Raw genomic sequence first — 72089 nt, 5'->3', positions numbered from 1 at the left:
ATAGAGAACTATACTGAAATAATGAAGCCCAGAGAATAGTGAGTGTTTTGACCAGACACCTGAAACTATATAGCATGTATATGTAATTTCCAAGTCATGGCTATATTAAGATGAACCAAATGCCTCTTAGAAGTATATATCCAGGGGTAGCCATGTTGGCCAAATAGGTGGCTATGACTATATTTGTTATACTTATTGTGCACCTTCAAGTCATTCCCAAGTAATGGTAATGCTAAGGTGAACCAATCATGGGATTTTCTTGAAAAGAGTTCAGAAATCTGCTTTGCCTTCCTCTGAGGCTGAGAGAGAATGAACCCACTCAGTGGATTTCCATGGTCAAGCAGGGATACGAACTCTTACCTCCCAGTGTCCTAGCCTCTACGCTGAAACCTCTACACTGCAGCAAAATATAGCAACCCCCCCCCCACAAAAACCCATCAGCATTGCAGCAATCACTTTATTAGGCCAACCAAAACGGCAGAAAATACATTCCTCAAGCTTCTGCATCAGGCATAGATGTTAAAAGTTACTTTAGAGCAGTGTTTCCCAAACTTTGGTCCTGCAGCTCTCAGACTTACCAAGTTGGCTAGGGTTTCTAGGAGTTGAAGTCCTAAACCCTGGAGAACCATAGTTTGGGAATCATGGCTTTAGTTAGAGGAAGAAATATGATGATGGAGAGCCTCAGAGCTGTATCTTTCTTGAAATGCTAAAGCTGAGTTTAAGAATGTGGTGGAGAGAGGTTTGGTGCAGACAAAGGGTACACCCTTTGCTGGCCACTTTTTTCTTTATTGCTAGAAACAAACACAGTTCCTTTGAGATCTAGTCTATATCTGACCTGTGTAATGATGAGAATGTTTTCTGATTTCAGCCTATAAAGAGGTTTGTCCCATGCATCTTTTTGAGCAGCCTGATAATGGAATTGCTGCAATGTGTCTTTTGGATTTGCTATATTTTAATCTTAGAAAGGTATTCCGTGAAGAGGGAGCGTTTAATGAAAAGGTCTTAATCTTAATAACTGTGCTGGGGCAGGGCTTCAGGTGAAAAACAGCATGTGGTAGGAATGTGGGAGGCAATCTCTGAAGTACCAGGTTTAAGATTGTTTAGACCTACTTTTGCATTAGTCCTATATATGGAATGTTTAGACCATGGGTCCATTCTCACTACATAGTTGTAGTGTTATTATTCCACCTTGACTGTCATAGTTCCATCCCATGGAGTCCTGGGATCTGCAGTGTGGGGAGGAGCATTTAGACTTTTCAGCCAGAGAATTGTAGTGCTGTTAAAGTGGAATGATACTCCTATAATTGTGTACAGTGGTCCTTCCACATTCATTGGAGTTAGGTGTGAAAGACCCTCTGAATGTGGGAAAACTGCAAATAAACAAAAACAAAAAAACCCTATTATTTTTACCTGAGAACACCTCTCTAGGAATCTCTAGGTCCTCCAGTTCAATTCTATGGTTGACATCTGCCAAAAGTTGATCATAGAATCATGCTGGAGGACCTACAAATGCCTAGAAGAGGGTTTTCTCTAGGAACTTCTAGATTCTCCAGCACAACTCTATGATCAATTTCTGACAGAGTTGTGCTGGAGGACCTAGAGATTCTTAGAGAGAACATACTAATCAAAACCACATATAATCAAATCTGCAAAACTCAGAACCGCAAATGTAGAGGGCCAACTGTAGTGTGAATGGGCCCCAAACTACAGAGAGTTTGGTAGTCTAGTGCAATGGGACTAACTTGGACTCTTTGGAAATTGTTTTGATCTCTTTGATTTTGAGTCTCCAATTTGAGTCTCCAGTCTCCAAATGGAAGATTGTGCATAGCTAGAAATGTGAAAATTAGCTCTCCGATGTCAGTTCTGACTACTATTAGTGAAACAAACATGACATTGTTTCCTAATCAACATATGAATTATTGGAATAATGCAAATATAATGAAAATAAGACCACAATAGTTATGTAATTATTTCTGTACTATTAAGTTGTCCTTGTTTATGTTTGTTTGTTTTTAGGAAAAGACCATTCCAAATTCATAAAAAGAAGCAAGGGTGGTGTAAAAATTTCATGGTTTCATTATATGCAAATAGAACAATGGATTAAAAATTGGAGGAAAAGGAATGTAGAAAAGTAAAAGTACACACAATTCGAACAAATAATTCAGAAAGGAAGAGAAATGGAAGAAAATGAGAACATAAAAGGAATCACCAGTAAAATCTATAAAATGTTGATGGAGAATAAAGGAGGGAAAATAAAAGAAAACATTTTGAAGGGAATATGGGAAGAAGAATTAGAATTTAAAATAAATGATAAGGATTGGGATAGAATTTGGGAACAAAGGCATTTGAAAAATTTATCAGTACGGATAAAAGAAAATTATTATAAATTGATTTGGAAATGGTATTTGACTCCAGTGAAACTAAATAATATTGATAAGAATAATTCAAAAAATTGTTGGAGAGGCTGTCAAGAAGTAGGATCATACATGCATATTTGGTGGCAATGTAAATATGTACAAAATGTGGGTGGGAAAGTGATATTAGATATAGAAAATGTTATGAATATAAAAATAGATAGAAGACCGAGTATAGTTTTGTTATCATTATATAACTTAGAGAAATGGAAAAAAGAAGAAAAAGATTTGGTAACAAGTTTGCTTACAGCAGTGAGATTAATAATAGTAAGGTGTTGGAAAATGAAAATAGATGTAGAAGTGGAAGGATTGGTATAAAGAGGTATGGAAATTAGCGATTAATGACAAATTGACCTGTAAACTGAAAGTAAAAAAAAAGGACTATGGAAAAGAAATGATTTTGAGGGGATTTGGAAAGTATTGAGAAAGCATTGAGAAAAGAAGATGGAAGATTACCTCCACAAGAAGAACTGAAATTTTGGATGGGATATAAGGATGGAAATGGCTCCGGGGAAGAGGGGCACTGAGGGGAAATATAAAATATCTTCTTAGAATGTAACAGAATGTAGGAATATATTCATATATAGAAACATGATATGTATCATATATATTAAGAATATTAATGAATAAAATGAGTAAAAACAAATTTAAAAAAAGAAGCAAGGGAGGTGGAGGTAAAAAAGGAATGTGGCAGCACCTTTAAGACCAATTGGTTTTTATTTTAGCATGAGCTTTTCATGGATACGAATCCACTTCTTTAGATGAAGTACACTTCCACAACTGTATAAATGTGATTTATAACCTGAGGCTTTAATATCACTATTAAATATCACTAAAGAAGTCACATTCCTTTTATTCCCTCTCCCTTCTTTCCTCCTTCTTATGTTACAAGAGATTAACACAGCTACTTCCTTGAAAAATTCTGAATGCATGTACTGCTAATGAAAATGCAGATAGCAAGCAGTGCCTCACACATATGAAGAAATGGTTTATATAAGGGTAAGAAACCCTTACCACTTGTCATGCTGGGTATGGCTGATATTTGGAGAATCAAATACTGTATCCCCTATCTTTGATTTAATGAAATCTTGGGACTAAACAGACTTGTACTTAGCTTACAGTTGTAAACCGCTTAGACACTGTTAGTTCAGTATGAAGCGGTATATAAATGAAGCTGTTTGTACTGTTCCTTAAAGTTTTCACTTTATTTATACTTAAACAAGCTGAAACTAATGTCAGACACATTGAAAGCAATGGAATTGACATTTGAATGTCTCTTATAGGCTTTTCTGTCCAATCACTTTGTGGCACAATGTATAATATACCGATATAAACCAAGATACTTCTTACGCTTCTTTGTAGCTAAAGGGTTGTTGTTCATTAATTGCAGAGAATGAGAGAAGTAAGAAAGGTGCTATGATACTTCAACACCTTTGGCTTCCATTTACTTGTTTTATTTCTATGACCTTAGAGAATCCTTTAGATAGAAATCCTTTAGAGTTTTTAGAGAACGGACAATTTGTTTTTAGAGGACAAAATGATTTAGAGATTGAAACAATTCATTTCTGAGGTTAAAACTGTGTGTCCAGTTGAGCAATTTTGACCTTCCTGTGGTTTATTGACTGATTTCTCAAGAAATAGAATGATTAATACAAAGGGAGATAGAAGGAAGGTTTCTTAAATCTAGATTATTGTGTTCTTTTCCCAGGATGATAAGAAAGGTGAAATTAGTGTTTATATAGGATTTCTTTTTAAAAAAGGAATTGGCCAGTTAGTGCAAAAAATGTTGTATTTGTTATGTAAATATAGGCTTGACTCAATCTTTGTTAGCTTTTTTCTTCAAAGTAAAATCGAAAAGTTAGCCTGTTCTAGCTGAGGTGAACATTCAAGATGACAAAACAAGAGAAAGCTGGGAAATGACTCTGTGTTTATAGTCAGTTTACAGAAACTTGGGTAATAGATAGGACACGTATAGAACATTATATGTCAGCTTTGTTTATATTTTAACACCACAGCAAAGTTGGAACCCAAGAAAAACTCTGAGGCTCATAGAAATATAGGAAGTTGCTTTTTTCTCAGACGAGAGTACTGATACACTTAGTTCATCACTGTCTGTAGTCCAACAGGGTGAGTAACCTTTGGCTTTCCAGCCATATATCCAGTGGGGTAGAATCTGCTCCAGATTTTGGTCTTTAAAGAGGGGCAGTGTTCAGTTCCTTGGATAGTTCCTAAAATTTATATTAAAACCCAGGCTGTATGCATACTACAGAAATAATGCAGCTTAACATTAACTGCTTTAACTGACATGAAAATATTGAGCCTTCTCTCTCAGAGAGCTCTGGTCCACAACTACAAATCCCAGGATTTCATAAAATGGAGCTATGGTAGTTAAAGAGGTGTAAAATTGCATTAATTCCACAGTGTGGAAGCAGCCCCAGAGCAGACATTGCTCCACTGACATGAAAGCGACCAACCATCACAGCTGTCTAGCAGTTTTAGCCTACAGCTCACATATATTTCATCCTGCAAAGCCAGTGGTAAAGGATTGTAGGTGCTGTAGTCTAAAACATCTGGAGGGATCCCATTTCTTACCCCAGTTTACATTAAATAGCAGTGACTTCCCATAGTTTCAGACAAGTCTTTCCCAGCATATCTAAAGATGTCAGGATGTGAATAACAGAATCATAGAGTTGGAAGAAACCACAAGGGCCATCCAGTCCAACCTCCTGCCATGCAGGAAGACACAATCAAAGCACCTCCAACAGATTGCCATCCAACCTCTGTTTAAAAACCTCCAAAGAAGGAGACTCCACCACTCTCCGAGGGAGTGTGTTTCACTGTCAAAAAGCTCTTACTGTCAGGAAGTTTCTCCTAATGTTGAGGCAGAATCTCTTTTCCTGTAGCTTGCATCCATTGTTCCTTGACCTAGTCTCTGGAGCAGCAGAAAACAAGCTTGCTCCATCCTCAACATGACATTCTTTCAAAACAAGGGACACATGAAATCAACAAGGTCTCTAATAAAAAGCCAAGTTTTTACTTGGCACTGGAATGGCATCAGCATTGGCACCAACTGGGCCTTTCTGGTTAGGTATTTCACAACCATACTGTGACATAGAAGGAAAAGCCCTCTTCTGCTGTTGAAGTACAGATGATGGCTGCTCCGCCAGTCTCCAGTCCTCAGGCAGGTATATTTAAGGAGAGTTATGAATAGTGGGTGCTGTGGGCTTTATTTCACAGGAGGGGACTGGCAAAACCACACCTTGAATATTCCTTTTCTGAAAAAATTATGACATTCATGGGGTCATCATAAGTAGGCAGGTGACTTGAAAACTCATACACACACTCTGATAAGATCTACAAAATCCATTAAGTTAAATGTAGACCCATCAGCAGTAACCCATTATGCATCTCTATAATGGGTTGGATGAAAACCAATAAACCTAAGCTCAGTTTGAAGATATACAAACTATCATTGGTTGATAGGTCATTATCCAGGGGAGGTTGCATTCAAATTCACAGTTTGATAGAGATCTAGGATCCAGTGTTGCTGCTAGAGCCCAGTGGCCTTTAAGCCATGCAACGCCTTCAATCATCTAATGCCATGTACTAGCTGCAACTCTTCCTAAATATCATGGATTGTTAAATACTGGGCTCTAAGGTAAAGAGGTTGAGTCAATGTTAGTCTCAATATTCGTTCCAAACAGAATGGTTCCAATGAAATTAATGGGACATATTAGTCACCGCTTTAATAGGTCCCAATGATTTCAATGAGTCTAGTCTAGTGGCTTGAACTGTGCAGCCCTTCAGATGTTGTTGGACTGTAACTCCCAACATTCCTCTCCATCAGTTATATTGGCTAGGACTGCTGGTGGTTGTGATTCAATGACATCTGGGAGGCTGCACAAATCCCATCTGTGATTTAACCCATTATAGAAAATGGCATTTCTGTAGTAACATTAGTCATAAAAATAATATTTTTTCTGTACTGTACAAGGTAACTCTTGTTAAATACAATTTCACTTATTATTATCTCAAGAGGATTTATTAATTGCATATTCCACAAAATAAATAATGGTTATATTCATTTAGAGCTTGTTGTTATATGCCTTCAAGTCATTTCCAACATACGGAGACCCTAAAGTGACCCTATCATGGGGTTTTCTTGGCAAGATTTGTTTCAAGGCTGTTTTCCTTTGCCATCCTCTGATGCTGAGAGAACATGACTTCCACATGTTAACCCAGTGGGTTTCCATGGCTGAGTGCGAGTTTGAACCCCGGTCGCCAGAGCCATAGTCCAATGCTCAAACCACTACACAACACTGGCTCTCTCATTTGGAGATGTACTCATACAAATAACAAAAGTTGGAAGCATTTTCAGATTGTATTACCACTTGTATTGTTGGTATGTGCATCAGCATTTACTGTACAGTATTTTATTCGTCCACTGATATTTGAAGGGCTTTGGTTCATATATAAAAGGTTAGTTTGAAAAATTCATTCAAGAGGGTTTTCAGTGTATGCTTTACCTTGAGCTGAAGAGCAGTGAACTCCATTTGTTAAACAAAGAACTGTTGCACTGATGTCCGAAAGAAAGATAAATAATCAGCTCAAATATTTGTACAATGTTTTTATCTGAAGTGAGGACAGAGTCTACAACAAACTCAATTGTTCCAGTAATTACTGCTTCAATAGGGTCCTAAAGGAAAAGGCTGGAAATAGAAATTATGCAAGATTAACTGGGTGCAATACATAGAGACATTTGCGGAGTACATTGTATTACACAGATATCAGAAACGTGTGCATTGTTTTCTGCAAAACAACCCAAAATTGTTAACATATGCCCTTCAAGCGTTCTTTAGTTGATGTGGGTATTGTTCTGGAACATAGTGTCAGTTCTTGTTTACACTTTCAATCACAACTGAGGCTGAAGTCCCCCCCCCCCCCCCCGTTTTTTGCGTTTGTAATCTTGGTTGCAGCATTGGGTAGTTACTTTCCTGATTAGAGGTTACTCAGACTAATCCGTCCCTGTACATCAAGGGAGATCCCCTTCTCCAAACTGATGGGGTTGATTAATTGCTTTTCTGTTTCAGACGTGAATTTTCATAGGGTCAATGAAATCAACAGGGGCCAAAATAGACTGTACAGTCTGTGCTGCTAGTTCTACTCATGCATTATTTATATGAATGGGGTAGGTTTGAGTAGAACATTTAGCCCCAACCCCAAGAGCCCCAAACTCTTGCTCTTGAGTTCGGAATAACATCTGAAGCTGGGAGCTTTCTGTACTTGTGAAGGCTCCCACAAAATTTATACCTCTAAATTCAGATCTTTGGGGTGTTGTTTTGCACTACAATGCACAGAATCCTCTTTGGTCCCATGTCAGAAGAAAGGTGGGGATATAAATATGGAAATAAATAAAAAGAACCCCCACCCAGCATAGCCATCGAACTCTTTCAAATTTAATAAGAAGCCTCTGCTAGAAAAACAGGCATTCCAGTTTGGAAGTTATGTCAAACACACTGATAGTGATAGTGAGAAGAGTAGTACAGGTTTGGGGATGCAACTAAGTGTGCTGCTCTTCTGTCCCTTTCACCATACCTAGTGGCATAGTGATTTGAGTGTTGAGTGGTTTCACTATGCTCTGGAGACCAGGTTCGATTCCCAGCTTGGTCATGAAATTCACTGGATGCCCTTGGGCAAGTCACATGCTTTCAGCTTCAGGGGAAAACAATGGCAAGCCTCTTCTGAACAACTCTTGCCAAGAAAACCCAAGGATATGGTCACTATAAATCGGAAACACAACAACAATTCTTATGAGCAATGTATGAAAATGGCTGCCATCTTTTTTTAACCAGCTCCTGGTGGATCTGCAGGAAGTAGAGGATGGTGTTTATCTCCACACTAAGGAAAGCTCGATCTGTTAATTTCAACGAACAAACTACTATTAAATTACAATTGGTCAAGCTGCAACCTTGAAACATACCTGACTTTAGAAAGCCATTATACATCTTCTGCTTCTACAACTTCCCTTCTGCATGTAAGGCGCTTCCCAGGTACATAAAAACACTGAATGTTTGACAAGCATATATAAAACAACGGGCCTTTTAAGATAAAGTACCAGTACTGAAATGGATTCCCAGAGGAGATATATTTCACCCTTTCATTGTCCATTTTTAGGAGAACACTAAAAATAGTGGATTTATATAGTTAGTTAAAATAACATCCTGTGAATGTTCTTATTTTATAGTTACTTTCTCAGCTGCTTTAGAAAGCCGTTTCTGGTGCTTTTTCTTTTAATATATTTACAGTTACTATGAGGCACTTTGAGTACATAGTAATTTTGAAAAGCAAGTTAAAAATAATATAAATGGCTAGCATCCTGTTAGTGAGTTATGACAGTGGACGTACTGTTTTGGTCACTGCTTAGGTGATAGTTCTTTACTGACCATACAATGACCAAACCCACTTTCTGAGTGATGCAGTTCCACCCAACTTGGCCATTTCTGTGTTGCTGGAGAGCAGAAGGATCAGCACAAATGTGTCCAGCTATTTTTTGTAGCAAGGACCTCCCAAGAACACACAGAGGTCCCAGCAAATTCCTGTTGCAGTGTGTCTAACTACTGGGTGCATCTCCATTGATCCCCCTGCTGTACAACAACATAGAAATGATTATCCTGGTGTAGTGGTGGCCGCATTGCTTAAAAGTTAGAGGGTAGAGTAGCACTGAGAGATAAATCCACATAGCTACATGCCAGACATAAATCTCCCAATGCTGGATCCCAGCCAATTATGTACTACATAGTCTTAACAGCAGCACAAAGAAGTCTTTAATTTTCAACAGTGGGTACAGCAGTAAATAAACTTATAACCTGAATTATTATTGTACAAAATTAGAGTTGGGGAGTTTTTAATAAGCCCACAAAATGCTATAAAAGCGGCCCTGACACCCTTGAAGACAAAACAAACAATCCAGCCTTGTGCCTAAATTTCACTAGGATTCTCCAGAACTTAATGGCTCTAAAACTCTGTATGACAGGCATCAGATTAATGAGCTTGTAAAATAGTGTTGAAATAACAAACACTTTGTGATCCTGTGCCAAATAATAGATCTTGACTATTTCCATGATAAGACTGCCATCTGCTGTCTTTTTGTCTTATTTGACTTCTTTAGCACTTGGGTAATGACTGAGGAAAGAAAAGAAAATACAAAACTTAAACATGCAGGATTGCAGTTTCTACCGTGCAAAATAAAATAAAAACCAAATTATATATTTAAATGCCCAATTATATTTATGTAATAAACAGGATGCTAATTTAGTTGACAGGCAATGTGCTTCCAACTACATTACAATGGTTCTTCCATTTGATTTTGAGGGCAATTTGAAATCTTCTTAAAATGCTTCTGCATGACAATTGCATGCCAAACCTCAGCCTGTGCTCATGACAAACTGGTCACTTGAGTAATATAGGGTGAACTATCAATAGTACAGTACTGCTTAACTGCACAATGGCTGTCTGTGCTTTTCATACCTTTATTTTCGGGCTTTGCCAGACTATTACAGACAGTGCAACAGATTTCCAAAAAGGAAAGCTGGTCAGATTTCCAAAAAGGAGCCCTGTTATTATAGTTTTTTTGTGGGGTTTTCAGGCTATGTGTCTGTGTTCTAGAAGAATTTATTCCTGACCTTTCTCCTGCATCTGTGGCTGGCATCTTCAGAGGCATCTTTAGCCCTGTCATTTTCTTGCAGAATAAAGCAAAGGGGGGGGGGGGGGGGCTCAAGATATAAAGCATATTTACATAGATGTGGGAATGGGATGATAGTTGTTCCAGGTCAAGTCCAATTATATACAGTGGATTAGGAAAATGGTGTCTCACATAAAATGGCAAAGTCAAGATTTGCATTTTGGAATCTATAATTTTTTAAAAAATATTTTCAAGCCACGGATGGCTGAATCTGTGGATAAAGAATCCATGGATATGGAGGGTCAACTGTGCATTTGATGAACTGGGCTAGTCTGTGCTCCCTTTTGTCAGAACCCTTTCATTCATTTATTCATTCTGGGTTCTGTCATGATGGTGTAAAGAGTTTAGATTAAGTCGTCTAAGTTAGTAATTAGCTACATGCACATTGATGATATGTATATACCACTTTTACCTTGTTGTATGTTGGAATGTTTGAAGGCAGATTGGGTAAAGCTGTTGATCATATTTAGTAGTGAACATATATACACACATACATATATATATACTATCATATATAAATATAGATATTAGAGTGTCTTAGCAATATATATATATGGATTAAATAAAAGTATGTATCGGTAGGACTCAATTGAATAAGCATTATGGGAAATGCCCATCTGCGGCCATGATTTGTAATCAAAGGTGTTCACGTAAGCAAAACATAGGCTAACAAGACAAGGGATCTTCCTTTCACACCCTGAGAAAGAATTACGACTGAGAGAGGTTCCACAGGTACAAGCCATCAATCAAGCATGAATAGCTTTTACAAGACAGAGGATCTCTGGAGACCAAATGGTGTCTGCACTGGGTTGCTTTGATATAGGGCTCCAAGCATCCGCTGAGTGAGAGGGGGTGATTTGGAGAGAACATCTGGGAGGGAATGGGGAAAAAAAAGGGGGGGGGATGTGTCCTTTTAAAATGAGGCTTTTCCTTTGTGTGCTTTAGACTTTTCAAAGACGTGACCAAGAATGCTTCTTACTTACTTAGTTCTTACAATAAACTTTCGGATCTAACTGAAGTTTGTTGTGGATTTTTTGGTCAGAGCAATTCCAAGTCTCACACCTTTCACACTACACAATTATTTCAGGGGCATCACTAGGGGGTGCGTGCGGGCTGCACCAGGCAGCAACCCAAGAAGGTAATACCATTGGACGTTATCAGACAAGGGAAATTGGAAGTATAATCCAATGGCAATCCAAACGCATTCATGGGGTTTAACGTTATTGCGTGATAGACTACCACACGCAATTTCAGGCAATGGGAAGTCAGTTTGAATGCAATTCGAATTCACGTAAATTTGCTGAACTGGCGACTTCACGTGACCCACTTTCTTTTAATTCGAAATTATGATAAATTCCTCCCGTGTGATAAACTCCAATTCTTCCCAAACATCTGCCTTTGGACCAAAACAGTCTGTGGCATCCTCCTGCATCCCTTTAAAACACTGAAGAGATGCTGTGAGTGGGGTGAAGCTCAGTGGGAGGAGAAAGGGGAGGCTCCAGGTTTTTATATATACAGTACCGTATATACTTGACTATAAGTCGACCTCACGTATAAATCGAGGGCAGATTTTGGGGCCAAAATTATGGATGTTGATAGGACCCATGGATAAGTCAGGGGGTAAAACAATGCCAACAAACTTAGAAAACTCCAGTGGGCATAACTATTTGTGCTCATATTAAAGGCTGGATGGATGAGAGAGCAGAAGGGAGGCAGTGCTTCCAGGACAGATTAAGCTCTTGTCTTTTACCAGAGGATTATAATGATTTATACACACACACACACACACACACACACACACATATATATATATATATATACACACATATGATTTAAAGTTCAGTACTTGCAATGACCCGTGGATTAGTCAACTCATATTTTTGGGTCAATTTTTTAACCTAAATTTCAAGACTTATACATGAGTGTGTGATATATATATATATAGACACACACACATTTATATTTCATATAAATTGGCAGAATGAGCTTTCCTAGACTTAAATCCACTTCCATTTGGAGGAATAACAGAGCTATATAATCTTTGAATTATTAGCAGCAGGGTTTTGCCATGGCTAATTCTCTGAGGCTGAGAGAGCGAGGGAAACGCCGGGAGAGCACCTTGGATGCATCCACACTGGAGAAATAAACCGGTTTGCCAGCGCTTTGACTTGTCTGGTTCTTTGCTATGGAATTCTGGGAGTTGGAGCACAGTTCCTCTCTGGGCCCCACAACAAACTCCAACTCCCAGAATTCCATAGCAAAGAGCCAGACAGAGAGTTAAAGCGCAACCAAACCGGGTTATTTCTCCAGGTGGATGCAGCGTGCAGCCATTATGAGGCTGGCGTCCAACTTGGGTTTCCAATCAAGTGACTGACTGGAGGTGAGGCCTGGCCTGGGCCTCCTCCTCCTCCGCCTCTTTCTAGGCGCCACTTCCCTCCCAGGCCTCGCCTCCTCCTGAAGGGACGCCACCACGAGCGGCGTCGCAATGCTGGGGCTCCGGGGAAGGGCCACTGCTGTTGCAGTTGCAGCCGGCCCTGGGCTCTTGAGGGCGGGGAGGCCTAGTAGTAGTAGTAGCAGCAGCGTCTGCCGCCGTCGGAGCAATGAGGCCTGCGCCCCTCCGCCGAGCCCAGTGCGGATCGGCTGCGCTTCGGGCTTCTGGGGAGACACTGCGGCCTCAGGTAAAACTGAAGACCTTTTTGTTGAAACGTATCCATTTCACTTTAATTCAGCGGTCCCCAAACTGTGCCCTTTAATAAGACACTTCGGGACTTCAGTTCCCAGAAGCCTCAGCCACGTTGGCCAATAGAGTGGGATTCTGGGAGCTGAAGTCCAAAAGTCCTTAAAGAAAGGGCACAGTATGAGGACCACTGCCTGCCCCCGTTGCATTGTGGGGCTTGTAGTTTATAGGAAGGGGCATTTAGAATTCTCAGCCAGAGAGCTCTTAGGCCTCACTGGACTACAAACCCCCAAATGCAACAGGAGGCTGTCAGAGCAGTTAAAGTGGATTAGCAAACGTTTTAGGAGAGTAGTGTGAGATACTCTACTTCTGGGAGGCCAGGGTTTGAATTCCCACTTGGACAAGTCACTCTCTGGTCCAAAACACACTGGAGAAATAATCCAGTTTGAGACTGCTTTAACTGTCCTGGCTGAATACTAGGGAATTCTGGGAACTGTAGTTTTGTGAGACATTTAGCCTTCTTTGTCACACCATAAATTGGAACACACAACAACAACAACAACAACAACAAGGCCTTTAGTCAAAGAGTGCTTCACAAAACTGGAGATCCCATGGTTCTGTAGGATGGAGCCATGGCAGTTAAAGCAGTGTCAAAGTGCATTATTTCTACAGTGTAGACCCACCCACAATCTGCCTTCAAGAGCAGCCATAGAAGCAATTAAAGTGTTGGACTTTGGCTAAAAAGTGAAAGAGTTCAAATTCCTTCCCTGTCATAAGAGTCTCATGTTAGCCTACCTTGCAAAGTTGTTGTGAAGGCAAAATAGGATAATCCATGTACACTCTTCTAAACAGGTGGGAGGAAAGGTAGTTTATAATACTATTGTGCCCCATCATGAGTCTCGTAATTGGAACAGACTCAACTGCTATCATTCTCAAGCATCAGAAAGAGTGGATTCATTTGCAGCTTAATTTGTAAATGTTGATTCAACACAGATGCGCAGCACACTTAAGCTGCATCTGCGCTGCAGAAATAATCCGGTTTGACACCAATTTTAACTACCACGGCTCAATGCTTGAGAATTCTGGAAATTGCATTGCAGATATAATCCAGTTTGACACCACTTTAACTGCCACACCTCAATGGTAGGGAATTCTGGGAATTGTAGTTCCCACTACAATTCCCAGAATTGCATAGAACTGAGCCATGGAAGTTTAAAGTGATGTCAATCGGATTATTTCTGCAGTGCAGATGCAGCCTTAGGTGCCTCAAAAGGAAGAGGTGTTGAAATGGAGCTGTGCAAAGCTAATCCAAAAAGAAATAAAAACGCTGCCTTCTCTGAGAAACAAACAAGATTGACTCATCATCCCCAAGTTTTCTCTGAATAACATGTTTGTGAAATCAGTGAAGAATAGGACGGCAGATGGCGCCAAAATGGTTGCAAATTTGATGTTTTGCAGCACTCAATTTCATTGCAACCATAAATCTCAAAAGTGAGCTTGATGGAGCGAGTGGGATTTCCATGGCAGGGTGCATAGGATAGGATAGGATAGCATAGGATAGGATTGCTGTCCAGTGTTTGAAATCATTTAGTTCACTTGTACTGAATTGATTATATGTGTATAATTTGGATTGTGAATGCACAGGGTAAACTTGAAGCTGTCATTCTGAAAAAGGGAATAAAGCTGATTTTGGCGAGTATGGGCCCATACAGACAGCCCAAAATGAAGCTGCTTCGGATCACTTTGGAGGTATGCTGTTTAAATGACACACGCATCTTAAGAGGCCAGAAGCTGTGCCAAAGCCATGCTCCAGTCCTTAGGACCAGAGTGCGGCTTTGGCACAGCTTCTGGACTTTTAGGACGCATGCATCATTTAGACAGCATACCTCCAAAGTGATCAGAAGCAGCTTTATTTTGGCCTGTCTGTACAGGCCCTATGGGACTAGGAGAAGCTACTGTGGATGAATCAGTCCAGAGTGAAAACGCAAGTCTCATATGCACCTCAATAAACAGAAAACTAGAAACTGCAGTTTGAAGAACAATACCACTTATGCCTATGAATGCCACAATGTTAAAGTAATATGCATGCCATCATCTTCAGTTTGATAGCCAATTAATGCTCCCTTTCTATATATACTGTATATACAGTTGGCCCCCCAGATTTGCGGCTTTGACTTTTGCAGATTTAATTATTTGCGGTTTTGATTAACATGTTCTTTCTAGCAATCCAGCAAAGTTCTGCTGGAAGTTGACAGAGTTGTGCTGGAGAACCTAGAAGCTCCTAGAGAAAACACTTCTCTAGGCATTTGTAGTTCCTCCAGCATGATTCTGTGATCAGCGTTTGGCAGATATTGACCATAGAGTTGCACTGGAGGACCTGGAGATCCCTAGAGAGGTGTTCTCTTAGGTAAAAAAAAAAACACAATGTTTTTTTTTATTTGCTGTTTTTCCACATTCATGCGGTTCCTTCACTCCTAACCCTAGTGAATGTGGAGGGACCACTCTGTACTGTACATACATACATACATACTGTATACTATAAACTGTATATCTATATACTGTACAATATTTTGATTACCATAGTCTTTTAAAACTGTAAATATTAAAACCTGTATCAGTAATAGCTAGATACAAAAACACACATTTGCATTCCTGTATTGTTTACATATCTTCAATCCATTTTAGAATATTTGCATTTACATAATGAGATAGCTTGCAGATGGGACCCAGCTCTAAATACATTCATTTATGTTTCGTATGCACCTTATACACATAGGAAGAAGGTAATTTTATACCTAATATTTTTAATAATTTTGTGCATGTTGATGATGGTTTATGATGGTTTGATGTACACAGAGTTTGTGTACATCAAACCATCATAAAGCAAACATAGCACTATCTCATGCTGCATCCACACTGCAGAAATAATCCACTACTTTAAATGTCATGGCTTAAGCCTGATGGAATTCTGGGAATTGTAATTGTGGCACCAGAGCTCTGCTGCTTTGGTGCCACATCAAACTACAATTCCCAGAATTCCATAGCATTGAGCCATGGCCATTAAAGTAGTGTCAACCTGTATTGTTTCTGCAGTGTGGATGCAGCCCCTACCACCCATCTGGACAATTTTGGAGTGTTTTGGACCCAACCTGCATATCCCAGCCTGTAGTCTCACCACCTTTACATATTAGAAAAATGTCAACTAAATATATTTTGTACACCATGATGTATTCCTTATTAAGCGTTATTTCTTTGTAAAATTTAAAAAATCAGTGGTATCCTTAATATGTGATTTAATTTGGTTGTTTTTATTTATTTATTTTTACAAAAGACTCAATGTAGTCAGATAAAGTTCTAGGACTGAACCGCAACCAGAAACGATGATCAGGGAACAGGGGAAATTGCCTTATGGATTTTAGGTAGGAGATAAAATTGAGACATTGGTTCTTCCGACTGAGAAAGATAATTATATGTAGACTTGGAAACAGAACCTTCTAATTAGGCTGCTTATGTAAGATGTATCATTTACCTCATTATCAGTGATAAATTGTTTCCTGCAAAACTTCTGTTTCAAAACTGTTACAATCAATATTTTTTACACTGCAGTGTGATTTTTCTTCTTCTGATATCAGTTTATTTTATTGCATTAGTTCCTCAACTACTGTATGGAGGGAAGCTGGATTTCCTGGTTTTTGATTACCTCTCTGAAATTACAATGTCTTTACTAGCTACTGCCAAAGCAAGAGCTCCAGTAAGTAGATTTGCTTTCTAGGGGAAAGGTCCAATTATTAGAATCCATTTTAAAAAAATAAGAAGTTGCCACCATTGGAATATATTTCTAATCTGACTAATATGTATATGATTTAAATTTTTGAAGTACTAGGACAAATTAAATATATTAAATCTTGATTACTTGGATCTATGTTGCACTTCCCTTACAGGTAGTAGGTTTGCTAAGCTTTCGTGTCTTTGTTGGGTAGTTACTGGTAATTTATCTGTGTGTATATTTCAAAGCCAAATTCTTCATTGCCATTGTTTTGGAATTGTTCTTGCAGAGGTTAAAACATAAAAAATGTTTTCTCAGAATGAAAAACCTATTTAGCATATTTTTTACAATGTATTTATTTATTTATTTATTTCAGGACTTGGGATATACACCTGATTTTGTATTAACTGCAGTAGCTCCTTATATAAAGGATATACACAGAAAAGGTATGAGGCTGTTGTACTTTTGTTGTATTGGCAGCTACCCTTGCCTTCCCATTTAATGTCTTAAAACATGTCATGTCACTTATAAATATATTTATTATATTTGCCCCACTATTGAACCAAATTTTGGCTCTTTAATGGTCGCAAACTCTGTGCAGGCATTACTTGCTCCACATTTTTCCACAGAGGAGCCAGGGAATGCCAACTCAGCCCCCCTCTGTTACCACTTTCCTCACATGGAAGGTAACTTGCCTAAATTCCTACTTTTAATTTCCTAAGGAAAATGGATGATTTTGTTTGTGTGGAAAGCCTCCCTGCAAACAGAAATATCTTCTCTTTAGATGGATTCTTATGTGGAAAGAGTACAGAGGTAGGTGGTCCCTGGTTCCTATGAGTAACATCTCACTAGATCTTTCAAGTGGTCAACAATCTAATGGAAACAACAATTAAAATTAATACAAATGTTCCTTAGGAAAGGATTTTCAGTGGGAGCTGGATTTAGACATGAAGGAGCTTTTTTGCCTTTGGCTTCTAACACATCCTATCTTCCTTTCTTGGATTGCTAAGTGACTTTTAGTGAGATTTCCTTCATTGTGGTACAGTGGGAAACTGTATCTTAATATGACATTAGATTTTTGTGTCAAAGCAGGTGGAAGGAAGGGATGAGTATCAAGGAAACATTTGGCCCCATGGCTTCATGTTTATAAAGTTTATAAAGACTCATCAAAACCTAGCCAAGCAATTTTCCAATTTACAAAACTTTCTTGCATTGAGGCATTAAGTATTGACTACAATTGACTGTTTAAATTTTAAACAGGGTTTAAACAATCAGAGGTACATATTAAGCACTATACAGTGATTTGGTAGCTAATAACAGCCAAAACAATCTGCACAAAAATAGTCAAGGGAGATATCAGTTTGTCTATATGTTTCTGCTTTTCATAATTCTGCACTTTTCCTCTTGTCTTAGGTGTTCGCATTGTCAGCAATGCTGGGGGGATGAATCCACTCGCCTGTGCTGCTGCTCTCCAGCAGGTGGCAGAAAAGGCTGGTGTTGGCTTGAAGATAGCTGTGGTTACTGGTGATGATTTGATGGGAGAGGTACATTTCAGTTTTTACAAAGGAATATGGTTTGGAAGGTTTGGTCATTTTTTTGTACAATAGAACAAGGGGATATGTGTGTCATGGAATGGCAAAGCCTGATTAGGATCTTGGTGTTTCTATTAAATAAATGCATTATACCAATACAGTGGATAACCATTTCCTTGTACTGGTGTGGCTAATGACCACTAAAAGCAAAAAACAAGGTAGACCCATTAACAGAAGTAATAGTGGTTAACAAGAGTGATAAATTATAGTTGTAATGGCTTACAGATTAGAATTTTATTGTGGACCAAAGAAAGAAGCATGTCTCTGAGTGGACTAGATTCTTGGGGCATAGCCATGTTAGTCTGGAGGAAGTGGACTAAGGCCCAAAACAGACAGGCCGAAAAGAGTGATGTGCAACCACCCTGGTGCCGTTTGCACCAGGGCTGAGGCAACTACATGGGCCTGGGCTCAATCTGGGTCGCCATTGCGATCCTGAACTGAGCCACTTTAAGGAGTGGATCCTATCCACTCCTTCTTGGTTGGCCCAGTTCTTCAGAGATTGTGTGGTGTCATGTGACTTCTGGCCACATTCAGGGCATGTGTCATCTGAATGCTATGCCCCAAACACGGCCAGAAGCTGCGTCATTTGGCCCATGTGTTTTGGTCATGCTACAATTTCTTTCATACAGTTAGTCTCAAAGGTGCTGCAAGATCCCTTTTGCATACTAATGAAGATTCCTATTCTGAGAATATCAGACTAGGTCTACCCCAAGATATTTTACTGAAGCACAACAGCAAACGGTAGCCCATCCTCCCAAAGCCAAAGGACATTGTTTCCTAGGTAGGTCAAGTTATTTTGGCAACTAAGGCGCTAAACAGACTGGCACTTTGTGCCAGCCTGGGGCTGAAAGTAGAAAGTCCACACACGTCCAGCCCTACTTTTGCTGCCTGTGTACCATCATGGTGCATGCCCATCCACATGGAGTGGGCCATGATGACACACAGGCGGCAAAGTGCCCAAACGGCACTGGCTAGAAAGGGTGTCATCTTTTTGCTCCCGAGTGGGAGTGGATCATTGCTGCGCCATGTGGTTGCCGCGGCAGTGATCCAGGGCAAATGGGGCAGTGTTTTGCCACCCCCTGTCGAGCCCCTAAGAAAATCTCACAAATGCCTTTTCTCCTTTCTGACATTAAAAATATACTGTAATAATAAATTAAATCACTGAACAATTTGTTGTCCTTTCGTTAAACTCACTCTCTGTTGCCTAAAGTAGGTACTTAACCTAATGGTGGGGTGTTCAAGTTTCCTTCAGCCCTAGAAGCAAGCAGAGAGAATAACTTCCATGGCAAGATGGTGAGGAAATCAGATAACTTCATTTGCAGCCAAAGCCCAGAATACCTTTAGATTATGCTTAGCTTCACAGATTTTATATACAATGACAATCTCCATGTGGTTCAAACCACAAAAACAGGAGCAGACAGCTTTTCTTTGTCAGCCCCTCACTTTCCAGTCATCTCTGTTTGGATGAAATGAAGTTTCCTCCAAGGTAGCCACTTCATTGCTCCTCATTTCAATCAATGCCATATCAAATGGATAAAGAGATTTTAATATATGATTAAGCAATTGCTGTTTATAGAAGAACCACTTATTTGCAGTCAAAATAATGAAACTTGTTTCTAATTACTCATGTCTTTCAAGTACAAAAACCATATTTACTCTGGATTTCATACTCAATTTTGAATAGCTCTTAAGCATTCAAGTCTTGTTTTGACTTTGCTAAGGTTTGTAATCCTGGTTTGAAGAGACTGCTCAGTCATTTGTTACTTCAAACATTGTGGCAAGTTAAAGCAACTAATAAAGCTTAAGGCAGAGGAGAATTTTTTTGTCCTTGAGGCAACATGCAGCCCAAGACTGTTTTTTGCACCTCTTGCACCTCTCCTCAACTCTTTTTGGGCCTAAAAATAACAAATCCCTATCGTAGAAGCTTCTGGGGGCATGACAAGTCATGCTCAGCCCCCATGGCCTGGTTTGCACCCAAACAAACTTTTTTAAAAAAATTGGAAGAGACTACAATTCACCTTTACTTAGAAAAAGGCCTCCTGCGACTAAACTAGGTCCAGCCTCCTCATAGCCCAAAATATCAATTTATAGTCATGATAGGCACAGTTGACCAATTATAAGGAAAAACCCCAGAGATGTGTGAAAATGGGAGATGTGGGGCAAGGATTGCCTTCTATGGCCCACAAGCTTTGGACGCTGCACACTCCTGGTTTATGGCAAGAGAGCAAAGGAGAAAAGGCGGCTATCAGATTTGTTACTTGCCCTTAATGCTTCAATTTATGAGGTTATATAACCAATAAGCTACACTTCTGAAAATGGTCCTACTTAGTGTTTTGTTTGGTAATTGAGCAACATTGCCTAGAATTAATACAAAATGTATATCTTGAAAGTCAAAGTTGTAATTAAATATATTTATATTAAATGCATTATTTACAGTTAAACAACATTAAAAAAGCTGTTTCCAAAGGAGATAATGGGATGCCATTTCCAGAAAATATCCAAAGCATGAATGTTTATTTGGGGTAAGATTTTTAAGTGATGTATTTTGTAAAAAGTTGTACAACCTGCCTGCCCCATCTGCGGGGTTACCATCCGCAGTTTTAACCTTACGCAGACAGCAAGCCCCATACGCAGGAGTGCCCACTGAAACAAACGGGACTTGAGGTCCCGCGTTTTTGCCATATGTGGGGGGGGGTTGTATTTAAATGCATTGGCGTAATATGCATGTAATTGTGTACCCTAGATATTATTCAGATTCTTGCATTTTAATTTAATTAAAAGGGTCTGGAAGTACCAGTGATAGCTGCCAGCAAAAGTGCTAAGGAGATTCAGTTATCTGCAGAATTTGTATAGACCATTGGCTAGTAAAGTTTCAGAGTGAAAGTTTGAGGCACAGACGTTATCTGTTGGCTTGGCAAAACCAAGGAACATTTGCATCTTATGGAGTAAATGTACTTGATTTAAAAAAAAACAACCAAGGAATCTGTATGCCTAGGTTTTGTCTTCTTCTCTTTTTGGGGATATTCACTTTGTGTTTATGATCTTAAAGCTTATAATAGATGTGTGTGTGTGTTTGTGTGTGTGTGTGTAAAAATCTTAATTTGTGTTGTTAGTACCATGAAGAACAAATTCTTTCAAAAGTTTTATCATTGCTGGACATCATGAGAATCTTTGTGGATGTTTCTTTCTTTTTGAATATCAGAACTTTTTTTTGTGTAAACAAATCCGTTGCACTGATTTTAAAGAGAAAACCTTTTTCAAAAACCTTGACTAAAAATGATACATGAAAAGTGCTTTTATACTAATGATTTTTTTTTTGTTAAAAGTCCCAAAATGCTAAATATTTTCAGCAGTTGACCATTTTTGATTTGTTGTTTTAGTGTGTCAAAACACCCTTTCTTCTAGTTGATGAGACAATGTGGGAAATTTTTTTTACATCCCTAGTAGGAATCAGGATTTCTAACTCATTAAAACTTAACATAATGATTTAGGTAGTTCATTTTAACAGATGAGGAACTTACTTACCCTGTGTGGTGATGGATTTCCTAAAGCTCTGTTTTGACTATAGTGAACCAAACCACATCTGCTGTGGTTTGGTTCCAGGACCCCATTGAATACCAAATTCCATGGATGCTCAAGTCCCATTAAATACAATGGCATAGTAAAATGGTGTTCCTTAAATAAAATGGCAAAAGTTAAGGTTTGCTTTTTTGAGAGAGATATATACATACAAGACATGTATGGTGGATACAGAATCCATGGATACAGAGGACTGACAGTATAATGGGTGGACTTTGATTAAAACTGTCACTTGTATTTCCAGTCCCTTATGTTTTCTGTCTGTCCCTCTCTGGCCAGTGTTTATTTTTATTAGGCAGTCAGTCATATAACACAGCAAAGCAGAGGGTCACCAGGCTGAACTGCATCTGCTGGATTGAATTTTGAATCTTTTAAGATCATTTTTTGGATTATTTTAAATGGTGAATAAATGATTCAAGATTTTGATGATCAATGCTTTGTTTGGTAATTTGATGATCAATGCTTTGTTTCTTCAGTGCAAGACCAATAAGTAGAGCTCTTGACCTAGGAGCAGATGTTATAGTGACTGGAAGGTGTGTTGACAGTAGCCTTGTACTGGGACCACTAATTCATTCTGTAAGTGAATCACTGTTTCCAAATCTGAAATAATTTCTTCTACTTACATGAATGTTAAATTTCTACTGTTTTTTCTTGTAATAAAGTCATTAACAAACTCAGGTTGAATCCAGAGAAAAAAGAGGTACTCGTAATAGGTTCTCCAAGTCCAGGAGGGAGTTTTGTCATCCAGTCCTGGACGGGGTCACACTTCCCCTAAAAGACAAAGTTTGCAGTTTGGGAGTACTCCTGGATTCATACCTACAGTTATCATCTCAAGTAGATGCGATGGCCAGGAGTGCTTGGTACCAGCTTCGGCTGATACGCCAACTGCGCCCCTGTCTGGACCGAAAGGACCTTGAAACTGTGGTACACGCACTGGTAACCTCTCGTTTAGATTTCTATAATGCACTCTACATGGGGCTACCTTTGTACCAAGTTCGGAAGCTTCAGCTAGTCCAAAATGCCGCAGCCAGATTGGTCACTGGTACCTCAAGGTCAGACCATATAACACCTGTACTAAAATCCTTACACTGGCTGCCAATTAGCTTCTGGGCCCAATACAAAGTGTTGGTGATCACCTTTAAAGCCCTACATGATTTGGGCCTGAGTTACTTGAGGGAACGCCTCTCCCGACATAATCCGCCCCGCACTCTCAGAACAAGTGGGAAGAATCTACTTGAACACCTCAAGGTGAGATTAACATCTACTCACCAAAGAGCATTCTCGGCTATGGCCCCAACAATTTTGAACAACCTTCCGGAAGAGCTTTGACTTATTTTCACCTTGGATGCCTTCAAAAAGGCACTGAAAACACACCTCTTCTGGCAAGCATACTCTCCTGATCTTTTATAGGCTCAACATGTTCACTACCTCCCGATCAGGAGTCTACCTCAGGCTGTGATAAAATTTTATATTGTACCAATTGTTTTTAGATGGGATATGGTTTTATATTGTGATTTTAAATAACTGTTATTAATATTGTGTTTGTATAATTCTGTTGTAATCCCGCCTCGATCCGTCGGGAGAGGCGGGACAATATAAATAAAACCTATTATTATTATTATTATTATTATTATTAAAACAAAATGCAAACACTTTTTCAGTATTTTAAGTTTTATTTATTTCAAAATGAAGCAGAAAACATGATGGTGAGATCAATAAAATACAAACACATAGTTTCAACAGTGTTTGACGCAAACTGGTCATGTACACTTTGTCCTTTTTATACTCAGTTTTAACAGGAAGAATGTTTTGGGCATTGTATTCTGTCTGATTATATTATGGCTTTTGCTCATTTAGAACATTTCGCTTATTTTGAACTTTATTGTACCTCAAAGAAATTGCATAGTACACAGCTCACCTATACAGTACTTGCATATTACATGGCATACTTACAGTACATATACTATGTTATTTATTGACATTTCACATCATAAAAGTTGCCCCAATGAGGCATGTGGTCTGCAGTTGTTTCTTCTGCTTTGTTGTTGTGTGCCTTCAAGTCACTTCTGATTTATGGCAACTCTAAGACATATCTACTTGTGGGTTTTTGGCAAAATTTAGTCAGAGGGGTTTTGCCATTGCCTTCCTCTGAGAGCGAGAGAGCCTGACTTAGCCAAGGTCACCCAGTGGACTGACCAAGTGGAAATTCAAACCCTGGTCTCCCACAGTCTTTGTCCAGCACTAAAACCACTGCACAGTATTGGGTCTTGTTCATCCAGCTAACATTGTGTAAACAAATTAAATCTGAGGAACATAGCACAATCTACAGAAGATAAATAATTGTGTTGCACTGTTTGTCTTGGTTTCATACTCTTACTTGTAAATGAGTTATTTCTGCATAAACAAAAAAAGTGGGGATTCTGGTAGGTTTCTTGTAGTTCTAAAGAACGGTCCCTGTTTGTTCAAGACAATCTAGCTACTTTCTGAAAGAAATGCGGCATTCTTGTAAATGGTGTTTTGACAATCTGCATTTTCAATATATTTACAGCTTTTTCAGATAAACATCTTTAGTTAATCATTCTCATAAATCATTTGGAGTTGCTTATGAATCAACATTAGGGCTTCAGGTAAAACATGAAAATCATTTTGCATGCCACAAGGTGGCACCAAAAATCAATTGCTTAATTTTTCCTCTCATTTCTGGGCCATTTTTTAAACTGAAGAATCTGGTTAATTTAAAAAAACAGTATAGGGATCCATGCATCACTGAGCATACACTTGTTGAATCTGTAAAATGAAATGTGTTGGAAAGCATGCCTTTCACGTTGCAAGCCTTATGTTCAGAAGTCATGAAGTGTTGTTCATAAAGCACTCAGAGAATATTCATGCTGTGTAAGTTTAATAGTAACAGCATCAGTTTTAAATCCTACTGCACTTTGTCCTATTTTAAAAGTATGCTTGAAAAATGACACATCTGTTAGCCTGTTCAATCGTTTTTTCTCCTCTTTTTTATTTTTCCCTTTTTTGCTGCAGACACTGTATCTGTGCACAAAGGACTGTATTTCCCTTAGTGTGTTGCCTCCATCTGTGGATACATAAGAGGGAAATGAGGCTGTACTGAGCCTTTAGGAATCTAATGCAGGGCACTGCTTTGGTGATGAACTGGACTATGCTTTCTGTATTTTAATATGAATTACTTAATGTATAAATTCATCTAACAATTTAAACATTATATTTTTATAGTTTGGCTGGAATAGAGATGAGTTCAACCTCCTAGCATCTGGCAGGTAAATGATTTAATTCTTTACGAATGTTGTTAAAATATAATGGCAGTAACACAGTCAAGAAAAAGCACAATACTAATAGAACACTTGATTTGAAAAGTGTCAATTTAATACTTGTGTATGGAGCTTATTAAAAATACACTGGGTCAGAAGATAATCTTGTTCACTAGTGGAGAATGCACTTATATTCTAAGTAGTATGCTTTGGGAAAACATGATCCAGCGAGGTTGATGCATGCACCAAATCAATGCTGGGTGTGGGATTCTGAATGCTGTAGTCTAAAAAAGTAAGTTTTCCAAATTCACTTGCTGGGACAGTATGGATATCTTCATTTGGCACTGAAGAGATTGGTACAGTTGGACAACAAAATATTAGTTTAGTACATTCCAAGATGTGAACTATAATAGAAGGCTTTTTTTTTTAAAAAAAAGCAGCATTCATAAGTCAACTTTAAATCATGATTTGTACATATGGCTTTCATAAACGGCACTTCTTGGTTTTTTTGTGAGTGGAGGACAAATATATGAAATAGATAAAATAAAAGAGGATGCCTGTCTGTACAAAAACCTTGTATATGCTCACCCAGAGCCATTCCCCTTCCCTACTGCCATTCCCTTCTCATTTTGTTTGTGTGTTTTTTTTTTAGATTGTAAACCTGAGGGCAGGGAAATGTCTAATTAACAAATTGTAAGCCGCTCTGATAGCCTTGACTGAAGAGCGGGGTATAAATAAATATTATTATTATTATTATTATTATTATTATTATTATTATTATTGTCGTCATCACATTTGTCAGCTTTGACAGACCCTAATTCCAGTATGGACTATATATGTATGCTAGAATGAATTTAGCCTTCCCTTTTCCAATTCTACCCATCCCAGAAATAAATTTATGCAGTAAAATCAAATCAAATCTAGAAGTTAGCAACAAGTGAGGGATCCTACAGTTTGGCATGACTAGACAAACTTGTCAAAGGGGAAACCTTTACCTTAGCAACAAGTGTATTTTGTAGCTGCATGAACACTGATGTCAAGATTCACTTATTTCACTACTAGAACCTATTACAAGCAGTGATCTTGAGGTTATTGCCAAAGTCTATGAAATTATTGAATTAGCTGCTGGTATTCCATCTTTGTTTAAGATGGAGAGTCAATTGAAAAGTAGTGATACTTTTTCATTCCATAAAGTGGGAAAAGCTTTGTAAGTATAATACTCAAGATGGATTCAAAATTATAAAAACTGCCAATGGTGTTAGGTTTTTGAATGCTTATTTATTAAAAATATTTTTGCCTCTTGCAAAGTGGGATCTTGTAAAATGAAATGATTCACTATAGATGTATATAAAGATATGCATACAGACAGCTGAGAAAAAATCTTTTAAGTAATTAAAATTTAATGGAAAACACCCAATTAACTAAGGTGTCTGTCATTAAATTAAAAGGTTGTTAGAATATATCTTCCAAATCAGGACATTATTCTTGGTTTCTAGTCTTGCAGGCCATCTGATTGAATGTGGTGCTCAATGTACAGGTGGAATATTCACTGACTGGCATACTGTACCAGACTGGTATGTTGATTCTATCTTGATTACTTAAGAAATCACTTTTCCATAGTGACAGTTTAAGAGTTTTTATTGACTTTCCTTATGTTGCCTTTCTTAGTCTTTTCTTTCTTGACCTTTAAGATAGTCTTTATTCTATTTTCACTTCTATCTTATAGATAATTAATTCATTTTGCCCAGGAAAGATACTCTGCATCTCAAACTAAGGCTAATCTAATGTCTGCTCTTGGACAGCGTCAGGGTATTGTGCAGCTCTTTACAAAACAGAAAGGTATTATGGTTGCTCATACAAATTTACTCCAAACCGGATCTCTGAAATGGAAAAACCTGGCAACAGCAGTGGAACAATTTCTGCCATCTAACATGAAGGATTGGGGTAGAATTCAACACAATACACAACATTACTGTAATGACAGTATGACGTGGGATTTCTCGAGGTGAAGGACCTTCCAATAGTGGCTGGTGTCATCCATGTCAGTGGGGCACTGACTCCTCTCTGGATTTTAGTTCAAATGTTAAAGAAACTATCCAAGATATGGGCCCTAATTTCTCATATCGCTTTAGCACCCTAGATAGCTCATATAAAGTTCATCCTACTGCCCAGATTCACCAGCCACAGACATGGAACTCATGAATTGTGACTGGGTCTTTGTTACCACATCCCCTGAAGAGGAGCTGATTTTGCGAGGCTGCTGTGCCTCAGTATATTCTCTGGCAGTGGTGGTAGTGGTTGGGGAGTTCCTTTTCCACTTCATCAGTGAAATCAGTTTTCAGAAGGATTTATCTTTGTGAGGTCCTTGAGTTACAAGAACTGTTATTGTTTGACATTGATGGCAGTCACTGAATTCTGCTATATACAACCATATTGCTTTTGGCGAAGAGACTTACTCTTTCAAGTGAGTAGAGGATGTCAAAGCAAAAAATGGGCAGGCTACTTGTTAGCTCACCCTACTGCCTTTCATAGAATCATAGAATCACAGAGTTGGAAGAGACTGCAAGGGCCATCCAGTCCAACCCCTTGCCATGCAAGAACTCTCAGTCAAGGCATTCCCAACAGATGGCCATCCAGCCTCTGCTTAAAGACCTCCAATGAAGGAGACTCCACTACACTCCGAGGGAGTGTGTTCCACTGTCGAACAGCCCTTACTGTCAGGAAGTTCTTCCTAATGTTGAGGTAGAATCTCTTTTCCTGCAGCTTGCATCCATTGCTCCGGGTCCTAGTCTCTGGAGCAGCAGAAAACAAGTTTGCTCCCTCCTCAATATGACATCCCTTCAAATATTTAAACAGGGCTATCATATCACCTCTTAACCTTCTCTTCTCCAGGCTAAACATCCCCAGCTCCTTAAGTCGTTCCTCATATGACATGATTTCCAGACCTTTCACCATTTTAGCTGCCTCCTTTGGACACGCTCCAGTTTTTAAACATCCTTTTTAAATTGTGGTGCCCAGAACTGGATGCAACATTCCAGGTGGGGCCTGACCAGAGCAGAATAGAGTGGCACTATTACTTCCCTTGATCTAGACACTATACTTCTATTGATGCAGCCTTTGCGCAGAATATATTACATTTCATATTTTTTATACAGAATATTTTAATGTGGTTCTGCATGTATTTCAAAGACAGCCTGACAGTAGCACATGGCAATAGCCCCAAAATGAAATTCATACCATGTAGGTGACACTGGGTAGGCCATATTTCCCTAGAAAAGGTCAAGTCTGGCACACCCAACTAAGATGTTAAAAAACAGCCTGGGTTGCAAATGCACTAGTTGAAATTACCTCTTCTCCATAACTGTGAAAGGTATAGCAACCCTGTCCTTGTTTTCATGTCTTCCCCCTCCTGCCAAGTACTGTATGTTCACCACCATGTTCAGATTAGAAAAAAGTGAGAATTGCTGGGTATCATTTGGCCATTTAATATTTTCTCCCATTTCTCATAATAACTCCCAGAGGAAGGGCATGGCAAACCTCCTCTGAACAAATCTAGCTATGGAAATCCTGTGATAGGTTCACCTTAAGGTCGCCATAAGTCAGAAATGACTTGAAGGCACAGAACAACAAGTTATCACATTCTCCCATTATCACTATGACCTGTAGCTTAGTGTTGTCATGTCTGATTCAAGCACCGGCTGAGAAACTACTCCCTCCCAGCTAACAGCTAGAAGAATACAAAGCCACTGCCAGGCACCTTTTCACTATCACTTTATCCAGCTTTATCTGGGAAACAATCCTGTCTCATTCAACATTGTGCTAGTGTTTTGATTATTCATTTCAGTTTCTAGAAATTATCAGTGAAGTACTAGAATAGTTGCTTGATTTTTTAAAAAAAATTAAACATATATATTCTAATTTGTTTTATCCAATTCTATTTACATGATTCTCCTTTTAGAATTTTATATTATTTGCCAAGTTACATTTCAAAAGCCAAGCCAAGCTTAATTGTTCAAATGGGTTTTATCTTGAGTCCAGACATTTTAATTCTGTTTTAAATTATTTGTCTTGAAGTAACCTAGCTAGCTCTAACATGTCCTAGATTGTTGTTCTCTAGCTACAGACCTAGAATACAAGCTCCCTTGTGTAATAGAAGATAGGTTGGATCTGAGGACTTTTTTGTGGGGCGAGATTTGTATGCCCATTCAGAAGTTAGAGCTTTTGAAGACAGAGTGTGTTTTTAAAAATGCAGTGGACCAGCAGCATAACCAGGGTAATTGAGAGTTTTTTCAATTATGTCATCTCCAGGGAAACATGCTTACTATGGTTTTTTTTTTAAAATGGAACTTCAATGAGAAGTTAGATCTGAAAGATCCTGCCCTGTCCTAGAAGAACATAGTAGCGGATGCTCTGTTTCATCACCTTGAGAATTAGCATCCTGTGAGGAAAATGTCTTGGGCCAATTGGCTCTTGCTTGTGCTAATAAAAATAGAGAGTGTTCATTTCTTTTTAAAACCCAAATAAATCTGTTTGGTAACTTTGAACACAATAATCTGTGTAATTATAATCTTCCTCCTATACTTCGGCACTGATTTCAGTAATGGCATATCTGTACACATGTGTTGTTCTGCTGCTTTAAAATGTAGAATACAGCCACTATTTATGCTTGATACTTTGGCGTTTAAGAAAGCATCATGCCAAAAGAATAAGCCTTGCATTTATAATATCTTCTACTCTGCAAAGTAGCTACAAACAGCATATTTCATGATCCCCAAGGTAAGGAATTCTTGTCCTGTAAGGAAGCAGCTGCTACTGGTTCCTGTGGCAGTGAAATATCATGCTGTTTTCTGCTAGAGGGAGCAAATAAACATCTGTTTTCTTTCAACTTCTTTTTAATGTCTCCTTAATTAATAGTGAGAGAAATTAGCATCTCAACAACAGTGAGATCTTACTTTCCTCTTCTTGGGTTTTAATCAAGGCTAATTAATATTAATTAATGACAATTGGATAGTCCTGATGAGAAATCTGTACCAAAGGTCACCATCACAACAGAATTCAAGAAACAGACTGGCTCACAATAGGCAAAGGGGTCAGGCAAGGCTGCATCCAATCACCCTATTTGTTCAACTTATATGTTGAAAATATCATAAGGAAAGCAGAGTTAGAATCAGAAGAAGGAGTGAAGATAGGAGGAAGGAACATCAATGGTCTAAGATACACAGATGATGCCATAATATTGGCGGAAAACAGCACAGAATTGGAACAGCTAATCAGGAAGGTTAAGGATGAAAGTGCAAGGACAGGCTTGATGCTAAACATAAAACAAAAATAATGATCACAGAAGAAACACAAAAAATCAGTCTAGATAATGAGGAAATTGAAATAGTTAAAGAATTCCTGTACCTAGGAGCAAACATTGATCAGAATGGTGACTGCAGTCAAGAAATAAGAAGACTAGAAATGGGAAGGGCAACTATGAAAGAACTAGAAAAGCTCCTGAAGGGTAAAGACATACAACTGAGCACTAAAGTCAGAATTGTCCAGGCCATTGTATTTCTAATTACCATGTAAGGATGTGAGAACTGGACAGTGAAAGATGCAGACAGAAAGACAATCAACTCATTTGAAATGTGGTGCTGGAGAAAAGTACTTAGGATATGGTGAACAGCCAAGAAGACAAACAAATGGGTTCTTAAATAGATCAGACCAGAGCTCTCCTTAGAAGCCAAGATGATCAAGTTGAGGCTATTGTACTTTGGCCACATAATGAAAAGGCATGGATCACTGGAAAAAAACCAATAATGCTTGGAAAAGTGGAGAGTAGAAGAAAGAGAGGAAGATCACAAACCAGATGGATAGACTTGCTCAGGGGGTTATGGGCTTGGGCTTGCAGGACCTGAGCAGAGCAGTGGAAGATAGGGATACTTGGACATGTCTCATCAACAGTGGCATCCTGAGTCTGAATTGACTCGAGGTCCTCTTTCAATAACAAATGATTGTTTTAATATTTTTAGTGCAGAGCATGGAGATTGCAGCAGCTGCTACTGCTTCCTCCTCCTCCTCCTCTTCTTTTTCTTCTTCTTTTCTTCTTCCTTTTTTTGGACTGTTTCAACTGTATATACTATACACCATACTCTCACAACTTTCAGTTTCTTTGGAGTATATACCGTACTTATTTTGTCATCATCTTCTCATCTGTAATTTTGGGTTGTTAATTTTTTATATTCCTATAATCTTCCTTATTTGAAATTATTCCGATATCTGCTTTTTTCTTTGCAAACATTTTTCTGAAATGTTTCTATAATTTTAAAAATATCAGAATACATTTTAATGGTTGATGGTATATTGTTATTCTTTTGTCAGTATCATAATATATTTTTTGTTATTTGTATGGTTATTTGCACATTGTCTGCATTAGTAAAGTATTCAATATTTTCAACTCTTTAGGCATAACATCGGTTTTCCCATAGTAGAATGTTCTTCTGATGGAAGTTTTATTGTATCCAAACCACCCAACACAGGAGGCCTGTTATCTTTTGGCACAGTGGCAGAACAGTTGGTATATGAAATTGGTAATCCTAAAGAGTATCTCTTACCAGATGTCACATGTGATTTCTCAGATGTTTCCATTACTGAAATCCCAGGTTAGTGTCTGCTGATGATGGATGATTTTTCTTTGTTCCAAGGAAACTATAGCAATTATTACATGGCTTTATTGTGAATCAAAAGTAGCAATTCTATGAACAATTGTATTACAGTCCAAAATTTATTTTTCCTACTTTCTGCTAATCAAGAAACGTGAATATAGCAATAACATGTTTACTGCAGTATTCTGTTAAGTATTTTTCCAGATGAAGTAGTGGCCTTCAGCAGGAGAAATATCTTCCAGAAACACTTGGATGAGCACTTTTCCATTACATGTCAATAGCTGTATATGTGGATCTGTAGATAGTACACACAAATTGCACATATTTTGAATGTTACATTGGAATAATTGTATGTTGTGTGTGTATAAATACGTACAGCAGTCTGTATATCTACTCATTTGGTATGTATGTGTGCACCTTTGTTCAGTCAGGCTTTTTGTTGCAAAGAGAAACATAACAGGATCAGAATCATGTAAGCTCCCTTTAGGACAGTGATCCCCAAACTGTGCCCTTTAAGAGATTTTGGACTTCAGCTCCCAGAATCCCAGACTACTGGCCAACATGGCTGAGGCTTCTGGGAGCTAAAGCCCAAAATTCCTTAAAGGGCACAATTTGGGGACCACTCCTTGAGGACTTTCCTAGTGGAAAAAGGATAGGATAAAAAGTAATTTTTAGAAAAAATTAATGTATGGGATACCCGCCACTTCTGTTTTTGACCCTTGCTTATAGTCAATTGTGTATAATTGTGAGAATTGCTATGTATTGAGAATTGTGGTTAGGCTTTAATCTGTGCTTCCTGGATTTCCTGTCTTCAAAGAGAATTTCGGTGTTCTTCTGATGGGGACAAACCTACTGATAATCAAAGAATGTTGGAAAGCCATGTATTTGTTGAGGTTTCTTTTTAAAATCCCAGCTGGTTTTGTTTGTTTGAACAAAAGTTTGTACAGGGCAAGTGGCTGAAATCTGAGTAGATTGTTTCATCTTGTCAGGTGACAATGTCAAAGAATGTCTTCATTGTAGATTTAGTTCTATGTGGATTCTGAAACAAAGTATGGCTCTTTGGGGACTAAAATGTCCCCTGCTGGTGTGCAAGGGTCACATACACAAAGTTAGTTTAAACATACAGAGGATTCCTTTTACTCCAAATTGCCTGATAAAGTAATGGCTGCTTTTATAGGCTGCATTTAAAATAATAATAATAATAATAATAATAATAATAAAAATTTAACCTCCAAATGAACTTTTAGTTTGTAAATGGCCCAGTATGACTACATCTGAACTCCAAATGAACTTTCACATGAACTTTCAGTTAGTTATTCTACTAGAAATATAACAGATGGGAAATGGGCAGATTTCTCAAATAGCTCATAGATATAAGTGTTGTAACAGTGTACACCAGAAAATAGACTGCAGGCCTATCTACTTTAATTGTTTACTTTACTAAATATTTTGTTTGGAGCACTAGATAAACTAGATGGTTGAACTTACTAATGCACTTTTTATGATTCAAGTAGTGAAACTATTTTTTCTAATATAAAGGGCAGCAAAGTTGATCTATTTTTTGTGGTTTTTAAAGATATTTTTCTTGTATTGAATTTCTCTTAATATATATTGTAGTTTATAAGTAATTTTAATATGCAATTCATATTAAATTATGTTTATTTAGGCCTACACCCAGTTCTTAGACCCAGCTAGAACAGAATTAATGGGAACATGCATGTCAGCATTTATGTAAATTCCATTGATTTCAATGGATCTGCTCCACTTAAAACTAACAGTTGGAATTAGGCTTTGACTTATCCTGTAGTCATAGGCTCAAGTTAGATATTACTATTGCAGTTATAAAAACGAGGTGAAAGATATTAAAAAGAAAATCAACATGCATTCACTGACTAATGGTTCAAAATATTCTAACCCCTTATATTCAAAGTATCATTTTATATTTTGACATATGTTTCTTACCATGGTCTATTAGTAACTAATTGTTTTTTTTTTCAGGAAAACAATTAATATATGTCATCTTTTTGTGCAATAATGTCATGCATTTTGTGCAATCTTACAATACTAAAACAATGGAATGCACGTGCACTGAAGTACAGGGAAGAAAACCCTGACTTTCTTTATACAATAATGTACATTAGAGAGCCAGTATAGTTAAGTGGTTTTAGTGGTGAACTCTGGAGACCAGGGTTCAAATCCTTGCTTGAGCATAAAAACCCACTGGGTGACCTTTGGCAAATCACACTGTCTCAGCCTCAGAAGATGGCAGTGGCAAATGCCTTCTGAAGGAACGTGCTAAGAAAACCCTGTGAAGCATTCACCTTAGGGTTGCATAAGTCTAAAATGACTTGGAGGCGCACAACAACAACAACAACAACAACATTAGTTATCTATATCCTAGATGGTTGAACTTACCAATGCAGGGTAGGTTATTGCAACACTCTCTGTATGGCCTTTAGAAACAACTTGGAAATTTCAATTGGTCCAAAATGCGGCAGCCCAACTGTGTGTTTATTTTGGTAGGTATATTTCATCTAATCTTGTTTCATTGTCATTGTATTCAGATTCTGTTTAGAATACTGCATCTAAGGCAGTGGATTGAAAAATAAGTGTCCACAGATTGGTTAACTACAGTGCCTAGAATTCCTGACCACTGTCCATGCTGGCTGGGGTTTCTGGGTGCAAAGGTCCCAGCTTTGGGGCCTAGTTAGTTCTTGGATAGTTCCAGTGTCAGCTTGTCCAGGTTTTAAAATTTGTTTCATAGATTCTGTGAGCTGTGCCACCTTCATGAGTGTTAAAATGAATGAGCCCATGTTTTAGGCTCTTCTGAGAGGTAATGCTGAGGCTCTGAAACACCTTCCTTGTGAAGTTCACCTGGCATCTTCTCTGTTAGGCAAAATCTGATTTTTTAAAAAAATAAAAAGCTCTTTAAATAGTTAGTTCTGTTTAGTTCTTCTGTTGTTTTTTTAATTTAATATGAATGACTACTGATTTATGTAATGTTGCATGTATTCATAGTTTTACTGTTTCATTTTCTTAGCCATTTTGTACTATGATGATTCTTGAGGATTTTTGCTCCCCTATGCTGTTAATATTGGAAGGCAGGTTGCAATGCCCTAGATGGCAGATCCTTCCACAAATCCAGGATGTGCCAGTGTCAGGGTAGTTCTAGATTCACAGGGAGCCAAGATGAGCAATCAGGACCTTGTATAGCTCCAAGAGATGCTGGGGCTGCAAACTAGATAGGAACATCTGTATGTTGCTGCAACAAGGACCAGATCCAAGCTGGGACATAAACAGAAATGGGGCTTCCTTGAGGCTGCTTGCTTAGCCTTGCTCTCTACTGCCAGAGACCTTGGTCCAACACAAACTGCATAATCCAATTAGAAAGAAGGTTTAGATGCCACTTGCCCAAAGCCGTCAAAAAGCCGGCTCTAGAAACGAAAGGGTGGCTTTTTTCCACCTCAGATAGTTTTTTTCTGGCTGGATTGGGGCCATGCTGGCTGGATTGGAGCCACGCGTCTTTTTGCTACAGCCCCGGTCCAGCCTAAATGGGACGGCTCCAAGCTACCCCAATTGGGGCTGTCTGTTCAGCCCTTAGAGAGCCCAAACTATTTTAACAGTCTCACACGGAGGCTCAAAGTACATATTAGTATTTCAATGATAAAAACACTGAAATGTGGCGGATATTACAAATATCTTTCGGGATGACTAAGGTATGCAATAGGACTGAAATTATGGGTCTTCCTGGAGACGTCCAGGGGAAGGGGCTTCATCAGGTCCTTGTGGGATCTTCTTGAAATAGTAATTCTGCTCCTCCTTTGAAATCCACAATAAGGAAGACATGTATATCATAGGAAACACACTTGACATGTAATATCTTTACATGGAAGCCCATTGCAGGGTAGACATATATTATCAGCCATTGTACAGGTACCAAATAAAACTGCTTGGCATTGCCATTTTTAAAGGTGGTATTGTTCTCACTTTTGTCAATGTGAATGTAATGTACATTCAGAGAATGGCTTTGTGGAAATAACTTAGGATGCTTGGATTCTTTGTTAACTGATGGTGTTATAAATATCAGCATTGTCATGTTCCTGTAACTTATCATCATGGCACAGTTTCTTATGCTTCTGTGATGTTGCTACCAAAGGATAGCATCCTTGGTCCACCAGTATAGTACAGAAACTTATGATTGTAGTTATTTGGATTAATACACAGTGATTTAGGGTGGAGCAAAATTATTCAGCAACGGAATAATTTGCAGTTACTGCCAAGATTTCTGTCACATGTCTTGATTTTCTCTTTCAACCAGAGAAACCTAATCTGATCAATATCCTCGTGAAAGAAGTCTTGGCAATAACTGTGGAAATTAGTCCCTAGTTAAATCAAAGGAAATAAGAGAATAATGCCTTAGGATAGTAATGATATTTGTATTAACATTATGGTAGTGACAGGTTTTTATATCTTGCATCTCCTCCAAGTAATGGTCATTTAGAAGAACTGTCCGGGGTACTGAAAGTCAAAATAATCCTGGTTGCTGACTGTTGAGTTGTCTTTGCCAGCTGGCATAATTCATTTTTATTGTGATCGATACTTGTTCTGTAAGCTAAAATATTTATCCTTTGGTAGATGTTGTGCTAATTTGAATTCAGTACAAAAATCAACAATATCAGTAATACAGTCTTGTTCAGTCAGATCAGATGCTAATTCTAAAAAGGGATTAGAAAGAAGGTGTGATTTGTATCTATGTAGAATGAAGCAGCTAATTTGAATTACCCCTTCTGGAAGCAAAGTAATTCAAATAATTTGAATTGTATGTACCAGTATCACAATTTCTTTCAATCAAATGGGAAAAGAATCCCATGAACATTATTGTCACTGTGTCATGTCTGCATGAGTATTTGCATACAGTGGTTATTTTACACTGTGCAAAACCAGAGACACAACTTCCAAGGTGAGTTGTACCATTTATTAGTATTAACCTATTGATTCAGCATCAGCTTGGATCCTAATTTTCCTTTTATGAATTAATCTCTGTTTAAGGACTTGATTTTTCCTTCTTCCCCCTTGTTTTGCAAAATCTGGGCTGAGGCTTGAAGGACTTTAGATCCTCCAGTATCAGATTATGATTGTGAATGCCATTAGTTGGGAAATGTGATAGGGAGTTTGCTATTGCTTTCATTTTTGGCTTGTGGGCATCCCATAGGTATCTGATTGGCCACTAATACTCCCATTGATTATCTCCCCCGTTTTAATCTGTTTTAGTATGTATTTTATATTTTATATTCAGTATGTATTTTACCCTGTATCCTATTTTATTAGACCTGTTCTTATTTAATTATATGCAAATTTTATTTGATTTTTAGGTGCTTAACTTCCTAGTTAATTTTTATGAGTTCAAGGAGTGACTCAGTTTTATCTTTCTTTGTATCTTGATATATTTGTATGTTATCGTTGTTATGGTCAGTTCAATAAAACTCGTTGTTGTTGATTGGCCACTGTGGAACATAACACTGGACTACATAGGCTTTTGGTTTGATACAGCAGGACTGTTCTTGTTTTCTGATTATTGTATTACTTTGTCTGCAGTGTTGAAAAACTTTGTAACTTAGATGTCTTAGTCACTTACGCTGAACCCTATTGAGTCACTTTTCATTATAGCAAGAACTTTAATGGATCAGATTAAGGGTCCCTATAGTCCAACACTCTTTTTCCTCCATTGATCAGAAAGACGCTTTCAGCAAGGCTACAGCAAAAGAAAAAGAAAAGACAAAAGAATTATTATTCATCTTCATTTAATAGTGTATTCATCTTTATTTTATAATGTTGTTGTCAAGTGAAGATATTTAGACTGCAACATCTTATTAATAAAAGCTTATTAGTATGTCTTTCATTATAAGTAAAACTAAAGTTTGTATCTTTTAAACATCTTTTTTAGGAGTTGAAGGTGGTGCAGTGAAGGTTCAGGGAGCTAAAGGATCGCCTCCTTCATCCTATTACAAGGTTCTTCATTACTTTTTAATTATTTAATTATTAAATCATGCCATTGCTTTATCTGGGTGTACTATCATAAACATTTGGAGAAAAACCATTATTGTCAGGGTGTGAATTTTATATTTGACCAAGTGTAGTAAGAAAATTTTTCACAAGTCACTGAACTGCACTCCTTTTGCATAATTGTAATATTTTCACTTTTGGCATTCAGTTTTAGAAGGTATCAGCTTGCCTTTTGTTTGTGGCAGCCTCAGAAAGAAACCATGGGTTATGTTAGCATAGCAATATAGCAAAAAGATGTCAATCAAGTTAGCAATGTTGGTTCATGGAATCTACATATTATAAGGAAAACTCTGATTCCAATTTTGTTCATATGCTATGGGACTATATAACTTTAAACTCCTATTAAAGCATTTGAATGAATCTGACCTTTCAATGCAATCCAGTTTTTTGACTTCACAGATTGTTCTATCAACTTTTAGTGGATTTCACTCAATAATCCTTTGAATAGTGTTTGTGTTTTTATTCTTCCACAATATGCTATGGCTTTCATTTCTGAACAAAAACAGCAGAAAAAATAGTTTTTATGAATATAAAAAGTATATTTCTTATTTATTCCTGGTCAATATAAGGGTGTTGAATAGCTAATGTTAAACCTTATGCATCTGTTCTGTTTTGCTAGGTGAATGCCACTTATCTTGATGGATTCAGAGCTACAGCTTGCTGTCCCGTGGGAGGCCCAAAAGCAATAGAAAAGGGCAGAAGAACTGGTAGAAGTATTTTGGAAAGGTTGTGTTGTGACAGAAACACATTCTCAATCATATATAATGTTTGTAATAAAACACACTATCACAATATTATCATGAATATTAAAAATAGATATCACTTGCTATTCATAATCTTGAAGCAATTTGCAGACAAATAAAATTTACAAAAATTAGAGAGAGAGAGAGAGAATAATACGACAAGACTTTTTGAATTAAAACATTTTAAAGGTTTACTGAAGAAGGTGTTGTTTACTTTAAATTTAGTTTCATCAGAGGATTCAGTTCAGGAGAATTCCTTAGAAAAGAGGAAATCAAAGAAATTAGCAACAGTGTTGTAGCAGGTGCCAACACAGGATGTAGAACTTCCTATACCTGAAATGTTCAAAAAAACAAAAACAAAAACGAATGGAGCATGAATGGGAAATCCATTAGGTGTAAAGAGAGTCACTAATTACAGGAAAATGTTATACAGTCGGCCCTTCTTATACACGGATTTTTTATACACGGATTCAAGCATACACGGTTTGAAAATGTTCCAAAAAAGTATAAATTTACCCTGATGTTCCATTTTTTATTAGGGACACCATTTTGCTATGCCATTATACTTAATGGGACTTGAGCATACACGGATTTTGTTATACACGGGGGATCTTGGAACCAAACCCCAGCGTATAACAAGGATCCACTGTATTGGTTTGGTAAGGAGATGATGGACCAGTTAGCAATTACTTTGGTTCATGCTCCAGTATCAGTCCTGGTTTTGAATTCAGGTCTTCCATGAGAAGGGGACATGTGCTGCATCCACACTGCAGAAATAATCCAGTTTGATGCCACTTTAACTACCATGACTCAATGGTATGGAATTCTGGGATTTGTATTTTTGTGAGACATTTAGCCTTGTCTGTCAGAGAACTCTAGTAAGGGTCTTCTGTTTTTCCATGTAGTTTGGACTTTAGAATGGAGACCTATAGAGAACCTTAGTAGTAAACGCTTTCTTAGAAACAGTTTATTGATTATATTTGTTTCTTGTTTCAGGACTCGCATTATGTTTGATAAACTGGGATATGGGGATTACAGTGCAGTTAACCTACAGATTTTAGGTTCTGAGGAAACATATGGACCACATGCCAAACAGAATATAGATGGAGTAAGTATAAAATAGTAAAGGTAAAGATAATCCCCTTTAACTAGGCTGTCAAATTGTGTCCGACTGTAGGGGACAGTGCTCATCTCTGTTACTAAGCCAAAGAGCCAGCATTGTCAAAGACTACTCTGTGAGTCATGTGGCCAGCATGACTGCACAGAATGCTGTTTACCTTCCCACCAAAGTAGTACCTATTTGCATTTGCATGCTTTCGAACTGGTAAATTGGCATAAGCTGGGACTAGTGATGGGACTCATTCTATCACATGGTGCTTGGGCCTCAAACTGCCAATCTTGCAATCAACAGAGTCAGCATCTTAACCACTGAGCCACCGTGAAATAGAGATTCACAAACGATCAGAATATGAACAAAAAATAAAGATTTTTCCTTTTCCATTTACCTTGACTATTTTCATTTCCATCATTTCTCCTCCACTAGTCCTGAAGAAAGGAAGGAGGGAAAACAAACAAACACATATGAGTTCCTACGTTTGCTATCATTTGCCATCACCAGATGGATAGAAATGAAGAATGAGGGAATGTAGATAAGTAAGAGTTTTTTTTCCTTTATGCATTTTCAGCAAACTGCCCCTTCTTTCTTTCTACCCTCCCTCCCATGGGAAGGATAAAAGACACTGGAGATGGTTATGCCAAGGAGGGAAAGTCCCTTTTTAACTTGTCATTTTCTGGTGTCCTTCACATAATTTGTTGATAGTGCTTTTTTCCCCCCAAGGACAAATGAGATACCTTTCATAAACACTTCTATTTGAGTACTGCCATTCAAGGTGATGAAGTTTGGCAGTGGAAAGTAGCAGGGTTTTCAGTGCATTAAAAATTGTCCTGTTCTACAATACTTCTCTAACTTTCTGTGCCAATTAAAATTGGTATTGAAGGGAAAGCAGCGAAGGAAGCTGCGGAAAGGTGTTTTTTGTTTGTTTGTTTGTTTTTTGCAGGACAACGCACATGCTCACAGGGCTGGCAAGAGCATTATTTTGAAGAATTTGGGGTTTGAGTGCATAGACCATCCACCCTACCCACAAGATCTTGCTCCATCTGCCTTATTTTCTGTTTCAAAACCTTAAAAGGAGTTTGAAAATAAAGACATTTTCAATTAATTCTGAGGTATAGCAGCAACAGAGCAGTATTTCAGTGACCAGACATCAGAAATGTTTTATTTTTATTTTCTTTGGCAGAGTAATGGAAGAAAGTTGAGAAATGATATGCCAAGTGCATTGAACTGAGTTGAATATAAGGAATAGCATGTAGGTTTCATGGCTCAAGGTTGGGTCAAGAAGTTTGTAACAGTCCCTTGTACGAGGAAGAGGGAAGAAACAATGGAGAGAGATCTTTGTTCTACACATCCATTTTCACCAGGCTTTCATTTCCTTCTTTCCTGTTTCTACCCTCTATCCCATTTGGAAGGCAAGAGAGTTATTATTCTAATATGTGGGTGTCACTCCTTTTCCAGGCATACTAGATATTCATATAAGGAAGACTTCCAACATCCACATAGCATGTGAAACGAACAGTAAACATTTTTAATTTCAATGGAATGATAACAGCAGTCTGAAATGTACACTGAGAACAGATAGGATGACTGACATTTAGGAATTGGAAGGTATATCTTGTTCAAAAGGAATAGACCATATTGTGTGTGTGTGTGTGGGGGGGGTTATATGTGAAGAATGACAATGACATTCTTGTTAACAAGGCATTAAAGTCTGAGTAAAGCACTTCTACTGTCAAAGTCAAGCAATGACACACAATGAATGCTTAGTAACAGCTTAGTATTTTGCTGGACAGAAGTTTCTAGTGGAGTGTTTCAAGGCTCTGCCCTAGGCCATATGTTGTTTATTATTCTGTAGATAGCTTGGCTGAAGTTCATTGCTTATCAAATCTGTAGATGATACAAAATTAGGAAAGCTAGCCAGCATCACAGAAGGAAGGATCAAGATTCAAAAGAGTCTAAATAGGCTTGGTCAAAAGTTCTAAGATGAGATTTAACAGAAATTAATGTTAATTACACTTGGATACTTTACAAAGGTCTACTTAGGTACAAAAACAACAGCAACAACCACTTAAGTATAGGATAGGGTGATCTGGCTTAGCAACAGTAAATACGAAAATAACCTTTATTTAAGTGAATCACAAGCTGAATATGAGTCAGCAATGCAATACAGCTGCCAAAAGAGTTGCAGTCCTGGTTTTGCTAACAGAAAGATAGTGTGCAGATCATAGGAAGTAATCGTAATACTTTATTCTGTTAGGTTGCATTTGGAGTGTGGTGTTAGTTTTGGCTGCTACATTTAAAGAAGGACATCGACAAAATATTTGTTTTTTTAGAGAAGAGTGACCAGGATGGTGAGGGTTCTACAAGTCAAGTTGTATGAGGAACGTCTGTTTACCATGGAGAACAGAAGACTCATCCTAAGTCTTATAAAAGACTAAGAGATGATAGCACTCTTCAAATATCTGAAAATGTGTCATGAAGATTATGGAGCAGATTTGGTTTCTGTTGCCAGAAGACAGGACAAGAACCAAAAAGTGGAAATAGAAAGGAAGCACAGTTCTGCTAAAAATTAAGGAGAAACCTCTTGGCAATATTTATTTAATTTATTTTTATTTAATTTATATCCTGCCTTTCTCCTTGCACAGGACCCAAGATGGCTTACATCTGATTTAAAGGAAGTTACAGCTAAAAACTATTAATGCAAAAAGAGGAAAAACAATAAACAATTCTGCTAAAACACAAAGCTACTAAAACAGTGGAACAGACAGCCACGGGAGGTAGTGGATTCTGCTTCACTGAAGACACTCAAATACGGGTTAGACAGCCCTCTGTCAGCTGTGACATAGCTATATTTTTCATGGCAGAGATTCTCAGAATCACAAATTATTCTCCTACAAAATAGCAAGTTGGTCGCAGTGGTAGGATGCATTCAAAATGGAGCAGAGAGAAATGGCATTGTATTTACTTTTCTTCCCTTAGGTTTCTTGAGATCATGCTCTCTGTTTCAAAATATAATAATCTCATGCTTGGAATCTGTTCCGTACAGAATGTGATTTGCCAGACACTGAACAATGCCATTTTAAACTTAACATGATGACCCTGTCATTGACAAAAACCAGGCATTAAAAAGTTTACAGTAAGGGTCACTAGAAGGAAATTAAATTATTTATAGAAAAGAGATAACTTGCAAGTTAAAATCTGAGTGTTAGTCATAACTTTTAATGCTCCAAATTGTACAGTTGCTGTGGATGATGGCTGCTTTGTCAATAAAACCAGGGTAAAGCTAGTGTCTTAATAGAGTTATCCATGTTTAATAATTGTAATCAGTTATGCAGATAAACGAGGATTTCAGAGTTAGATTTCAGACAAAATACAGTTTGAATCCCGCTTGGCCATGAAAGCCCACTGGGTGACCATGGGCAAGCCACAGTCTCTCAGCCTCAGAGGGTGGCTATGGCAAACCCTCTCTGAGGAAATTTGCCAAGAAGCCCCCATGATAGGGGGTTTCACCTTAGGTTCACCATAAGTTCGAAATGACTTGAAGGCACACAACATCAGCAATAAACAGTAGAAGTTATTATGCCTCATGACTTCTGACTCTCATTTTAAATTCTGGGTTTTGTTTTTGTCTTTTACTGTAAAAAAAAGTTTCAGTTGTTAAAAGAGCTGTATATTATACCTATGAAACTAATTTGCTCTTTGTATCTGTGTATTTTTTCACTTCTGCTGTAAAAACAGGGTCTTCGAGAAGCTGTTATTTGGCTTGCTGTACTTCATAAACAGAAAAAAGCTGTGGAAATCTTTTCTAGAGAAATTGCTCCAGCTGGAACTGGAATGGGTAAATTTTGAATCTTTCCCCACTCACTCTCCTGTATTTGCATTGCTTTTCTTTTATTGTGATTTAAAAGAGAATTCTGTTATTGAACTATGGAAAACTGTGGTCCCTTAATGAAAAAGCAACTGATGGTTTTAATTAGTTCAATGCACACAATTGTAAACAATTTAATTGTAAATAATTAAAGTTTACACACAGAGATGTTCTATATAGCAAACATAAGGTGCTTACAGACAGGCCTATCTTATTCACATGCCCAAGACTGCTCTTTATACTGTCCAAAGTTTGAAATAAAGCAGTCAAATAAAACCAGTAAAACTTTAAGGAAGCTATTCTTGGTGCGGATTTTCTAATAAGAAACTTTTCACACATGGCTTCATGTCCTGAATATATTTATTTCAGAATGTTTCACTGGGGTGTAATCTTTCTTGAACAAAATTCCTAATTTTTTTCAGAGCTCTAAATTGATCCAGGACCACCTTCTTGCCAAGTCTTTGGCAAGGGCTCACCCTCTGTATGAATGGTAGATCCCTTTTCACTACTGCTTATGCCCACTTTTATTTCTTGAGGACCAAACATGATTTGAAAATGAATTGGAAAATAAGATATAACATTAGTGTTTCTATTAGCTCTTAAAAGTTTTTATTGTCGCATCACTGCACTTCTAGTCACAAATAAATATAAATTTTTACTTGGGTTCTTATTTTACAGATTACATTTCTTAATAATCTACTAGGTTCCATGGTAAACAAAAGTTCTGTAAAGTCCTGTAATTTGTGGAAACTATTTTAGAAATGTGATTTTCTCAGTGCTAGGTCTTCGCTGCACAATATCATTCTTCTAAATCACTCAGTAGGAAATGCAAGAAAACAAAGTTGCTTTACAGTTTAGTACAGTCTCTCCCTGTACAAGTGTGCAGTGTCCATCCTCAGAGCATTCCTTGTAGATAATCTACTGTGAAATAAACAGTCAGTGAGGAGGGCTGATAGAGATATAATGGATGGCCATGGATACCCCCAATATTCCATATTTTCCTATCACCTCTATTGTGTATGTAACATGAAGGGAGAGGATGACCAGAATTCTGTTGGCTCTTTTGCACAGTTGCATATGATATTTATGTTAATATTTTTACTGCAATCCTTATTGGAACATTTTATTATCTGCAGAGTAGAGTCTACCTTTTTCAGTAGAATGATCAAAGACCATCTCATTGTACATTTGACTATTGTACATTCTCAGTTCAGTTCCCATTGTACCTAATTTGACCTTTTGCATCCCACTGTTATATAAAAGTATGTTCTGTCTGTTCTTTCATATCTTTTTTCAGTTCTCTTTAATCCACTTTATACTTCTGATGTTTGTCTGCTTTTCTGTTGCTTCACATTTCCCTGTTGCTAACAACCTTTCCTCCTATTTGATTTCATGATGCTTACCTTCTGTCAGTTTTTGTACCCACTTATTGGCAGCATATATGGGGTGAGGCAGTAATGAAGCACTTCTCATGCTGACCATCTGCCTTGATACCATAGCAACTTCTGTAATATTCAGATCTGAATAAAGAACCGTTGTTACTTCTATTTTTAATATAATAAGAGAAATATTCATGGAACTAATTGTGTGCCAGAGACACCTGTAATACAATCGGTACACCTTTATTTCAATAGTTTGGCATCTTTACAATGATTTGCAGGAAATGTTAGTGTAAATTAGAAACAGGAAAAATTTAAACATAATTAGAACATGAATATACCAGCTTTTAAGGTCTTAATTTGCATTTAATGTATTTTACTGTTAAGTAATGATATTGCTTAGGATGTTAGAAGTGCATTAGCGTTGACACAGTTCTGGTTGCTCTGAATACACATACACACACACACACACACACACACACACGAGTCTTCACGGCTGCACAGAAACCCTCTCTTGAATATTATACAGCTGAACAATATTGCTTGCTGCTTCTGTAGTGGCCAATATAATAAATATGAAGTTTATTGCTTTAAATCCATTTTTACAGAAACAAGGTCAACAGAACAAACAAAATCTATAGGATTTTAAATTTTACTAAGATATAACCATCCTGACATCTATTATTGATGGTGTTTATTTCCAGTGATTGCCTTCTCTGAAAAAATATTGTTTATTAAAAGCACATTTCTTAGAATATTTATAAAGATGAACTAAAATGATTTTAAGTAATATTGAAAGTCAAAAGTACATTTTAAATATGTGAAAGGTTGTTAATAATGTTAATACTGTTATTGTAATATTTCTCAAAGACCTATAAATTTAAGGTTAGAGAAATATAATAAATACAGTATTACAGAATAGAAGTTAAATATGCCCAGACCTATACTGTCATTCCATATTTATTTGGAATAAATAAATAAATAAACAGCTTTTTATGCCCAGGATGGTTTATAACGTGTTCTGCTACTGCAGATTTTTCTGATTGGCCCAGTCTGCAGTGTCTCTCTCGTGTTCCTTGATTTGTTTTTAAACATTGCATTTGGTGGTCCCTATGTAGACTTGTCCGCAGCTGCATGGTATGCGGTAAACTCCTGCGGTCGTGAGAGGGTCTCTCCTGTCCTTTGCCAAGCACTGTATTTATAGGTTATAACAAGTTATAAATTTATAGGTTATAACGCAACATGTTATAAACCATCCTGGGCATAAAATGCTATTTGAAAACACTGAAATTCTGGACGATGCCAGCAACTATCAGGTCTGAATGCACAGGGAAGCCATTGAAATCCATAAAGACCTGGACAGCTTCAACAGGAAAGAAGAAACCCTTAAAGTAAACAATGTTTGGCTTCCAGTCCTGAAAAACACCAAAAAATGCAAATGAAAACCACCCAAGGTGAGAGTTTTTTTTCCAGCAGACAATGGATCATTATTTAAATAGACACCCTGAGACCTTGCCATTCAGTAACAGAACAATGCACAGATTAACATGTAAATCCCTTCCACCAACAGTATATACCCCACTCTCTTCCATGCCAGCATTCTCTGAAAATGCCAGCCACAGATGCAGGTGAAACGTCAGGAATAAACTCTTCTAAAATGCACCCTCATAGCCCAAAAAACCCACAAGCAATGATGGATGCTGGCTGTGAAAGCCTTCAACCTCATGTTCCTGAAGTCTGCTTCAGTGGAAAAAATTGAACTTCATTATGTTGCATACTTTAAGCTTACACCTTTTAGAAAAAGTAGATCCAAAAAATTATTCCATTGTTTTGAACATTCAGCTCTCGCCCTCCATGTGCTTGCCATCCATGGATTTGAACATCTGCAGATGTGCTGCCCCATTCACCCCAATGACAGTGTGTGCATGGAGTCAAGCCAGATCTGTTGCATGCATGGCATCCTGCCATTGGGAACACTAGGACTTGAAGTCCTGCGTTTGGGTTTTTTTGTTGTTGTTGTTGTTGTTATTCGCAGGGTGTTGGTGGTCTGGAATGGAACCCCAATGGATATGAAGGGCCGATTGTAGTTACTTATTGTGAGCTGCCTTAAGTATCTCTTTGGAGACAGCTTGAGTTATAAATCCTGTTAATTTAATATTGTAAATTAATATATATATATATTTGTGATAAGCAATAGCTTGGTTGTCCCAAGTCAGCATTACTATATTATGAAATGGTTGTTTGATGGATCATCAGCATATCTGCCATTTTCTTTCCTATAAGGAAAGACTAAGCAATGTTGTATTAAAATAACTCAAAACATCCCCCCAAAAAATTATTAATTGAAAGTTCTTTCTTTGTCATTTCTTCATTTAAAGCAATGAAGAAAAACAAATGGTAAAATTTCCACCAATATCTGCAAGGAACATGAGCATTTCTTTCCTTAATAAATGCTCAGTTCACTAGATAAAAAGGATCTTCCTATCTACAAAACTAATGTGCTGACCTTTATTTCACATCAAATTGACCGGAGGTTGACATTATGATGACAGCTGGTTAATGCAGCTTGAGATTTTAAAGCTCCTGAGTATATGTAAATATTATGACTGATGACAAGTGTGTTGGAAGTTACTTCAAGAAATGTTCTTGATTAACTTGAACAGTTCCCATTTAAACACATAATCCAAAAAGATATCTTATCTTTTTGGGAGGAGAGGAAGTGAACAGAGCAATTAAAATGGACCTCTGCAAGCAGAGTTATTTCTATGACATGTGTAGTATTATAATGGAAAACCTGGGTTTCACATGGTGTAGTGTGTCTCCATTTATAAAAGAAGGTCTCCCTTTCAGAACATGAATACTCAAACATAGAGAGTAATGCAGATATGTCAGAAATGGATGAGGTTAGTGTACATGTTCTTCCTAACATGTTGTTACTGTACTTGAAATCTGACTGCCTGCATAGGGTTATTAGAGCACTTGATTTGAAATGTAAGTTGTTGTGAAATGTTCGTGTTAATAAGAAATGTTCTAGCTGGAGTGTGATACTCTACAGCAAGAGGAACAAATGCATGGCTGTCCAGATGTCCTTGGACTGCTACTCCATTGCTCCAGCCTTTGGGCATCACTAATGTGACACAGAGTTTAATATCTCCTGGTTCCTGAAAGCTCTTTAAGATCAAACCTTCAGCTTCTTAAACACCTCTTGTTTTCTGGTTCCCATATTCCATTCTCATGACCTGAGCCCTAATCATCACCTATACAACAACAAAAACAACATCAAAAAATGAAAAAGTTTTTAAAAGCCAACTTCGAAAGATTTTGGCTTTCCAGCCCTCCCCCTATTGAAATAATACTTCTGTGTCAGTGTTCTTGTCCTGCACTTCTAAAGAGGAATTATGAGGAACTTTAAAGGTTCTTAACAACGTTTGTTTAAATATTTCATTATTATCATTTGATATTAGGAAACATGTTATGTGGGTTTGGAGTTTTACTGAACATATAAATCAGAACATAGAAAAATATTTAACCCTAATTTTCTGAGAGTTACCATTAGAAATTGATTTTGATTTTTCTCTTCCCCCCCGCCCTCCCTCCCATATTTAGCACCTGGTCTCACTGGAATTGTTGGAGGTCGCCCAAAAGTGTAAGTTTAACAAAGGGGAATTCCAACAACTTTTACCTTTTGAAACGTTAGAGGTCATCATCCATATCTTACAGAGCAATCCAAATTCCCTGTATCTGCCAGCTGTGTTTGGGATGGGGTGGAAGTGAATGCCATCAATCACAGGACCTTCTGGCAGCCCAGTTCCACTCACAAAAAGCTATTGCAATAGTTGAAAACCATAAGATCCTGAAAAGGGCAATGTCAGGTTGAGTTAAAGTCAGCTTTGGATCCACTGGGTTTGAGACCACGTTAGATTGGCTAGAATTAGGCCCTACATTTCTGTCAAGTGGAGTTGCACAACTGCTTTTCTTTTTTGTTGGTTTCAACATGTGGGTGTGGGGGAATGTAAAATGGAAAGATGAGTCAGTCTCCCTCTTCTACCCTGGCATGTGTGGATTGGCAGGAATTGGAATAATGCAGTACTCCTCAGCGACCCTTCTTAGGAGTACACTATAAATCACTTACTCGGTACATTTATTAACTGTATACTCTTAAATGTAATTATATTGTTTTTGTTGAATGACTAATTAAAATATTATTTTCAGTGTCAGAAATGTGCTGGCTGTTATGTCTTGGAGTGATTTGCATAGGATAATATTTACTAAATTGTTACATTTGTAGGGCTTTATTAATTTACTCTTTATTTAAAAGATTTTTGTCCCATCTTTCATACTTGCCTCACAAGACAGTTTAATAATTACAGAAACATACACATCACCAACAGCAAGTAATATTTTTTAAACACCAAATGCATAGTGAATTTTTTTTTCTCTAGGGTTGTTTTTTTAAAAAGCCCATATACATCTCCTTGTGGAGGAGTCCTCACCTCACAGCATAAGAGTATTAGTTAGAGAGTCCTGTCTCTAGCATGTACCAGGCTAATGGCTCCTGTTGATGGTTAGAGATTAAAGGCTCGGATTCAGAATAAGTCTTTGACAGGCTTATACAGGTTTTGGGTATACAGACATTATTTTCTACGTTTGAGGCTATAGAGGCCAAAATCTGTACCAGATAGCCAGATAGTGTAAATATTCCAGAATAAGTGTAATAGAATCTAAGTACCTGGTTCTTTCTATCTATCACATTATGTACTATTTGCAGTTTCTAAAATATTTTCAAGGGAAGACCCTTGCAGAATGCATTACAGCAATAGGGTTGTAATGCTTGTGGCTGTAAATGAGGCATGTGCCATTGTTGGTGGTCACTTTCAGAAGTTTGGGGGTATAAAGAAGGCATGTGTCACCATGACTAGTTAACATTGGATACCAAACCAGCCTAAGATGGTAAAAAGTACTCCCAGCAATTGATGCTATTTAGGCCTTCATAAACAGTGGTGAACACTCTCAGAATGTGTACCTGGCCTCTCAGGGTGTGTGTAATAAACCTTCCTCTAAATTGGTAGATTTCCCAATTCACAGTACTTTGCTATTAGACTTTAGGATTATGTTTCAGCTTGTTAGTTCTTATTTCTTCCGTTACTGCCTCCAGATATGTGCCCCAATCTTTAATCTTCTATGGGATTAAATGAGAGAGGGAAAAAGAAGTAAAGGTATGTCTCATTCATATATTGATGACACATCAGCTCATATTTACAGATAATATCTTTCAGCAGTTTCATGTCATTGAAAAACATAAGAAAGAAGACAGAACCTTCAGACCCTGCAAATGCCAAGAGAGAAGGATATAAAGAACAAATTATAACACTCAGTACTCTAAAAACAATCTAGAAAGTATCTTTTCTTTTATCTCATCAATAACTTCAGGCAACACAAACTGCAAAGTATAACAAGAGGACCAGATGATGCTATGGCATCAAAAAATGAGTATGAATAATTTTATCTGCAAAATATAATGCAAATTGGTCATAACAGGCCTTTGGTCGGTTCCAGCATTGCTAACCCAATTGGGCTTTATTAAGCATCTTCTTGATAAGTATATTTGGCCAGAGTTAATGTGGACTGTAATCTGTGTGTGGTCCTATTCACATCAAGTCTTCTGCCAATTTCATTCTAATTGTCAACCTTTTGTTTCATTGTTGTCAGCTACTAAGAACACCAAGGAGCCAATATAACTCTATGGTTTGGTAGAGGATGTTAAGGCATGATCATATTGATACCTATAGTCACCTCCTAATTTCAGGAATTGACCAGAAAATTGATAGGACCAACAGCCAGTTCTATGAAGAATTCCCCTGGGAACATCCAGAAACCTACATCTCTAAGTTGTTGAAGATAGAAGGTAGAGGTAGCTTTCAAACCAAAGCTGACTAGATAGTGCTTTGACCTTGACAACTGTCACCATAGGTTTTCCTCCAACGTATTACTTTATCCTATTCTAGGACAGAAAATCAAATCCATCCTATTACATGTGTTGACCAAAATGTAATTTGAAAGAGGTCCATGGTTGTCTTGGCAACCATGAAGACCCACATTGCTGTAAGACATGGCAGCATCTAGGTGGATGTTACAGGTCCCTGTCCTGACTTAATTGCAGAGTGGCATTTGTGCTTCCCAGTGCTGGGTGTAGCAGTGGATGGGTAATATGTTCTTAGCACCTACAGCTTCTGATCAGGAGCCTGCATTGCTTTAATGGACTTTAGGAAGGAAAGCTGGTCAATCAAGTACAGCTTGGTAGGCTGGTGAGAGCTCGTCCAGGAAGCAGAGCCATTTCTATGTTGGACCAAGTCTCTTCAGCTGGACTCTTGTCATTCTAAAAAATATTGCTGTGTCATTTGTTGCAAGCAGAATCCTGGATTTGTCACTTGGTCCACAATTAAATTACACTAGGGATACCGCATTCAGTTAGCACACTGATGTCTTGAACACCAAAGCACCATGAATAGTTTTGAAATGTTTACAAGGCTTGTGTGAAAAGCTACTGAATTGCATTTGTCTGACAGTAATTTGTTTCCCCCCCACTCCCCTCTGTTTTCCTTTCAGATCTCCAATTCTGAAACCATTTTTCTTCCTTTATCCAAAAAAGGATGTTAAGGTAGGGACTGTCTGAAGCCTAGATCTTCTAGCTGCTGCAGCATAATTTTAAAAACCTGGGTCTGTTTTCAACAATATCTACTACATCCTATATGAGGCTAGAGGGGTATAGCTGGAGCTTCTGCTTTGTATGTCCAGATGTAATAAGATATCTTTTTACTATATTTTATCATTTATGGAAGCACTAACTGCTCAGGAGTTTCTCTGAAGGCTAGAGACAAGGAAGTACATAACATTTCTGCTCTTTTTTTCCCCTGCCAGCCTCCAAAATGGCCCCATCCATGGTGTTTCAGCAGCAATAGTGTATTGCAATTAGATCTTAAGCATAAAATAAAAAACATTGGTGGCTGCTTGTTTGAAAGTACCCATATATATATATATATATATATATATATATATATTTGTAAGCCCTGTAACTAAGCAACTAACATTCAGTGGAGAAGATTCGGGTACCATTACAAACTTTAAATGATGTGTAAGAGAGATTTTAGCAAGAGGACCACTCAAAGATACCTAGATGTAAAATGCTGTACCATGACCCTCACCCCCCATGAATTCAGAAGTAGTGCAGATAGTACCTTTTCTTCTGCTTAGTGTTTGGATCAGCTTTCAGTTGTTCTATAAATGGGCTGTTGAAATACTGTTTCGGAATCTGACCAAGAGGAAAACCATGACCCTCGCTCCCCATGAATTCAGAAGTAGTTCAGACAATATCTTTTCCTCTGCTTAATGTTTGGATCAGCTTTCAGTTGTTCTATAAATGGGCTGTTGAAATACTTTTTCAGAATCTGACTAAGAGTAAAACCTATTGCATAAGATTTTGTCCTGAAAGACTCCAATACAAAGGTTCTATTATTTGGTTTGCAGTAAAGCTGTGTTCTGTTCTAGTCATGAATAAGGATAAGTGGGGCTTTCCTTCAGCTTTTATATAATTGTACTAACTTCAAAACTGAGTATGTTCAGTTTTACAGCTTCACAAGTTAAATTTTTTTCTGCTTTCAAATGGCATGTACAATAAACTGGGTCATCCAGATCACCCAATCCATCTCTGGGCTCAAGCAGCACAGAATATGGATCAAAGTCAGAGTCTAACACCCTACACTAAACCACATATCATTGGCCTTTTCCGTGGATGGCAGTTAAAATAGTCTTGTAAAATTTCTGTAATTATCCATTTTTATAGGCAGATTAGCTGTTGCAGAATGGCAGACTTCCGTCAACCCAGATTTCATGGAAAACAGTACAAACTAGATGTGGTGTAGGAGTGCTGATTACAAACAGGATTACTAGTCTCTATCAGCATAACTAGTCTCTATCATCATAGCTTCTGATTTTGTGTGTGTCGCATTACAATAAAACTTGCTTAATAATTTAAATCAGGATATTATTGCAGATTGACATATTAATGAATGGACAGCATGTTGAAACATTTGAAGAAGATCTTTCATTCACTTCAGATGCACCTGTTTCACCTGAGGAGCTCAAGACTTATGAAGATCTCAAAGGTACTGTTTGTTGTTGACATTTCCCTTTTGTTGATTTTTTTAATATGTAGACTTTGTTCATCATGCACTGTTCATTACAGCTTTTGTCCACTCATATCATGTATATGAAAAGCTAATCAACTGCAGTAAATCTGGAAATAATTTCTTTGTCAAATGTATGAAATATATTTTCCTCAACAATACTTTTAAGTCACAGGCTATTTGCAATAAAAAATTATGTTTATAAACTTAATGTTAACAATAATCAAGTCTTCTCTAATGTATTAATGAACAAAAGTAAAACTTGTTAATATGTAATTGAAGTTGTACATAGAGTGAGGCCTTAGACATAATCTGTGTAATTATCTAACAATATTCCATGCGCTGAAGATTGGAGGAATTACTGTTTTTAATAGGATAAGCATATTCATCCACATGCCAGAATTGTTGCATTCTGCTATTTATTCTAGTACCTCAGATGATTTAACTACTAAAACTGATTAAGCAAATTATATAACTGAATGAGTGTTTTGAAAAGAAAATGCCGTGTAAGAAATAATTTCATCTGGAAGCTTGCTTAGGGCAATTTTTCATCTCTCAAAGGTAAATTTTAAAATTTGCTTGTAAACTATGGAAATTAGAGTACCAAACAAGATAACAAGAATCCAGGGTTCAAATCCTCACTTTCCCCCTCTTTTTCCCCCTCATACAAGATAAGCATAACTCCAATTGGGGTAAGCATGTTCTGAGGATACAGGGATATAAGGTACATCTTCTCAATGGAACAGCTGACATTCATTGTTAGAGTTCAGTAGGATCAGGGGTAGTACAGTCTCCCTCTACACAACAACCCCCTCCATCATTCCCCCAAGCAGTACAAGAGGCTGTGTTGTAGAATGGAGAGGAAAAGTTGAGTTTAGCCCATAGGAACAGGAAACGTAAGTCACTCTTATTTCCTTTCTTTCTACTTTTGCAGTACACTGGTCACACCACATTTGTGGATTTGACTTTTGTGGATTTGGTAATTCATAGATTTTATTAATATGTTCTCTCTAGGAATATCTAGGACCTCCAGCGCAACTCTATGGTCAACTTTAACCATAAAGTTGCACTGAAGGACCTAGAGATTCATAGAAAGAACACTTCACTAGACATTTGCAGCTTCTCCAGCACAATTCTATGGTCATCTTCTGGCAGAGGTTGACCACAGAGAGCAACTGGAGGACCTAGAGATGCTTAGATGTTCTCTCAGGTAAAAACAGTGTTTTTGTTTTTTGCAGTTTTCCCACATTCCTGGTGGTCCTGTGCCCCTAACCCCAGCAAATGTGGACAGACAAGTGTATATCCAAAGTGATTCTGTGAGGAAAGCTTTATTGCTTGCATAATTAAAAATGCATACAGTACTCTGTCATACAAATATCAATATACTTGATCATCATTTGGAGTGACCAATTCTTTTTTGGTAGGTGAAAAATTAGTAATTTGTTTCATTCTGTATGTACAGATTTACCAAGTGGTCCACATGTATATCGCCTGGAAGATCTTGCCTATACCAGGAGTGGGGACAAGGGCAACTCAGCAAACATAGGTATTCTTAAATTCATATTTAAAAATATGATGTCTGTGTTTATTAAATAAATAGAACTGTCCTCAGAGAGGTACTAACAAAATGATAGAACATGTTCCTATAATCTTTGCCTCTCCCTTCTCCAAGTATTTTTTTCACAATAAAGGACTTGATGGTTTTGTTTCCTTTCTTCCACTGCACACATTCCACTTCCAACTCCTATGAGGGGGGGGGGGGAATTCTGTTCTGTTCTGCTCATTATGTTTATACTGTTGCATCTGTTTATGTATCTTACTCATTATGTCTTTATTATTAGCTGCCTTGGGCCTGTTTTGCAAAAGGTGAGCTATAAATATTTGAAATAAATAAAATGTGGCTTTCAATAAGGCTTCCATTTCAAATAATGTAAAATATTCAAAATTTTTAGTGGAGTGAAAACCACTGTTTTACTTTACAATATACTAGCAAGAACAGATCATAATCACAAATAAAGACAACAGTGGTGGTGGGATGGGGAAATACATTCTGCAAAGAGATTTTTTTTTATTTTGTACTGCAGGCAAGGCCTGGGTAACTGTGGGTTGAAAAATAACTCAGTTCTGCATGACTTTTTTTTAATGGTGGGTTTGATGTTTCATGCAAAACAATAATTGAGTGTGTTCTATTTGTATGTAACAATAGGTGTCATAGCCCGCCATCCCCTCTATTATCCGTACCTCAAGAAAACCTTAACTACTCAGGCCATCGAAGATTATTTCCAGCATCTTTTAGAGAAAGGAAAGTCTGGAGAGAGCTTGGTCACAAGGTATGCACTTGTTTGTATTAGTACATTCATGCTGTGTGGTTTGAAGAAATTGGAATTCTTTGACAGCAAGAAAATATTTAGGTTTGAAATAATTTAAGTTTAATTATTTTTTACTGTAAAAAATGAGTCAGTAACTATACTCTCCTGTACATTTTGTGGGTGACAAAGAAGAGTGGATGCAAGCAGTAATGGCGACAAGATGAAAATCTTTAGGATTTAACATTTCTGGATCAATCATATTTATCCCAATATCTGAAAATTATTAATTGGCCTGTTCAAGCCTGTCAGTTTATAATGGAGGGAGATGGCTTTCTCATTTTCAGAACTCTGGTCTAAATCCAGGTATACAACTAAAGTAGACCTATTGAATCAATAAGCGAGTAGTAGGATTTACATAAATGGTGATTCATCATTCAGTGGTTGCTGCGGTCCCAGCCCAATTGTGGGTGGAGCAGCCTCTGGTTGCTCTTTACCAGCTGTGTGCTTCAGCCCTAAGTCATAGACTTGTCCACACTGTGGTCACCTGGGTGCTCAGGATCCAAATCCAAAAATGGGATTCTAAAAGGAAACCAAAGGGCAGAATGAGAGTGGCAAGAATCCAAGACTGGGAACTGCAGGGCCACAGGAATGTTTTCACATTTAAATTTACAAAGCCTTTTAATTACTAAGTCTTCAAGCTTATGTTCTAATAAAGGATGATATGCATCAAGCATTTACTCTGAGGTTTCCCACAAGTGATTAAACTCATATGCAGCACTTTCTCATTTTGGTATATTATAAATAACTATGCCCAATGCTTGTTTATCAACTAACAAAATGTTCACAATATTGAGGAATTCTGAAAGTATAAAAATGGAGAACAGATTTGATTAATGTATATGAGAGCGTATTTTGGACAAGATAGTTAAATATCTTCCTGAGTACAAGCCTCTAACTGCGACAGTCATCATGCTGTTCTTGCCCTTCCTACTATGTGAACTAATCTTTGCTGCTTTATTCATTTAAATATCTGCTCAACTAGAGACTGAAATTTCTAGATAAACTAAAGTTATTTTATTAAGCAAATAATGCACATTTAGTTTGGTGTGTCTTTTAAAGATGGTACTGTATAAAATAATAATGTGAACAGTGTAAAATCCAACTGCACTCCACAGACCCAATCCATCGCTTTGCCAGCTCTAAAAGAAACAGCAAAATGCCACTCCTTTTAGGCAAAAAGGTGCCATTGCAGCCGCTGCAGTACTTTTCGGCACTCCTTTCGGCATGTGGCATATAAACGCCGTGCCGAAAGGAGCACTGTGGTGCCGGCATGGAGGCACCATCGGGGCATGCATCATCCAAAACACCACACCCCATGCCGCCCCACACCAGCACTTCAAGCCAGTCTGGGCAGCCCCTTAGTAATATTCTTTATATTTCATTAATTTATTTCACAGGTAATATACATACCATTGCCATTATATACATATATCTCTTTGGTGGTCCCGCAGTGTGAAAACAAGAATCAAGAAACACAAGAGACACTGCCGACTGGGCCAGCCAGAAAAATCAGCAGTAGCAGAACATGCCACAAACCATCCTGGAAATAAAATACTGTTTGAAAACACTGAAATTCTGGACCATGCTGACCACTACCATGTCAGGATGCACAGGGAAGCCACTGAAATCTACAAATACCTGGACAATTTCAACCGGAAAGAAAAAACCCTTAAAGTGAACAAAATCTGGCTACCAGACCTGAGGAATAGCAAAATAAGGACTCAGCAAATGCAAATGGGAAACCATTCGGAGACGGGCTTTCCCAGCAGATAATGATCACCAATTAGCAGACATTAATCCTCTTTTGCATTAGCCTCCCAGCCTGAGGACTGCCATCAGCACAGAACAATACACGTGCAAATCAGTCCTGCATTCCCAGGCTCACACAGTATATATAGACCCACTTTTTCCAGGCAAGCATTTTCTGAAGATGCCAGCCACAGATGCTGGCGAAACATCAGGAAGAAAATCTTCTAGAACATGGCCACATAGCCCGAAAAACCCACAAAAAACCTTATATTGTAGTATCCTAAAATTATCCATGATATAATTTTTAGTTCATTTGAACTGAAAGTTCATGAAGCAAACCATATTTTCTCTTGGCAGATATGAGCTACCTGGAATACATGGACTGAATTTTGTACTAAAAAATGCCCTTGGTGGTGGCGGCACAGCATCACTGAGAAGTGACCCACAAGTAGGTATTTAATTTGGTGCAGGTGGGAACTGTTTTAATTTTTGGGAAATGTCTCAAGAATTTTGTGGACTTCTTCAAATTATTTGCTAATATTTTGCTTTCCCCCCTTAACTACATTTGTCAATTTTAACAAATTGTGTTCTGTAAGTCTGTAATATCAGCTGTAATTCACTGTTATTAATTAATTCTACCTGTAGAGCTACAAACATTCATCACATACATTTCTAAGATATACAGTAACTCTGTCCTGCTGTCTGTGTTGGCCTCTGGAAACACAGCTTTGGGCTGCAGGGATGGGGTGGGGGATAATTCCAATCAGCATTAGATCATATGATGTTTTGTACTGAACTTTTCATGCAGTTTGGGAAATCTTTCCTTTCACTCATGGACTTTATTCTTCAGTTTCCCTTCCTATGGAGACATGTTCAACCCCATAGTATGCATATATACTGAGAAGTAACTGCTAAATTATGACAATATATTAAGTAATTGAAGTATAAAGCAAGAAAAAGGCCAAAGCAACCTTTTCTTCCCAAGAACCTTGCAGTACAATGAAGGAGATGGCTTTGTCTTTTGTCTGAACATGAGATTATTTTATTGCAGAAACGGGTCATATGTAATTGTTTTCTTTCTTTTTATAGGGCAAGGCATTTGGGCAGATGCTGCTGGACTTCCAGATAAAAAAAGTTCCAGATTTGAAGTCTTTGATAGAATAGGATCATTATTCTCATTCAGTTTTGAAACCACATTAAATAAATATCAAGCAAAAATAATTTATCAAGTAAAAAAATGAAGAAAGTCTTAAATGTGGTGGCAATTATCAGTGAGAGATTTAACTAAGCAGAGATATGAGAATGTTATGAGTAATGCCAGATTTGCTGCTGTGTAAGTGACTGGTATTTCCTGTCTACTGCTTTGGATGAAGAGCCTATATCCTACAATTATAATTAAACAATAAATGAATATTTTTATAAAAGATAACTATTGTCCCAAAATAAAAGTTGCCTAGCCTTCTCCATTGCTTTTCCTTACAGCAGTAACAATTCCCTTTATAGAACCTGTCTCCAATAAAAATCATTATATGGTAATGGGTGCTGTCTTATGGAAATGAAATATTGTTACTCCTTCTGTCTGTTGTTTATTTTTGTTGTACCCCTCCTAGGATTTTCTTGGCATATTTATTCAGAGGTGATTTAACATTGCCTTCCTGAGAGTGTGTGACTTGTCCAAGATCACCCAGTGGACTTCCATGGCTGAGTGGAGATTTAACTCTGGTTTCATGAAATCCTAGTCCAGCTCAAACCATTGCACCTCACTGGCTCACCTCTGTTAGTAGCACCTCTAATAACACTAGTTGCACATAACAAATGAGAAATCAAGTAAGACAAAGCTATGTTTCTTGTTGAATTTTCCTTCATTTTTTTTTTAGGGTATGGAGTAGCATGGAACAAATTGGTAATTTCCTAGTATATAATTCTGAAGGAAAAAATAAAGTGTGTTATTCTATGGCTACCTGAAAAGGTTGCATCACTGACCACAAGTGATTTCAATCTGCAGCCAGTTGGGTATGATGTAGTATTTATATAAGGTGCTATGTTATCACCCCCAGAAAAAAGAATCATGTATGCTGTGTGATTTCCCCCAACCCTATTTTTTGTTGTTTTTTTTTTTTTGGGCACCCTTCTATTTACTGCTTTTATTTGTGGCCTGTAGTTCTACTGATCAATCCAGCCATATTCTTAAAGTTTGAAAATCAAATTTGTGACTTTTGTGCAAGATGATAATGTACACTGGCAATTATGGAGTGAAAAGTGTAGTTTCTCAAATCTCACTCCTCAAATCAGACTAACCTTTGTGATCCTGAAGTATCTTTCCCAGGGAAAAACTTACAACAACATTCTAAATTCTTGTGACTAACACCTAAATATAGGTTGCAATATCTGCCACTTTACAAGAAAGGCTTAAATGGCAATAGCAACTTTCTTCCTTTTATGAGTGGGATTTTCTTCTATTTAGATTTATTTATTAATTCATTTAATACTGACATTCTAATTTCAATCAAAACTAAATGTTCTACCTTTAGAGATCCAACTAAATAATCCTACTAGAATTGATAATAACCACAGCCACCAGTTATGGTGGTTAGATAGCATTAGATGGTTTATTACTCAAAATATCCATAAACGGTTTTCAATCTTTCAAAAGATTCACCCTGTGGATGAGAGCTCTCCAAGGATCCCTATCCTCCACTGCCTTGCCCAGATCCTGCAAGCCCTTGCCCATAACCCCCCTGATCGAGTCTATCCATCTGGTTTGTAGTATTCATCTCTTTCCTCTACCCTCTACTTTTCCTAGCATTATTGTTTTTTCTAGTGATCTGTGTCTTATTATTATTAACTCTTAAAAGGCAACAGTACCTAACATCAGCTATGTGCATTAAAAGAACCAGAACAGAACAAAGCTAAAGGATGTGGAAATTGTTGGTCAACAATTATTGTGCCGTTGTCTCCATTAAGTAAGCCCTTTCAGGAATTGACAAGGATGTTGTAAGACAGGGGTAGGCAACCCTTTTGAGCCGGGGGCCGGGTAGCTGTCCCTCAGACAACTAGGGGGCCGAAGCCAAAAAATAAACAATTAAATAATTTTTTAAAAATTAAATAAATAAATAAACCGGGACAAATGTAGGACAAAATTTTCAAATGGAGGGCACTTTTTAAATAAAAAATGGAGGACACGTGAAAAAATTTGCTGATTTTTAAAAAAATGTTAAGATAAATGCATGTTTCTGAGGCTTCTATAGACAATCGCCCCCCAAAGGCCTGGCGGCAATTGGCGGCAGGACTGGGCTGGGGCCGGTCCCAAGGCCTTGCCGGGCCACATCCGGCCCGCGGGCCGCAGGTTGCCTACCCCTGTTGTAAGATGTCTTTCCAGAAGATGTTGTGTGACTCTGAAGGTTTAAATCTATGTGGATGGTTATTTACAAAGTTAATTAAAAGTATCCAATCCTCTTGAAACATGTCTGGTCTCTTGCCCCCACTTAGAAATGCATTTACAGCCCTATGTTTTCAGAGTATGGAATCCACCTATCTGAAGGGAAGATAAAATAATACTCCTGTGCACCAAAGATTTTGTATTTGCGAGTTTGGGGAAGTGGAGAACATTCAACAATTATCTTCTGCAATGTCTTCTGTATATGGCCTTTATAGACAAAAGTTCTTAATTATATTCTTCAGTTCCTTTCCAATCGACCCTCCCTTAAGCAGATTTGTATTTTATTGGTTGCCAATTTTATCATTGCTATGGTTGCAAAATTTGCTCTGTCCACAAGTAAGTTAAATTCCAGGCACTAAAATTATTAATAGGAATTACACAGGAGTGATGCAGATACATGGTACTCCATCTGGGAGCCTTTAATTTATATTAATGATGATTTTATATTTTCACATTTGTATATTTTTTGTATTACTTGCTTGTTACCTGTATTCTGTTTAAAATTTACTATTGTATTTTGTTTGTATTTTACATTAATTTTATCAAATTGGGATGGCTTCCAGCTTTTATCAATAAACAGACTTACAGACATATATACAACTTGATTTCAAACAACTTTCATTATTTCATGACTAGATGGAATGTGTGACTATTTTCCAGAGTGGAGTTTAAAAGTTGGGTAATGTAATATTTCACACAAATTTCACTAGCCTTGCTGAATGGATCACTGAACCTCTTTTTTGACAGAATTGTCTAGTAGGACTTTACTGTAATACTTGTTTGGGATGGAAGGTAAAGTATCAAATGGTCCATCAATGTGCCCATGCTTTGAGTTAGCAAGGAGGATTGATCTGTATACATTGCTTTGGGGGGTATGGCTATAGCCATAACATTTTACTTCAAATTGGTGTTTTTCCCCCTCCTTGGGAAATGAGTATTCAATAAATGTCCCCAAGATAAATTATATGTATGCAGGCAATGGAAAATCACCCTAGATTGTGAGGGATATTCTGTACTTTTTGATACAAAGGGGTTTTGTAGCACCTTTGAGACTAACTGAAAGATGTTTATGGCATAAGCTTTAGACACAATCTACATCTTTTAATTAGTCTAAAAGGTGCTACAAGATCACTTGGTATACTGATACAGACTAGCACAGCTATTTCTTTGTATATGACCACTGTGGGGTTTTTTTAGTCAGTTTCTCAGTTGTTATCTGACTACAAGTTGGTCCCAATTTATAGTGACCCTAAGGCAACCTATCTTAGGGTTTTCTTGTCAAGTTTCTTCAGAGGGAGCTTGGGGCTCAGATAGTGTGATTTGCCAAGCTGGGATTTGAACCCCAGTCTCCAGACTCAAAGTCCAACACTCAAACCATTACACAACGTTTCTCAGTACAAAAGAAACATTCCAAGAGTGAACTGAAAAATGTAGGGTGTCAGGGGCTAACAAGAAACAACAAATGTTGCCAGGCAACTGAAGAGAAGATGATCAGACTATATGAGCTATTTGAAGTACCAATATTTGCATTTCACATCGACCTTAAAATTACATTGAGGTGCATATGCATGAAATAAGGCAGGATTGTGTTGCACATAAATATATCCTTTACATACAGTGTTCAAGATGTTTTAAGAAAAGCCTATGTAGGTCAGGCATTCTATAGCCCATGTGAGAAAAAAGAATGTGTATTTTTAAATGCTTCTGTGAGAATGGTTAGGTACAGCTGTATACAAAAATGTAGTTATAGGGAGATTAGGTGTCTAGGAATGCTTGTAAAAATAAAGATTTGCTAACTGGCTTGAGCTGTTCCAACTTCACCAGAAGCATGTAGGCACACATCATCTCTGATTGCATACCTGTAATCAATGTATTAATTTGTTGCACAATTTATGTTCAATTGAAGTTTGCTGTATAAGTGTATATATATATTAATAAATAAAAGCAAGGAAGAAAACTTTAAGGGCACAGTTCATGCTAAAATGTTATTCAGTCCAAGAGTGCAAATATATTTACTATACTAATCCCCCTTGAAACAGTGTATAAATATTTAAATTAAATTTTGATATTTTAATTAGTCTTTGGATTTGGTCTCAAGATATTCTATGTTCTTTACACAATTGGTAAAAGTAGAGAGTACATGTGGGTACAGTCACTTCTTAATTACTCACTTTTCTATGTGTACTTTTAGCATTAAATAAAGGTCCAATAGTATCAGTGGGCTTCTGTCTTCTTTTCAATCTTCCTTCACCCCTGTTTTTCTCTGTACTCATTATATTGCAGTAATGTCCCAAATGCCGTTTTATTAGCGATGTCTGCATTTCTGACTGCATCGTATTATTCAGCCATAGAAAGGAAATATGATCTTGAAGGATCAAACAGGAATGTATTTTTCTTTTATAAATATATTTCACCTTTCTACAAAATTTAAAATTCACTCTTATTTTTCATCCTGCCTGGAATTTGATTTGTGAATTGCTAAACTGCCATTTGCAATGAAATTGCTATTTCATTTGATAGGTACCAATCCACCTGGTTTCTGTGGATAAATCTGCCAAGCAGAAGACAGCCCACATGCTATGGCATCACTCACAGTTACATGCAGTATAAACAAGAGTGATTTACTAAATTTTAATGTTGCTGTTGCTTGATCCCTGAAGAAGAAGTAAAGTTCAAGGAAATAAGCCTTTTATCTTAAAATGAAGTCACTGGGTCAGACTACATTCCTCACATTCTCCCTCAATAGGTTTTTCTTTAAGGAAAAGCAGCTGTAGAAGATAGAAGTGAGAACCAACCAGAGGGGAAGAAGTTTAATTTATCACCATCCCTAGCTGCTTTTTCTCTTATAAAGGAAAAGATACAGCTATTAAAACTTTTTTCCTTGCTTTTCCATGAAAGCAAAAAAGCTTAGCAATGGGCTTGTATGTGCATGCAAAAAATATGTCATGGTAATAAGATTTTCCATCTCTGTTAGGTTTCTAATCACACCTTTAAAAAGAAGGAGGGACGGTAAAGGGAGGGAAACTCCACTCCACATATGATTTGGTCAGACCCTCTGTCAGATTTTTGGGGTATTATGTATTTCTCTATGCACACATCCAAACAAGTAAGAGCTGGACTTTCTGTTTGACCTACTCTCACTTAACAAAGGTTGTAGACATTGGGAAGTGGTTACTAGTACTAGTCATCTAGCATGCCTTACATGCAGTTCTTGCAAGCACAGCTGTACACAGCTGGATGAATAGAAAGATGGGTAACAGCATCTGTTAAAAGAAAGAGAACAGCATCTGTTGAAATAAAAAAATAGATAAGCAACTTACTATATATGTATGTCACTGTATGTCAATTTTGAATTACATTCCATTGAACTGAATAGAATACCAGATAAGTTTGTAAGGGCATGGGATTTTAGTCTTGTTAGTATGGAGTAAAAAGGCCAACTCTAATCCAGATTTTTGTTTAAAAGAAATATGACAGCTGTAGAAGGATGCTTCAAAAGGTAGTGGTTGGGGAATGGAATGACAAAATTTAAATATGGCTAAGTGAAAATAAAGCAGATAAGAACTTTCTCCAAAGACTACAAAAATGTTTTCCAACACAATCCTATAAATAAATGTCTTCTTAGGAGTCATAAGAACCATTCAGGGCCTGACCCAAGACCTATCTAGTGCAGCATGATGTTCCTTGCATTGGTCAGCTAGATGCCTATGGGAATCCTGCAGTAGGACATGACCTCAATAGGACCCCCTTGCTCATGTTCCCACCAACTGATTCACAAAGGCATATTCCTTTCCTATACTGGAGGTTATATATAATATGATGTCTAGCAGTCACTGACAGCCTTAATCTCTATGAATGTATCTAATCCTCTTTTAAAGCTGTCCATGCTGGTGGTCTTCACTACATCTTGTGGGACTGAATTCTATGGTTTAATTAAGCAGCTTGAATCTCTCACTATTCAGTTTTATTTTATGAGCTTGAGTTCAAGTAATGAGAGACAGAAATAACTTTCCTAGCCACTTTTCCTAGACCAGCTACTCAAAATGGTGGTCCATGGACTAAAAGAAAGAATTGTCACTAATAAGCATAGAGACAGTACTGGTCATGGCACATTGAAATACAATAAATACAATAATTGGCAGGAGGAAGCATTGATCTAGACTGTTTAGTCCATCAGGTCTGCCTATGCTTCATTTTGTATTTTATGCTAAAGGGCACCAAACATTTTAAGCTTTTCTACAGCTTTGAAATAACCTTTCCTCTCCCTATGTTGTGACTGAAATTGTACATGGCATCTCAAGTGTGCTCACATTGTATATTTAATAAAGATATTATAATGACAGGTGTTTTGTTTTGTTTTTTAAAAAAACATCCTTGATTATCTCCAATTTGGGATTTGCCATTTCAGATCAGCCACACAAGAGTGTTTATAGATATATAAAAAAATTAATGGTATCCATTAAAACTTGCATCTCTTTCCAGTCAGTCACAGATAGCTCAGTTTCCATCCAAATATATGAGAGGTATTATTATTATTATCATTATTATTTCAGGATTCTGGGACACAAGGATTTGAATCCTCACTCAGCCATGGGAAAATCATGACCTTGTATAAATCACAAGCTCCCAGGCTAAGATGAAGAAATCTTGTCAAGAAAATCTTGTGGTAGGTTTGCTTTGGGGTTACCATAAAGCAGAAGTGATCTAAACGACATACAAAAACAATGTGACACACAGGATGTGACAACATTGGGGCTGTTGTACTTAAAACATATTGTGGCGTGACTCATTAGAAAAGACTGGTGGTTGGTAAGGTGTGAGAAAATACCCTGGACTGTATTTCAACTACATTTAAGTAGAATACCTCTTACTCCCTACCTACTAAGCATGTAGCCAAAACTAATGGTAAGAGAACAATCTGGAGTTGAGAAGTGTAGATTGTTGACAAAAAGATCTCTCTCTTCTAGTCAGCCATATAAAGGTACTAGAAGAGTTGGGCAAGCTGTAACCAGAGTTCTTGTAGAAACGATGTAAACAGTTAAAGCATTTGGAGGAAAAATTGTCTGGAATTGCTTCCCCAAAATGAGGGGTGATGCAGTTCACTATTAAAGATACTGAAATATGAGGCAAATAGGCAAGCTCCTGTGCTGTTTGTCTTCCCGATGTTTCAGTGGTTCCTGATAATGAAGGAGATAAAGTTAAACCATCAGTTGCCTCCACTTGTGGAAACAGCAAGAAGAGAACTGCTGTTTTTCTTTTGTTTCTTTTGTGATTCAGCCAAGCAATTGAGGCTTTTGACCAAACCTCCAAGTATCTTCTCTGGTTTCATGGTCGATTTCCTCTCTGGATTTACTGGTAATGGACCCCTGCCATTTGGGGTATGTGGGGTAGGAAAAAGCTTAAATACCAATTTGAGAAAGAAAACAAAGGGTAATTCTATCTAAACAATAAGACACAGTTGGGAAATGTCTTTTTTCACCTTCTAAGTGTCTACATTTAGCTTTTTTGTCCACCTGGTCTCTAGCTATAGAGAATGTTGCAGTATATTCTGCCTGTTCTTTTTGAAGCCACTCTGCAGTCAAAAGGAAAGGGAAAGCAGTCAGAAGTGCTCTGAAAGTTTCAAATCCCAAAGTTTCACATCTAATAAATAAATAAATACATTACAAGTGACTGTAAAGATTCCTAGTTATTGAATATAGTCTTAATTGAGAGTTTGGGAAAGTTACTTTATGGGGCTACAGTTTACTGAATCCACCAGCCAGCAAGGCCAGCAACCATGTTGATGAGGGGATTCCTAGGGAAGTGTAGTCCAAAAAGTAACTTAAGCTCTGTTTAATTACTTTAATCTCCTCTAGAGGGGTTTTCTGCAGTAGCCCCCAGTGCAGGGACGTAGCCAGGATTTTAGGAAGGGGGGGGGGGTCCAGACTAAGTGCCACCATTATAATGGGGCTTGAGCGCGGCGGCGCAGCAGCACGCACCATTCATTTTTCTAATGGAAAGGAGGGCGGACCCCAAGAACCCCCCCCCCCTTGGCTATGTCCCTGCCCAGTGTCACATTGTGCCATTTGTTACAACAGTTTTACAACAGAGCATGTGTGTGCGTTGTGTCCCTTCAAATTGTTTCCAAAGCCCCAAAAGCTGCCTGGGAACTTCTAAAGACAAAAGCCTTGCTTTGCTCCATACCCCCATTGCTGTTCTGAAGAGTGCTTGGGTTGGCAAAAAGTAGAACAAAAATGCTTAGAAACATAGAATTGGAAGAGACTACAAGTGCCATCCAGTTCAACCCCCTGCCATGCAGGAAATCACAATCAAAGCATCTGTGACAGATGGCTATCCAGCCTCTGTCTGAAGACTTCCAAGGAAGGAGACTCCACCACTCTCCAAGGAAGGAGTGTGTTCCACTGTCAAACAGCCCTTAGTGTCAGGAATCTCTTTTCCTGTAGCTTGCATCCATTGTGCCATGTTCAAGTCTCTAGAGTAGCAGAAAACAAGCTTGCTCCCTCCTCAATGTGACACCCCTTCAAATACTTAACCAGGGCTATCATATCACCTCTTAACTGTCTCTTCTCCGGGCTAAACATACCCAGCTGCCTAAGTCTTTCCTCATAAGGCACGGTTTCCAGACCCTTCACCATTTTGGTCACCCTCCTCCGGGAACGCTTGCATGGGAGTATCTGCTAGTCACACCTAGAGCCAGAGAAACACACTTTTGCCAGAAAATTATCAATTGCACATTTTGACCGTTGACAATTCAATGGCTTTCTGGGTCTTGTCAATTGCTCCCACCTGCTTTCCATGTGTGGCATAGTGGCTTGAGTGTTGAACTACAAGTCTGGATGACCAGTCACAGTCTGTCAGCCTCAGCAGGGAAGGCAAAGGCAAACCTTCTCTGAACAAATCTTGCCAAGAAAACCTCAAGACAGGTTTGCCTTAGGGTCGCCATAAGTCAGAAATGACTTGAAGGCAGACGACACACATACACACAACCCTCCACAATGCTTTCCCATGCCATTCTAAGCCCAGCTGAGTTGGGTGAAGGCAAGAAAGGAAGAAGTAATAAACATTTTGGAAGCATAGTACCATTCACCAGATGGCTTACCTATATCAAACATCTGCAGTGTGCATTAGAAGAGAGACAGGTGTCCACTCAGAATCTGGAAAAATTACTTTTCGACCTACAGCAACTGCCTAGAAGATTCTAGGAACTGTAGTCCAGAAAGTAACATTTCCCATTCTTGCCAAAATACATCCTGCAGGAGCTCATGTTACAAAGGATGGAGCGGGGAGGTTTGGCAATTTTGGGATCTTGTGTTCTAGCTTCCCTGCGCCCCCCAGCCTTGGTGCCTTGGGGATGATGAGTTGTAGTCAAACCCATCCTGCGATGGGTTGTTTAGAAGATGTCCCTAAAACGTGACACTGCAGGTGTATCCACACTGCGGAGATAAAGCGGTTTTACATCACTTTAGCTGCCATGGCTGCATCCCACAGAATCCTGGGAGCTGTAGTTTGGTGAAGCAGCAAACTCTCTGACAGACTGGGCTGAATCCCACACCAAACTACAAATCCCAGGATCTCACAAGATGCAGCCAAGTCAGTTAAGTGGTATCAAACTGCTTTGTTTCTGCTGTGTGGAAGAGCTGTGACAGGGAGGTACCCCCAGATAACCTTGACAATGCTGTCAAATGAGATCGTTCCTGTGCCTTTTGCTGGAATAGTAACAAGGGCTATAACTTGAGTCATTATAGAGTCATTATAGAGAGTACAGATGATCTTCACCTGTCTATGTATGGCTCGAATCAATTTTTGAGCCTTCATAAGGCTAGCTTTAGTTGTGAGTCTCTCCCTCCCTCCTTTACTCACTCTTTTCGTTAGCCTTCTTTTCTGTTGTGTTATATTTGTGTTGTTTGTTTCAATACAGTTTGTATCATTTGCTGTTTTGTTATTGTGATTGTCATTATTGCTATGGTTTATTTTGTATCCTTTGTCTATATTGGTTTTGTATACTTTTGTTATACATACTGTAAACAAAGAGAGATAAAGCTTATTTATAATAACCTTTGTTGTTGTTGTTTTTGGTCTTTTCAAATCCATGGTTTCAACACCTTTCACTCCTGCCCCCATCTAGAAACTGGGAAGATTCAGTTCTTGCAAGTCACACTCTCTCAGCCTCAGAGGATGGCAATGCGAACCCCACTGAAGAAACCTGGCAAGAAAACCTCAGGCCTTAAGAGCTGCCATCAGTTGAAAACACACAACAACAACAACAACAACAACAAAACTTTCCAGTGATTATTCCAGCAGACCATCAGTTTTCCACCTCCCATGAGCCAAAATACCCTTTCCACAGACATTCAAATGAAAATGAGGTACAATAACATCCCAAATCCCCCAAACTGCATTGCCTTTATTGGTCAACCAAGATGTGCAAAACACACGGCACAAGGTTTCAAAGCTCCACTGGCTTCTTCGTCAAAGGAGTTAAAAACCAAACAGGAGGAAGAAAGAGAAAATGCTGTTATTATCTAGGAAAGCTCATGCTGCCAACTTCTTTCTTTCAGTGAAGCTCAAAAGAGGAGGATGATGATGATGATGATGATGATGATTATATCCAAATGCATCTGAGGAAGCAGGCTTAAGCCTAGGAAAGCTCATGATGTCCACTCCTTTCAGTTTGTCTCAAAGGTGCTGCAAGATGTCGCTAAATAATAATAATAATAATAATAATAATAATTAATAATAATAATAATATATCCAGAAGCATTTGAAAAAGCAGACTTAAGTCTAAGAAACCTCATATTGCCAGGTTTTTTCTTTCAGTGAGTCTCAAAGGTGCTATAAAGTCTCTCTAAATAATAATAATAATAATAATAATAATAATAATATCCAAATGCATCTGAGGAAGCAGGCTTAAGTATAGGAAAGCAGTCCTGCTGCCAACTTCTGAGTCTCAAAGGCACTACAACTTGGCATAATGATGATGATGGTGATGGCACCTAGTGCTGCCCTGAGGCCCCAAGAACAAGTCTAAGGAGGCGGAGGAGGAGGAGAAGCCGCCCTTCCCTTTCCCGCCCCCGGCTTCTCCTTCCTTCCTTCCTTCCTTCCTTCCTTCCTTCCTTCCTTCCTTCCTTCCTTCCTTCCCTCAGGAGCGGCGCTGTGGCCAAATAAACCCCAGATCATGGCTGAAGGAGGGAAGGGAAGAAGGAAGGAGGGCGAGGAGGGAGCCCCAGGCCAGGAAAGAAGGCGGCTGGGAGGGAGGGAGGGAGGGGGCCCCAAGGGACCCGCCATTTCCCCTTCAGGTAAGAAGGAGGCCAGGCGACAAACGGCCCTACTACATTTTTAAAATAATGATGATCATTGTTGTTATGATTATTATTAGAAAGAGAGAGAGAGAGAGAGCCATCTTGGCGCCGTTGGGCGAGTCACACTCTCTCAGCCTCAAGGGGAGGCAGCTGGCAAACCTCCCCTCGGGAAACCTTCCTTGCCACGTCGTTTGGGGAAGCATTTAAAAAGCCCCAAAAGTAACAAATGCCCATAGAGAATCATTGGGGAAAACCTGCCCATAGGAAAACATGGGGAATGTTTGCCCATAGAGAATAATGGGGATTATTTGCCCATTGTGAAACATAGGGATTATTTGCTGCTCTTGTCTCTCTGGGTGTGTTGTTGTGTCAAGCTGCAAAATCAGTCGCCACTTTCCCTTTTTGTCTGGCCAACTGTGCTTCAAGTGCCTTTGAGAGATGTGGATGGGGGATATTGCTGTATGTTGTTATAGGTCTATGTGTACTTTAGTATATGACTTTGTTTTATGTGTCAAATTTTGAAATATTAATTAAAATTTATTTTGTAATTGGAGACATTTGAATAAAGAAGGGAGCAAATACACACACACACACATCACCCAGGCAACCCCTTCTTCCTCCCCAAATGTCCACTTTGGGGCATTAAAAGCAGCAAATCTCAACCCCATTTTGGAATTTTGTAATAAAAAAAAGGCAAAGGGAGTGAAGGCTGGGTGCCTTTGTGCTCTTTGGCATCCTCCTTGTTCCCTTGAACCTGGGAGTCAGTCCATGGTTTGGGAAGAGAAACAAAATGGAGAAGAAAAATAATATGGATGGGACCCTTGGCTAAGGGGAGGGGAGTGTCACTTTCCCAGCTCTGAGTATAGATACGCTGTTTCTCTTTAAAACGGATCTCTAATTTCAGTTCTTTACTTCTGAAATTTCCTCCAGGTAGAAACAGCATTCAAGGGAGACCCGTAGTGTACCATATTGATGATGCCCTCATACTCTGAAACGATGGGATGATTTATCCTTTGAACATTCAAGATGGCTTTCTTCATGAGCCCAGCAGTAAGAGGTCTTCAAATCTGCCAGAAATCTAGTTGGACCCTTCCGCAATATTTATACCTATTTGTTGTTGTTATCCACCCTCGAATCGATCTCGACCCATGGCGACCCTGTAGGTGAGACATCTCCAAGACTCCCATTGCTCCCCTGCTCTGCTTAAGTCCTGCAAATTCACACTCGTGACCTCCTTAATAGAGTCCATCCATCTAGCATGTGGCCTTCCTCTCTTTCTGCTTCTCTCCACCTTTCTTAGCATTATTGTTTTTTTCCAGTGAGTCATGCCTCCTCGTGATGTAGCCAAAGTACGACAGCCTCAATCTAGTCATAGATAGATACACACACACACACACACATGCTGCAGAATCCTTGTTGGACTCTTCCACAAGATTTATACCACATGGATAAATTAATAGATATACAAATACACACACACATATTTATACCGTGTGTGTGTGGTGTCTATAAATACACACAGATACACACACACACACACACACACACACACACACACACACATATATATATATGCGTGTGTGTGTGTATATATATATATGCTACAGAAACCTAGTTGGACCCTTCCACAACATTTATACCCCAGATATATATATACACACACACACACACACATGGAAGCAGTGGCTTAGTGGTTAAGATGCCAATTCACTGGTGTGATTGCTGAAATGAGCACCGCCCCCTACAGTTGGTTATGACTAGACATTCATGTCAAGGGACTACCTTTACCTATATATATGGTATATATATGTTTCAGAAACCTAACTGGACCCTTCCATGACATTTATAACCCTCCCCCCCCCCACACACACACATGGAGTGGCCTAGTGCTTAAGACGCCAATTGTGATGATCAGAAGATTGGAAGGTTGGCAGTTTGAGGCCTGAGTGCTGCACAATGGGGTGAGCTCCTATCACTAGTCCCAGCTTCTGACAACCTAGCAGTTCAAAAGCATGCAGATGCAAGTAGATAGATAGGTACCACTTTGGTGGGAAGGTAACAGTATTCGGTGCAGTTATTCTGGCCATATGGCCACTGGCTTCGTCTTTGGATAACACTAGCTCTTTGGCTTAGTAATGGAGATGAACACCGCTCCCTACAGTTGGTTACATCTAGACATTCATGTCAAG

The 72089-nt window shown here is 38.1% G+C and overlaps 1 protein-coding gene and 1 long non-coding RNA gene across 7 annotated transcripts; one reads left to right on the top strand and one right to left on the bottom strand.

Moving 5' to 3' along the window:
• Nucleotides 1-2705: 2705 nt before the first annotated feature.
• LOC149312894 (uncharacterized) lies at nt 2706-9641 on the bottom strand. The gene is made up of 3 exons (XR_016281327.1): nt 8010-9641; nt 6941-7123; nt 2706-2937 (listed from the first exon to the last, which is right to left on the bottom strand). It is a non-coding gene; the product is annotated as an uncharacterized LOC149312894 (long non-coding RNA).
• A 2978-nt stretch (nt 9642-12619) lies between these two features.
• LOC149312893 (uncharacterized) lies at nt 12620-61201 on the top strand. Of its 6 annotated transcripts, none has more exons than XM_089525640.1 (20): nt 12620-12833; nt 16483-16583; nt 16975-17044; nt 18012-18142; nt 20627-20712; nt 22246-22345; nt 25013-25056; nt 26544-26621; nt 31495-31691; nt 37639-37703; nt 38377-38483; nt 39497-39608; nt 43353-43452; nt 48468-48507; nt 51468-51519; nt 52912-53023; nt 54507-54590; nt 55251-55374; nt 57520-57610; nt 58252-61201. In XM_089525640.1, exons 1-20 carry the CDS (start codon nt 12641-12643, stop codon nt 58324-58326), a joined length of 1962 nt encoding a protein of 653 aa, XP_089381766.1. In that variant the 5' UTR covers nt 12620-12640; the 3' UTR covers nt 58327-61201. The 6 variants fall into 6 exon arrangements, 5 of the variants coding, with proteins under 5 accessions (XP_089381766.1, XP_089381767.1, XP_089381771.1 ...); XM_089525641.1 differs by lacking the exon at nt 58252-61201 and adding an exon at nt 54886-54910 and having other exon boundaries at nt 57520-57606; XM_089525642.1 differs by lacking the exon at nt 12620-12833 and adding an exon at nt 13647-13684.
• The last annotated feature ends 10888 nt before the right edge of the window (nt 61202-72089 follow it).

This window comes from Sceloporus occidentalis, unplaced genomic scaffold (assembly GCF_023333645.1).
Source record: "Sceloporus occidentalis isolate IW3139 unplaced genomic scaffold, rSceOcc1.0.p SCAF_5, whole genome shotgun sequence".
In the NCBI taxonomy this organism is placed as follows: Eukaryota; Metazoa; Chordata; class Lepidosauria; order Squamata; family Phrynosomatidae; genus Sceloporus; species Sceloporus occidentalis.
The sequence above is the reverse complement of the archived record's forward strand: the minus strand, read 5'-3'. Positions and strand labels throughout refer to the sequence as shown.

What these genes read in the sequence shown, in the direction of transcription:
- LOC149312893 (XM_089525640.1), top strand. Translation starts at nt 12,641, where the DNA reads ATGCTGGGGCTCCGGGGAAGGGCCACTGCTGTTGCAGTTGCAGCCGGC. An exon ending in CTCCTTCATCCTATTACAAG is followed by an intron (nt 37,704 to 38,376) that starts GTTCTTCATTAC and finishes CTGTTTTGCTAG; the next exon opens with GTGAATGCCACTTATCTTGA. An exon ending in GTTGGAGGTCGCCCAAAAGT is followed by an intron (nt 48,508 to 51,467) that starts GTAAGTTTAACA and finishes TTTTCCTTTCAG; the next exon opens with ATCTCCAATTCTGAAACCAT.